General features: G+C 33.5%; 4 protein-coding genes, 1 long non-coding RNA gene and 3 other non-coding genes across 9 annotated transcripts; 5 read left to right on the forward strand and 3 right to left on the reverse strand.

Annotated features, from left to right (window-relative positions):
* Positions 1–1,767: 1,767 nt before the first annotated feature.
* On the reverse strand, positions 1,768–4,281 carry LOC128284107 (uncharacterized). Its single transcript, XR_008274420.1, has 3 exons — positions 4,172–4,281; positions 3,616–3,699; positions 1,768–2,229 (listed from the first exon to the last, which is right to left on the reverse strand). It is a non-coding gene; the product is annotated as an uncharacterized LOC128284107 (long non-coding RNA).
* Positions 4,282–8,102: 3,821 nt separating this feature from the next.
* Positions 8,103–12,648, forward strand: LOC108466279 (uncharacterized). Its single transcript, XM_053021676.1, is given in 10 exon segments — positions 8,103–8,535; positions 8,609–9,031; positions 9,150–9,303; positions 9,391–9,632; positions 9,796–10,736; positions 10,820–11,169; positions 11,245–11,502; positions 11,586–11,791; positions 11,879–12,016; positions 12,018–12,648. Coding segments are annotated over 10 exon segments (3,642 nt in total). The 5' UTR covers positions 8,103–8,202; the 3' UTR covers positions 12,615–12,648.
* On the forward strand, positions 12,649–12,728 carry TRNAL-UAG (transfer RNA leucine (anticodon UAG)). The gene has a single exon. It is a non-coding gene; the product is annotated as a tRNA-Leu (tRNA).
* Positions 12,729–21,923: 9,195 nt separating this feature from the next.
* On the forward strand, positions 21,924–23,675 carry LOC108466278 (zinc finger BED domain-containing protein RICESLEEPER 2-like). Its single transcript, XM_053022769.1, has one exon. The coding sequence runs from the start codon at positions 21,924–21,926 to the stop codon at positions 23,673–23,675; it is 1,752 nt and encodes a 583-aa protein (XP_052878729.1).
* Positions 23,676–42,118: 18,443 nt separating this feature from the next.
* On the forward strand, positions 42,119–42,198 carry TRNAL-UAG (transfer RNA leucine (anticodon UAG)). Its single transcript has one exon. It is a non-coding gene; the product is annotated as a tRNA-Leu (tRNA).
* A 4,164-nt stretch (positions 42,199–46,362) lies between these two features.
* Positions 46,363–46,442, forward strand: TRNAL-UAG (transfer RNA leucine (anticodon UAG)). The gene has a single exon. It is a non-coding gene; the product is annotated as a tRNA-Leu (tRNA).
* Positions 46,443–47,973: 1,531 nt separating this feature from the next.
* LOC108466496 (beta-fructofuranosidase, insoluble isoenzyme 1) lies at positions 47,974–50,601 on the reverse strand. Of its 2 annotated transcripts, XM_017766863.2 has the most exons (6): positions 50,488–50,542; positions 49,490–50,346; positions 49,264–49,422; positions 48,923–49,161; positions 48,736–48,832; positions 47,974–48,467 (listed from the first exon to the last, which is right to left on the reverse strand). In XM_017766863.2, exons 2-6 carry the CDS (start codon positions 50,339–50,341, stop codon positions 48,285–48,287), a joined length of 1,530 nt encoding a protein of 509 aa, XP_017622352.1. In that variant the 5' UTR covers positions 50,342–50,346; positions 50,488–50,542; the 3' UTR covers positions 47,974–48,284. The 2 variants fall into 2 exon arrangements, with proteins under 2 accessions (XP_017622352.1, XP_052877647.1); XM_053021687.1 differs by lacking the exon at positions 48,736–48,832 and having other exon boundaries at positions 50,488–50,601.
* A 6,147-nt stretch (positions 50,602–56,748) lies between these two features.
* LOC108461830 (kinesin-like protein KIN-5C) lies at positions 56,749–58,701 on the reverse strand. Its single transcript, XM_053022775.1, has 7 exons — positions 58,386–58,701; positions 58,148–58,277; positions 57,873–58,031; positions 57,414–57,763; positions 57,195–57,333; positions 56,999–57,096; positions 56,749–56,920 (listed from the first exon to the last, which is right to left on the reverse strand). The coding sequence occupies exons 1-7, from the start codon at positions 58,442–58,444 to the stop codon at positions 56,749–56,751; spliced, it is 1,107 nt and encodes a 368-aa protein (XP_052878735.1). The 5' UTR covers positions 58,445–58,701.
* Between the last annotated feature and the right edge of the window lie 5,207 nt (positions 58,702–63,908).

A 63,908-nucleotide genomic window follows, 5' to 3' on the forward strand; every position in this document is an offset into this window, starting at 1 on the left:
GTCTCTGCTCTGTCCTTTACAAATTGGTCATGAAAGTTATTGTCGACCGTTTCAATTTATTTTGTCCTAATTTCATTACGCAGGAGTAGGCAATGTTCATTGTTGAGCGTAATATTTCTGATAATATAATCATAGTGCAGGAAGTTATCCACTCAATGAAAGGCAAGTGTAAGGGTAGGAAATGGATGGCGATTAAAATTGACTTGGAGAAAACTTATGATAGAGTGGACTAGGAAGTTATTGATGCTTCCTTTTAGGCTGTTGGTATACCGAATTTTCTCTTGAGAGTAATTATGTCTGTAATCTATTTTTCCACTCTGTAAATTTTATGGAACGGAGTTCCCACTCAGAAATTTAAGCCAGTTAGAGGGATTAGATAGGGTTGTCATCTATCTCCATATCTTTTCGTGTTATGCATAAAATGGCTATGATATAGTATTTGTTCTGAAATAGATTCTGGCAAATAGGGGTGAGCAAAATTCAATTCGATTCAAAAAAATTAATTTTTTTTTAATTTTGAGTTAATCGAATCAAGTTATTCAAATTGTTCGAGTCAACTCGAACAAGTAATTCAAGTTTCCAGTTCAAATCGAGTTGAATTTTACAATTTGAATAACAGATTGGTATAAATACCCTTTTGGTCCCTGCGAAGTTTAAAAATGAGTAAATTGGTCTCTCTCAACAATAATTACAAAATAATTCAAAATAATTTTCAAAAATTCAAAATACTTTTTAAAATTCAAAATAGTTATAAAATTCCAAAATTTTTATTTTTAAAAATTATAAAATTTCAAAAAAATTAATAAATATATAAAGTTAAAAAAAGTAAAAATCACTAGAATATGAATTATGGGGACCTAAATAAGTTAATTAATGATTCAAGTTTATCATACTAAAGTATTTTTTATTATTTATCTTTGAAGAAATTTTCAAATATATATGGCTTCAAATTTATGTGCTTTAACTTGGAATTAGTTATTGTAACAAGATTTTAATTTGACATGTTTAATTTTTTAATTTAACTCAAATTTCATTTCACTCGATTCGATTCGAAAGAATTTCAAACTGAATTAGGATGATAAAATATGACTTTTCAACTCGATTAACTCGAAATTCTTTCACTCGATTAACTCGAAATTCTTTCACTCGATTAACTCGAAATTCTTTCACTCGATTCTATCGAACGCTTACCCTTACTGGCAAGTGGTGTCTTATCCGGTTATCATGATCGAGACCTGTATTTTCTCATCTTTTCTTTGCAGATGATTTGGTAATTTTTTGCAAAACAGAATTGGAGTAAGCTCGATTACTTAAAAGTATTTTAGAACACTTATGTGGTTATTTTGGACATAGGATTAGTACACGGAAAAACAACATTTTCTTTTCTTGTAACACCCCTCGCCCGCATCCGACGTCGGGACGGGATTCGAGGTGCTACCTGACTTTTACTAACACTTTCATACTAAACAGGGCCATGAAATCTCAAATAATTAAAAACTTTTCTTTTCACATGCAATCTGTCCCTTATGCGAGCTTACGAGGCCCAATACATGCATTCGGGGCGATTCAGGACCCAATCGAGAACTCATGAAAAACTTAGAAAAATCTCTTGCGTTAAGGCTTCACACGCCCATGTGCTCAGGCCGTGTGGCCAGAAATAGGCTAATTATCAAGCCTTTTGTCACTCTCACACCACATGCATAGATACATACTTATCCAATAACATACAACGTGGCATAAATGAGCTCTTAAACATCTACAAACATGTTATGCTCAAGTTATTTTCTTATGCAATAAATATTATAGAATTTTCCCATATCATTACCACATACTAGACATAACTATCATTACATCACAAACCATTCATGAAGCATTATTAACTATTTACCAATCACTTAATCCTGCATTAGTTACTAGCTCATCAATGAATCTCAATTCAATCTCTAGGCATACATGTTGTAAGCCACATCACAAGAGATAATAACATACATGCATAAGAATAATCATATGGGCCCATAACGTCATTAGCCGACATAGGCCAATTTACATGACTAATACTACCTTAATAACAAGCCAATGCCTTTGGCTAAATCATAATATTACATACTCACATTAAAACCCTATACATGCCATAGACTCGAATCACTTGAGTTTACTTACTTCGATAACGTTAACTCGATAGGGTGATAATATCTCTGACGGCCTCCAACCCGAGCTAACCTGGAAACTCTAGAAAACATGGGAAAGAAGGGGGTAAGCTTTCGCTTAGTAAGTTCATATGAAAACAATAAGCAACTCATTAACTTGTTTTATCAATGTTTACAACATATTCTCAAGTTCACTACAAGCTGTCTTCCTGAGCAACAGTCACTAAATTATTTATATCTGGAGCTACGAAACTCCAAATTAAGTTCTGTTAATTTTACCTGAAACTAGACTCATTTATCTTTCTTTCATAAAATTTCCAGAATTTTTTACTTAGCCAATTAGTACAGTTTATTCCTCAAGTTTGCTCCTGATTCACTGTCTGACAGTTTCAACCCTTCTGCACTAAAGTTCAATTATCTCATAGTACAGGATTCGAATAATGTTCTCGTCTATTTCTCTTGAAACTAAACTCATATTTCTACTTACTAATTTTTTTCTAGAATTTTTGGTCAAGCCATTTAGTACATTTTATTAGTTAAAGTTTCCCTGTTTTAGGGTATGACTACTCGACCCTGTGCACTACTTAATCGAATTTCTCCATGTACAGAATTCCAATGACCATGCCGTTTGTTTCCCTTAAAAAGAGACTCAATAAGGAATCAATGCAGGTAAGGTATGACTCTTAATAATTTTTTTACAATTTACGGTGAATTTATAAAATCAGAATAGGGGATCTCAAATTCATTCAGACCCTGTTTCACAAGAATTTAAATATCACACAATATAAAATTCTTTTTCTTCCTCTATTTCTTTCATGTGAAAATAGGCTCATTAAGATTTAATCCCATATTTTATTCTGCCTCTAACTCATTTTCACTATTTTTAGTGTATTTTAAAAGTTACACTACTGCAGTAACTCAAATCTGTCAATGCTAAGTTACTCATTCATGGTCATTGTTCATAATATTAATGCAACACCATTTTATCCATCATGGTAAGAACACATATTATGCATCATAGATCATCACATATCAAGGCATTCTCATAGGATTAGTATACATACTTGCACAACTCGTAACATAACTTGAGTGCATACTCACCAATGACTTACCTCATTAGGACCATCATCAACTCTTTCCTTGGATTGCCCGTTGAACACTTGGAATACTAATTGGATACTCGGAAAAGCCTTTGCACATAAGTGCCTCAATTGTAGCTAAAGCTACCTCATATCTCATGACATTTCAATGCTCACTCTCAAGCTAGTCATCTAGACTCATAATTCCTAGTGACATGTCACTCGTATCCTATTCTATTCCTAAGGTTCAAACGAGATTTTTCCTCGTCTATTAAGGCTTTGTCTTATCATATTTCTATTAATAACATACACATTAATATCTGTACAATTCATGTAATGATAACATTTAAATACGTGTATAGCATGGTATTGTTTACATACGAACTTACCTCGATACCACAAAGGTAAAAAGGACATACTCGTCCATAAATCGATTTCTTTCCGTTCTAGGTCCAAGTCTCAATTTTCGTCATCTATAACATCACATTTAGCCTACCAATCAGTCACAATATTCATATGGGTCTAAAAATCATATTTTTACAAATTTTCATTTTGACCCCTAAACTTTTGCATATTTGCACTTTTGCCCCAATGCTCGTAAATTAATTTTTATCACATTTCTTTACTCCTCGAGTCTAGATGAACCATTTTCATAGCTATAGCAACTCATAATTTCAACTATTTTACACATTTACAACTCATTTTACAACTTAGCAATTTAGCCCTTTTTAAGGTATTTTCATGCAATTTCTTTCACAAAAGTTGTTTATTAGACAACTAGGACTCATAATCTTCCATAAAAACACAGTAAACAACACATTTACTCTCATGGTAAAACCCTAGACTCTTCATCATTTGGCAAAATAATCCCCTCTTATGAAAGCTTATGCTTTAGGGGTTCAAAAAATACAAAAATCATCAAGCAAAGACATTAAAATCACTTACAAGCAAGGGAAATATGTTGCTGAAATTTTCCAGCTTCAAAACCCTTTCTTTGCTGCATATTTCGGTGAAGGGGAAGAGAAAAATGATAGCTTTTTTTTTTTGTTAATAATAAAACTATTTTGTCTAATTTTGACTTTTCAACTATTTTGTCTCCCATGGCCGGCCATCACACTTTCAATGGCCTAATTTCACTTTAAAGACCCCCAATTTAAGATACAAGGAAATTTAACACCTTTAGGTATTAAAACACAACTTTTACTTTTTACGCGATTTAGTCCTTTTTCGAAATTGGACTAGAAATCGCTAAAATTAATATACCAAAATTAACATGCACTTATAAAATCATATTATAACACATAAAATAATACTAAAATAATTTTCTCTGGCCTCGAAATAGTGGTCCCGAAACCACTGTTCCGACTAGGCCCAAAATCGGGTTGTTACATTTCTAGTGGAGTTGGGGGTGACTTAAGCAATCAGATTAGTGAGTTGTTTAAGTTTCAAGAAGTTCAAAATCTTGGCTCTTATTTGGGGGTGCCTCTCTTCCACAAAAAAGTCACTAATAACACTTTGAGCTTTGTGGTGGAAAAGGTGAGGTGCAAGTTACAAAGTTGGGAAGCAAGACAATTGTCCATAGCTGGTAGAGTTACTTTGGCTCAATCTACCCTTCTTTCAATTCCCAATTATTTTATGCAGCCTATGATGATACCTAAGGGAGTCTGTCCAGAGATTGAACAAATGGTTAGGCAATTCTGGAGGACATATGAAGATGACATTAGTTGGGTGGGACTCCACCTGTCAACCTTAATCTCGTGGTGGCCTTGGAATTCGACATTTGAGAGACCAAAACACCTTGTTTCTTATGAAGATTGGGTTTAATTTGGTATCCAAGGACAGTGCTTTATGGGTACAAGTCCTTAGAGCAAAGTATGGTTTGAAAGAGCAATTACCAGATAGCTCGTAGTAAATGCTCACATATTTGGAAGACCCTTTCTAAAGTATGACCCTTATTTTTTAGATAATTTAGCTTGGTCAGTAGGAAATGGTAATAGCATTCATTGTTGGAAGGATTCATGGATTCTCATAATAGATCCTTTGATAATGCAAATTCCTGCTCATGCTAATCTTAATTTGGATTGCCCTCTTAGTGAAATGGTTACATTGATAGAACTTGGAATCTTGACCTTTTTAGCATCTGGCCGTCAGAGGATGTGGTCAAGCAAATAGTAAGTATTCCACCTCCTCACCCTTCATTGGGATTGGATAGGGTTATTTGGACATGTGTGACGTCAGGGTCCTTTTCTATTCGAAGCGTCTTTTGGTCTTTAAAGGAAAATTCTTGGAATTCTAGAGATGACTATTGGAAGAACACATGGAAATACCGGAGGCCGCAAAAAGTCCAATTTTTCCTTTGGTTAGTATCTAAGCAAAGGCTACTTACTAATGCGAAGTGTACTCGGCAGGGAATTGGGCATAATAGCTCTTGCCCATTATGCGGACATGAAATAGAGGATACTATTCATTTGCTTCAAGACTGTTCGGCAACGAAGGAAGTGTAGATGCATATTGTCCCAATTGATCAACAACACAAGTTTTTTTTCTGGGACTTTACAAGATTGGTTAACTTCTAGCCTTTGTTGTCACACGAGGTTGCTTGGATGAGGGATAATTTGGTTTTGTCTGTTTGGGCTAATTGCTTGGCGCATCTGAAAGAATAGGAATTTGTTTATCCTCCAAGGTATTACTTGAAATGCTCTTGAGATTTTTAAAGTTTCCTATAGTTGGGCACAATAGTATGAGTTAAGTCATAATGAATACAAGCAAAATGAACATACTTTTTATACTTTAGCACCCTTGACAGGTAAGTGGGTACACTTATTCACTAATAGTGCAGTGGATAGAGGTTTTGGTAGTGCTTCTATTAGTGGAATGTTGCGTGATCAGAATGGGAATTGGATCTTAGGGTATAATCACTACCTAGGAAAATGCACAGTTTTTTAGGCTGAACTATGGGGTATTTTGGATGGTATACTTATTTTTCTTAGCAATTGTTTTAAAAAAGCTATGATTCAGACCGATAATCCTGAGGTGGTCAAAGCCTTACAAGATAATATGATGGTGGATTCAAGAATCACAGTACTCAAGAGGGTCTAACAAATTATGAGAACTGAAGGACAGTGGTGGATTAGGTATGTTCCTAGGGAGGTTAATCTAGTTGCCGACTATTTGGCTTAAGTAAGTTTAAGATGAAAGACACCCCTATCTATAACAAGATAAAGTTAGAGGTGCTTTCGAACAATTTAATTTAATTTAACTTCATTGTTTATTTATAAAAAAAAATAGATATTAAAATTAAGAAACATGGTAATAGTTATGTTATCAACCAAAGTCATTATATTAAGAAATTTTCAAACATGTCAATATACAACAAATTAATACTCCATGTATGACTCATACGTCAAATTGGTTTAAAGTCGTGACCTAGTAATTGCACTGGAAGCATACATTGATAACACTTTCAGTTTGCAAATTGTTTATGTACACAAGTAAACTTAGCAGAGTTCATTGAAAATATTTTATTTTGAAAGATACTTATTATAACGAGTTGTGAGAACGTAAAATTATTAACATTATAATATATATATATATATATATATTAAAATGAAAATTACTATTATCTTATAAAAACACTTGGTCGAAAAAATAATTATCTATATATAATCGAAGCTAATTCTTTCTTTTCAATGTTTCTATGAAACTTTTTACCCACATAAATTAATGCATTTTAAAATTGTTTTAAATATTATATTATAGAAATTACATAATATCACTTAAAAATACGACATGTTATATTATATTAATTTTTATTTTGAAGTATAATCTAAAGACACCTATTTGTTTGGTTGTATGAAGATTTTATTCTTTGGGGCAAAAACAACAAAAGAATAATATGATATGGTCGTTGTTTTAACAATCATTCTCATTTTCCAAATTTAACTATGTTGCTGTCCATATCGATAAATACTTTTAGAAAAACCCTAAATTTAACTTATTTTGCACCATTCAATTATTAATTCACATTTAATCATAAAATATTTTAGATGGATCGGTTTCCACCACACAAATACCCTTTTAGTACAACAGTTGTTATTTAAATTCTTTGATGTATGGAAAATTGACATTAAAAAATATTTGGTATACTTAGTTAAATTTAAAATTAAGGTTGGGTTTATGAGAAATATATATACAGTATAATAAAATTTGATCATTCACTTTCCATAGATTTTGAAAGTTTGCCCTTAAAGTTTCATTGGATTGTGTGTATATATATATATATATATATCAAAGCCTGTATTTAAGATAATTAAAGATCAAATTTGATTAGCTGACAATAGTAATTTAAAATTGTACTTTCAATGCACTAAAATATATAATATCCTCAAATTTATTATAATTTAGAGGTAATTTTAAAATTATATATATTATATAGAAGTTCATTTGCATGTATTATGCAAGGTTTAGGTCCAATTTGTCAAGCAACTAGAAATAAGCTCTTAAAGGATCAGTCTCCCCTTGGTTAGCCAATGATTATGAGAAAATCCTTCTTCAAGTCTTGGCAAAAAGTTTGAAATTGCTTGAGCATGAACAAAGATTTTTGTCATTATCAATAGATCTTATTCCAGTTTCATATCTATTTTATGCTCATTTTTTGGAAGCTGCACATTAATGAATTGAAATGTGAAGGTATAATTTTGATGCTTTCTTTATTCGTATGAGAGAAAAATGCTGCACAACTAAGAGTATAATTCTCTTCATTTTACCAGTATTTACGTACTTCGAAAAATGGCAGACAAGAAGAGAATATGTTTGATCGTTTGCCTGTTCATTGAGTTTGTAATATATATTGTCAAATGAGCATAGTCTAGGCGATATTGCCAATGAGGATAGGTGTAGGCGATATTGGCAATGAATGCATTGGATTCTTGTTCCAGATACTTCCTCAGGGTTCAGTTTTTAATCTATAAATTAATATGAAACTGAGGTACACTCCCGTGTGTTGTTTTCATTGTTTAGAAGGTCCTCTAAGGTTCATTCAGTTCTGGGTTTCAAACAAAATGGAGAAACCAGACATGGTTTTTAATGGACATGATGGATATGATGCTGTTGTTGTAGGGTCTGGATATGGTGGTTCAGTTGCTGCTTATAGGTTATCAATGGCTGGAGTCAAAGTATGCCTAGTTGAAAAAGGTCAAAAATGGGAAGCTAAGGATTTTCCAACAAATAGTTTCAAAATCATATCAGCTTTGACGATGGAGAGTCAAAATTTGGGTGTCAGCTTTGGACCAAAGGATGCTTTGTTTCAGGTCAGTCTCATTTTCATTGTTATGAACATGGCTTTGAAACTTGTATGAACAAAACTTGTTATTGAAATTACAGGTTTATGAACAAAATGATTCACTGGCAGCAATGGCTTGTGGACTTGGTGGAGGGTCACTAGTGAATGCAGGAGTTATGGTGCCAACCCCAGTTCGAACTCGAAGAAGTTCGAAATGGCCAAAGGAATGGGAAACTGATTGGGATAGCTGTGAAACTTCTGCTGCTACAATGATGAGAATACAAAGTGTTCCTCTCCAGTTCCCCATTGCCAAAATCATGAAACTAATTGATGTGGGAGAGGTTGAAGATATGGTTCTGGATTCAATTAAACTAAGCATGAATTTTGATATTGAAGACTCTTCATCTAGATTACCCAAGCATCAAAATATGGATACATGCATAGGCTGTGGAAACTGTCTAGCTGGATGTCCTTATAATGCCAAGAATTCTACTGACAAAAACTATCTTGCATCAGCAATTCAGGCATGTGCTCTTCAACTTGGGATATTGGAAGAATCAGATTAACATAGGTCAACATCATGTCAAAATGTACACATATTCTTGTTCATTTTATCTAAAATTAGAACTTGTTGTGATGCAGGCAGGATGTGTTGTTAAAACAGGGTGTCAAGTTCATTATGTTGTTAAAAAATCATATGAAACTGACCAAAATGGTGAAATTGGTGGAAAAAGAAGGTGGCTTGTTTACTTGAATGATATGGACTATATAAAAGCTGATTTTGTGATCTTGTCAGGTATCAATCAATGGTGAAATTATTAGATATACATCCAAATTTTTTGTTTTCAAAATCTTCTAAAAGCTTAAATTTTATGTTCCACAGCTGGAGTGTTTGGCACAACTGCAATACTTTTCAACTCACAAATGAGAGGATTAAAGCTCTCAAAAGCACTTGGTTCTGGTTTCAGCTGAAATGGAAATACCGTTGCTTATCTTTGTGGAAGCAATGGACCTTTGAATGGTTATGGACTAGACAAAAAGCAACTGTCAAAGATACCTATTCAAGCACGGCCGGGACCATCCATCTCATCATCTTACTCTTCTTCATTGGGTTTTACAATCCAGGTTCGAGCACTAAATAGCTTCGACTCTTCATTTTTAAGTATTCGTATTCAACTCATATACATTGATACCAACCATGATTCTCAAAAGGCCTTAAATGGCAAATTATGGAGTTGTTGCATTGACTTTGTATTCATTCATTGACCTTCTTTTCTTTTTGGTGCAGAGTGCTGTACTTCCTACAGCTTATCCTTACCTGTTGTTTAAAGGTATTACAACATTTGGATGGCCAACTGGTTACTGGTTTTTTCATGGCATTATTGACAAGCTGAAACATCTGATAGGTTCTAAGTCAAGCCAAGCTATGGTGCTCCTTGCTATGGGACATGACAAGAGTGATGGAAAAATCATATTAGATAAAGAAACAAATAAAATTATCTTTAGTCCTCCCCATGATCCTTTACTTCCCCAAAAAGTTAAGGCCTTTCAGAAGATCACTAAGAAATTAGGTGGAATTCTATTCATGTCAAGGTTCCGTAGCGCATCGGTACATCTTCTAGGTGGTTGCAATGCATCATCAGATTCTTCAGATGGTGTCTGTAATCCAAATGGTCAGGTTTTTGATCCAGAGGTCCCTGGTCTTGTCCACCAAGGTCTCTTTGTTTGTGATGCTTCACTAATTCCATGTTCTGTTGGTGTAAATCCATGCCTTACGATCGCAGCAGCCGCTGAGCATGTATGTAAGGACTTAGTGAATAATGTTCTCAAGTACAAAACCAAAACTTGTACAAATTATGTTTCTAAAGTGGTTGATCAAAATCCACATATTGAAACACATGATACTTTAAAAAGCAGTGAGACATCATATGTGTTAGTCAAAGAAACCTTGAGAGGTTATATAGCAGGTATGCCATGCACTGCTACTCTCAGAATGAAGATAAACTTTCAGAACTCGAACGATTTTGATGATTGGAATTATTCGATTATGCGAAAATCTCTTGTAACTTTGAAAGGGAAAGTCGGCGGTTATGTCGTTTTTCGAGCCATTGAAAAGGATAAGTTGCATGTTATAGATGGTGAAATAAAAATGTTTGAAGTAAATTACAGAACACCTTATACACAATATATGCACTATCGTCTTCTCCTTGCAGCTGCTTCGGGTTCAAGGTACAATAAAGCATCAATTTTCTGTCCTTTTTAACTATCTCCCTCTTTTTTACCACAAAATTTATAACATTAATCAAATGCAGATATGTTCTTGAGGGAAAGAAGATAATGAATCCTTATCTATTTGCAATATTTTCTCTGAAGGAGACAACAACGTTGTATGTAACATTCAAAAGGGTTTCTGGAAACTTTGCTGAGGATCATCATGTAGGATTGAACTTAGAAGGAAAGCTTAAAGTTTCCATGATTCAGCTACTTAAAACACTGTTGAGCCTTGAAGGAAATGGAAAAGGAAGATTTCTTCATCTTTTCTTATTGCATCTCCTTAGAACTTACATATTAAAAATACCACAAGGAATTCATAAAGAGTATACCCCCACAGATTCTTATAACAATTCATATCCAACCAGCACTTTCCATGAATTAGAAACAGGTATACATGAATTAGGACTGAATTCTTTGTTAAAGATCTTCTGAAGTTAAAGCTGAATCTTTGTATATGATGCAGGAGATGGATGTATCATAAGCTGTAGGCGGTGGAACTGCAGTCATAGTAGGTTGAAGTTCAATGAGGAAAAGCATCCAGTTCTTCTACTTAATGGACATTCAACTGAGAGTTTCTGTCTGCCAACTGAACCAAATGATTTAATCAGGACTTTATTGACAGAAGGGCATGAAATATGGTTACTCCAACCAAGATTGCATCCATTGAATCCCTCAAACAACTTCACCATTGAAGATATCGGAAGATATGACATACCTGCTGGTAACAAAACTTACAAAAAAGTAGCAATGCTTACACTTTTGAGTGGTAATTAACTTACGTTTAATCTACTTATTTTGTTGTAGTAATCAGCAAGATCTGTGAATTTCATGGTCCAAGCATGAAGGTACATGTAGTTGCACATTGTGTTGGAGGCTTAGCCATTCATATAGCTGTTATGGGAGGACATGTCTCTCCAACTCAAATTGCTTCTTTGTGTTGCACCAACTCTTCAATGTTCTTCAAACTTAGTACTTTAGCCACAGTCAAGATGTGGCTTCCTTTGGTGTCTGTAAGTTTTCCGTTAAACAACAAAAACTATATGGTTTAACACAATTTGATGTCAACTTGATATTGCTTTAGCCTAATCAACCTGCAGATATCAATGGCTTTGCTAGGCAAGAACAAAACCCCGCCTCTCTTAGACACCTCAAAGGCCAGTTTGAGACACCGGCTCCTAATGTATATAGCTCGTTGGATACCTCGATACGAGAGATGTACTTGCAATGAATGTGAAAGTCTTTTCTGGCATATTTGGCAATACATTCAGGCATCAAAACTTGACCCCAACAATGCACCATTGGTTAAACAAGCAAAGTACAACAAAGCTTCCAATGGCAGCCTTTCCTCACTTGAGGAAAATCTGCAAATCCGGATTCATTGTCGATAGCAAAGGAAATAACTCATATTTGATTCATCCAGAGAGAATGGCCGTGTCGACATTATACATCTCCGGAGGACGAAGTCTTTTGGTGACTCCAGAGACTACTTTTTTAGCTAATAAGTATGTGAAGTTGCACCAACCTGGTTTTAGACATAAAAGGGTTGTTGTGGATGGTTTTGGACATTCAGATTTATTGATTGGTGAAGAGTCTTGTAAAGAAGTTTCCCCATACATCGTATCTCACCTAAGGTTATGTGAAGAAGGGAAAGATATAGTAATGATTAACAAGGAAAAGAAAGACGGCAAAGAAGCCTTGGATTGGGCTGCTGATCCTTACCATGGTTATGGAGGATCTGAAAGTTGTTTGTTTTCACCTTTGCTAGTCTTGTTCTTGGTTTTATTATTAGTTTTCATGGTATCATCATTCAGTACTCTGTTAAAAAACTATTAATAAGGAAAGAAATTTGGCAGTGTACAAACAATAAGACAGTTTGGCCGAGTGGTCTAAGGCGCCAGATTTAGGCTCTGGTCCGAAAGGGCGTGGGTTCAAATCCCACAGCTGTCATTTTTCACTGCTTTTGGGATTTTTTTTGGCACTGCTTTGCAACCAGGTGGCTGAACTTCTTGTCCTTTGGTGGCTTGCTTTGCAACCAGGTGACTTAAACTTCTCGTCCTTTGATGACCCATTGGTGGCTTAACCTGCTTTGCAACTAGTGGCTAAACTTCAATGAAAGCATTGCAGTTTCATGGGAAGTCTGCTCCAAAGCTGCTCTACCAAGAACTAAAGCATCCTCTGCAACACTGGTGCTATCATATATTTAAGTTGAGCTTTTTAGAAGTTCTGCAACAGTTTTTAATGGCGGCATGGTGTCGAATAAGTCCACCAGTTCTGGCCAGCGATGCTCTGAGTTAGTTTTGGAGACAACAACACTCATAGTATATGAAACAGAAGGCTTACCAGTACGGTAGAAAAGGAATTGAAAGGGTAGGTGTCTAAGCTTGTGTAACAGGGCAGATAATCTGCCGTTAAATAGCTTTTCTTTTTGTGAAGATTGGAATTGGTGCAAATTCTATGTTTTTTGTCAAAAAAGAAGCTTTTGAATAGAGATCATGGATGGTCATTAACCTATTGCTTTTGCAGTACCTCATATTTGGTTGTCATTTTTTACATTTTGCTCAACTTCAAATCAAAGTACGTTAGACATTGTCAAATTTTCAAGAGCATATTCTAATAATTTTCTAAAATTTTACAATGGTTATTTTTCATTAATGGATTTCTTGGGAATTTTATAATGGGATCATGTTATGATGATAAGTGCAGAAACTTTTTGAGAAAGCTAAAACAACTCGATATCAAAAGATTAAATACTATAACTCTTTAAAGCTCAAAATTATAGAAGTGTCATACATAAAACCTTATAAAATAATGGCCTAAAGAAGGAATTATATTATGCAATATAAGGTATCATATTCCCTTCTCTACAATGGCAAGCGACTTTGCAATGAGATCATCCATAGAGTGTTGAAAGTCTGTCAATTTTTTGCTATTGCAGGTGTTGCTTATGATCCAAAAAGAGTGTGTTAGAGAATGGCCTCCATGCAGCTCATGCAACCAAGAAGAATTCATGCACATAAGTCTTGTGGATGAAATATGAAGAAGTAGCTGCTGCAGTATTGTCGGATGAAATACATGCAACTGAGGATATCAATGCTACTGTTTCATCTCGGTTTCATTTTGTTACTCTTGTAATTTAGTTCATTTTGAACTTAATTTAGTTCATTTTGAACTATGTTTGGATGACATTTGATGTAACTTGATGGTGAAAGAGCTGATTACCAACTTTGCCTAAGTGTGCAAGTCAATTTCACCTAGTTCCAATGAATTAAATGGAGTTAGGTAATGATTAGGTGATGTATTTGTTAATTTAGACCAACCATTGTCTGGTATATGTAATGGCCTTATGCCAAAGTTCAAGGTAATGAAAATTCATTAGAATTTCATCAAAAATACTTTCTCTTTTCTTTGCCTTCAATTTCATTTTGTTTTTCAAGCTCAAATCTCCTCACTCGAATTTTCAAGTTTTCTTCATTCTTCATCCGGATTCATTACATTGTTGTTTAAGTTCCAGACTGAAGTTCATATTTCCTCCAGATAAAGTGTCCCAAAACACCAACAATTGGTATCTAGAGCCAAATTCTTAGTGGACCTGTAGAACCATATCTTCATCAGGATTCTCACCAGTGCCACCACCAGTGTTCAATGGAGAAGGCTACCACATATGGGTAGTAAAAATTAAGACCTATCTACAAGCATTTGATTTGTGGGAGGTTGTCAACTCAGATGTTGAACCAGTACCTCTAAGAGCCAACCCAACAGTGGCTCAAATCAGACAATATTCTGATGAAAGAACAAAGACACAAGGTCATGTCTTACATCCAAAATAGTGTGTCTGATGTAATTTTCACAAGGATCATGGCTTGTGAGACTCCAAAGCAAGCCTGGGACAAGCTCAATGAGGAGTTCTAAGGTACTGAGAAGACAAGGCAGCAGCAGTTGTTGAATCTGATAAGGGAGTTCGAGAACTTGAAGATGAAGGAAAAAGAGACTATCAAGTAGTATTCAGATAGAATTATGGCTGTAATAAACAGCATAAGATTGCTTGGAGAACAGTTTAGTAAAGTAAGAATCGTGGAAAAGGTGCTCTCAACATTGCCTGAAAGATATGAGGTAAAAATCTCATCCCTTGAGAATTCGAGAGACCTAGCAAGCATCTCCTTAACTGAGCTCATCAATGCTATTTATGCTCAAGAACAAAGGAGAGCTAGCAGGATGGAGGAGCACTAAGAAGGTGCTTTTCAAGCTAAGGCTAAAGCTGCCTCAAGCACCACAACCTACAAAGGCAAAGAGAATTGGAAAAATAGGCCTAAGCCTGATGCTTGCAAGAAGGGGGAATCAACCCTGCAAGCACTGTAAAAGACTAAGTCATCCAGAAGATAGATGTTGGTTTAGACCAGATGCTCTATGTCAACATTGCAAGAAAAATAGGCATGTTGAAAGGGTTTGCAAAAACAAAGGCAGACCTAGGCAAAATCTAGCACAAGAGAAAATGTTGAAACTCAAGTGGTCGAAAAGCAGTAGTGACCATGAGGAGCGTGTCTTTCTTGTGTCATGCTCACCGCCAAAAGAAGGGCTCAAAAGGATGGCTTTTGGACGGTGGTTGCACTAACCACATGTCACCAAATGCAACCATTTTCAAAACCTTGGACAAAAGTCGCAAAACCAAGGTGAAAGTTGGTAATGGGCGTTTATCAAAACCAAGGAAAAGGTGACGTCTTGATATGTACTCCCACAAGCAACGAAATCATCTCAAATGTATTGCTAATACCGAGATTGATAGGAACCTTCTCGATTTGCTCAATTCTTGGAGAAAGGCTATTCAATCGTGTTTAAGGGCAAGGAGTGCCAAATTGCTGATCTAAATGGATCAAGCCTCATGTCAGTCACTATGACTGATAAATGCTTTGAAGTCAACTGGCCAAGTGACTCACACTCAACCTTCACTGCCTCTACTGAAGATTCCAAGCTTTAACACCAAAGGCTTGGTCATGCCAACTACAGATCCATGGACCAGCTAACCAAAGAAAATATGGTTGAGAACTTTATCAACTCAGTTGAAGAGGAGGATGTTTGTGAGGTTTGCCAGATTGGAAAACAAGCCAGACAACCATTTCCTGTAAAATCAACTCGAGAGCTTCAGATAAGCTGCAGCGGCTAGTACACACCGATATGTGTGGCCCCATGAAGACTCGATCATTGAATGGCAAGCAGTTATTTCATTCTTTTATTGATGATTTTTCAAGATATTGTTGGATTTACTTCTTGAAGAACAAGTCGAGGTAGCTTCAGATTTTTGAAGTTTAAAGTCATTGTAGAGATCAAACAGTTGTAAGCTGAAAACCTTGAGGTCAAACAATGGGACAGAGTATACTTCATCCGGGTTTAATACCTTTTGCGATGAAGTAGGCATTAAACACCAGCTCACTAACATTTATACACCTCAACAAAATGGTGTAAGTGAAAGGAAAAATAGAAGCTTGATGAATATGGCCAGATGTTTGCTATTTCAAAAGAATTTACCTAAGACTATGTGGGCTGAAGCAGTTAACACTATTGTTTATATTCAGAACAGGCTACCAACCAAGGCATTGGACCATAAAACTCCATTTGAAGCCTGGTTCGGGTTTAAGTCATCATTGGCTCATTTGAAAGTCTTTGGTTGTCTATGTTACAGCCATATACCAGTAGTAAAAAGGGATAAACTGTCCAAGAAGGATGTGCCTGGAATTCTAGTAGGGTACAGTATGGTCAAGAAAGGGTACAGGACTTTAAGATCCTGTAACAAACAAAATTCAAATAAGCAGGGATGTTGTGTTTGATGAGAAGGCTCAGTGGAACGGGGAAAGAAATAAAGCTGAAGATGTTTCTGAAGAACTTATAGCAGGTCAGATTGAACCTGATCAAGTTGATCCAGAAATGAACATAGATGATGTGCCAATTAGAGGGACCAGACCCTTAGCTGAAATTTATGAAAGAGCACAAGTTGCTATAGTGGAGCCAACCAGTTTTGAAAAAGCTGAAGCTGATGAAGGGTGGAAGCAAGCTATGATTGATGAAATTAAAATGATTCAGAAGAATCAGACATGGGAGTTGACTGAAGGACCTGCCAACAGAAAGATGATTGGTGTCAAATGGGTCTATCGAGCAAAACAGAATACTGATGGCAGTTTAAACAAGCTGAAAGCTAGACTTGTTGTCAATGGTTCAGTCAACAATATGGTCTGGACTACATGGAAACTTTTGCACCAGTAGCGAGGCTTGATACAATCAGATTGTTAGTTTCTTTGGCTGTACAAAAGCAATGGATCATACATCAACTGGATGTGAAGTCAGCCTTCCTCAATGGATTCCTTGAAGAAGAAATTTATGTAGAATAGCCTGAAGGATTTAAAGTGCCTGGTGAAGAGCACAAAGTATACAAACTGAAGAAAGCCTTGTATGGCCTGAAACAAGCTCCTTGAGCCTGGTATGCTAGGATTGATAGCTACCTGGTTAGCTTGGGATTTGAAAGAAGCATCAGTGAACCAACACTGTATGTCAAGAAGGAATAGGCTGAAACACAGCTCATTGTGTCCCTTTATGTAGATGATCTCTTAGTGACAGGAGAAGATCAGATTATGTTGGCTAATTTCTAGGCCAAAAATGAAAGACATGTTTGAGATGTCTAATTTGGGGCAGATGACATATTTCATTGGTATGGATGTGCTGCAAACACAAAGTTGAATCTTCTTGGGACAGAAGACATTTGCTGCAAAAATCTTAAGCAAATTCTCTATGGAGAATTGCAAGCCAACAAGCATACCTATGACTGTTGGAATGAAGCTGTCAAGCCAAGGAGACCATGAACAGGTCAGTGAATCTGCCTATAGGAGTCTAGTTGGTTGCTTATTGTACTTAACAGCTACTAGACCAGATATCATGTTTGCTGTAAGTATACTATTGAGATTCATGCATTGCCGCAACACACAGCATTTTCAAGCAGCAAAAAGAGTGCTCAAGTACATCAAGGGTACTTTGAGCCATGGGATACAGTTTAGAAAAACTGAAAATTTAAAGCTGGTAGGCTATACTGACAGTGACTGAGCTGGTTCAAAAGATGATATGAAAAGCACTTCTGGTTATGCATTCACAATAGGCTCAGCAATGTTCTGCTGGAGTTCAAAGAAGCAACTATAGTGGCTCAATCAACAGCAGAAGCTAAGTATGTTGTAGCTGCAAGTATTGTTAATCAAGCCATTTGGCTGAAGAAAATCCTAGCTAATTTGAACCTACATCAAAGAGAAGCAACAGAGATCTACTGTGATAACATGTCTGTTGTTGCAATTGCAAAGAATCCCGTTTTCCATGGTAGAACAACGCATTTCAACATCAAGCTACATGTGGTAAGGGAGATGGGATAAGCTCGAGAGGTAGAGCTGATTCATTGCATTTTAGAAGAACAGGTTGCTGATATCTTCACAAAGGCTCTTGGTGTATCAAGACGCATCAAATTAAGGAAGCAGATAGGAATCAGCAGCATGGAGACCAAGGAGAAGTGTTAGAGAATGGCCCTCCATATAGCTCATGCAACCAAGAAGAATTCATGCACATAAGTCTTGTGGATGAAATATGAAGAAGTAGCTGCTACAGTATTGCTGGATGAAATACATGCAACTAAGGATATCAATGCTACTGTTTCATCTCGGTTTCATTTTGTTACTCTTGTAATTTATGTAACACTCCAAACCCGGCCCAGACGTTACGACTGAATACGGCGTGTCACATTAAAACGTTACTAGAAAAGTCATGTTTTATCTAAAGTCTTTCTTAGTGTTTAAAGAATATCTTCGTTAAAGATTAAAGTGAATGGAAGCTGTGCACTAGGTAGGATGCCAGAAAAGAGGAGGTGAGTCAATTAGTCTGCTTAAGTACCCAGCTCTTCACAGATCCAATCCTAAACATGCACACAACCATTGCCACACTTTAACTGAATGATTGTTCAGGGAAAACCAACTCGTTTAAAACCATTTGAAAAGGTTATTAATTTTGAAAACATTTTCGTTGCGAAGCCTTGCTTTGTTATCGCGATATTTTGAAATCAAGTAACCTTTTTAAAACGCGCCCTAGAGTTATTCAATTTCAAACAGTTAAAACAATATCATATCTAAGTTAACCAAACATACTAAAAACAACTAAAAATAATTAAAACGGGCTTATTACAAATTAAAACCCGAAAACATAAAGGAAATAATCTAAAATAAAAGCAAAGGTATAAACACTTATTTTAAACAGTCCATATGGCCACTCTGAATCCCTCCAGCTCCAAGTCTACCGATCTAAGGCTCACCTACAAAGATGGGAAAAAAGAGGGGTGAGTTTGGAAAACTCAGTGTGTAAAGTAAACCCAACTAGAGCCTAAATCAGTTCAAGCTCTACTGGGCCTAAGCCCTATTCAGAAATCAGAGTTAACTAGGCCTTAGCCCATATCAATATTAATCTGGGCCATAGCCCCTTACAGTATCAGAGCATACTAGGCCTAGCCCATATCAGTATCATTCTGGGCCGTAGCCCTATTACAAGTCGAGATATATTGGGCATTGCCCATATTAACACAGTTGGGCCCATTTCAATACAGTTGGCCCATAATAAAACAGTCTCATATGATTAATGCATGATAACCCCATCCAACCCTGCACTTGCCTCCGTCCATCCCTACACTTCCTGGGAATAAATCACCCACGCCATCCCTACACTTACAAGTGTTAGCACCTGCTTCTGCGAAAATTATAATCCTCAAAGAAAGTCATTATATCGTAATATGTGGCACGACCACCGAACAAATTCTTCCTCCATAACAAAACCCAACCCCATGCAGTATGACATGTATGCAGAGAATATATAATTAACAAGGCATGCTTCAGAAAGACAGTCAGATTATAGCGTAAGAACAGTTATTTACCCTCGAGGGGCATAATCGTAAACTTACCCATTTAGGTAGGGGTGTGCACAATTCGGTTAAAACCGAAAAAATTCGGTTAACCGACCCAATTCGGTTAATCAGTCGGTTAACCGAATTTTTTCAGTCGGGGTCGGTTAATAATTTTTTGAATTTTCGGTTAACGGTTAATTCGATTCGAAACATGTCGGTTAACCGAATTTTTTTGGTTAACCGAATTTTTTTGGTTAACCAAAAAAATAAATAAAACCCAAACCCAATACAACATAAAACCCAATCTAATATATTTAAACTTAAGTGGCCAACCCAACCCAACCCATTTACCCAACCTAATTATCCAATCCAATACAAATAATTTAATAAATAAAAATAAAAATCTAAAAGTAAAACTATGGTAAAACTAAAACTTCCCTGCTCACTCACTAATTCCACACACACACACGCGCGCGACAGAAAAACAAAAAAACCCTAACTTTTAAAGTTTCAAACCCCTAATTGAAATTTTCAAATCTCTCAAAACCTTCGAAACCTTCAAAATCTCCCAAAACCTTCAAAAGTATCATAGTTGGAGGTCGAGGCTACTACTGCCACCGGTGTTGTCGTCGAAGCACGAAGCGAACAAGCGACTCATTACGCAAGTAAGAAAACTCTTTGTTTTCTTGATTTTTGAGGTATTTTATGATCTTATTTAATATTTTTATAATGATATTTAATCATATATGTATTTAAAATTTAAAATCAAGTTTCAATATACAGTTTATTCAATATAATCCCATTGATTCATTTACAGTCCTACAAGAAAATGCAATGCAAGTTACATAAACATAAATTTGAGCTAAAAAATAAAAAGGGCCATCATCTTCAACAATCCGCAAATTAAATTGATCTTAACATTAGAAATAACCTTCATTTGGTAAAAGATTTGAACTTTATTAAGAATAAAAATAGAAACTTTATTTTTCACTTGCATTTCAAGCTAATTGGCAAAGTGAAAGACAAAAAATGGAGATACCCACCATTATAGTCATAGATCTTAGAGAAGTGAATTAAAAGAAAACCCCAAAACTAGGCAAATACAAGCAAAACCAAAATACCCATTTTTCAACTCAAAGTTTCTCTCATGAAAAAATCTACAAGAGAAAGAACACCAAAAATCCTTTCTTTAAAGAAGAAACCAGACATGAAAGAGCAATTAAAATTGTAAAAGAAACACCCAACAAAAACAAAAGTACAATGTAAAAGCAAGACATAACAAGAACTGGAACACTAACTAGAAAACAAAAGTATGATATAGACATAAAAAGCATGCCTTGCCTTGCCTCTGCCTTTGCTCCTATGCGACTTTGCCCATTTTCCTTGACTAAACCCCCATCTTTTAACTTTTAAGGACATAGCTCAATTATATCTGCACAAAAACCAAGCTAGTTGGGCCATAACATATTAACTCACAGTCGGCTCATGCTTTTGATTTTCTCAAATTTAGTATTTTAATTTAAAAAATCAAATTAAGCATCATATATAATTGCATCAAATCAAATTTTAAATATTTAAAAATTATTTTTATATAATATTTTAGATTATTTTTATTAAATTTGAAATAAAATATTTAATTTGTACATTTTATTTTAATTACAAAAGTAAATTTCCTTACTAATTTGTAAGTCGATTAAGGGTGACACTAACTCAATTAGGGTTTAATAAATAGTATTAGACATACAACTGATGAATATAGTGAATTGTGTATATTAAAATAATAATGTATAAAGTATATTAAAATTAAGTTTTGATTGGATGATAAATTTAAAAGTTTATTAATCCAATTTACTTAAGTTCAAGTTCCATCATATGCATATTTTTATTGATTTTATTAAAATAAAAGATTAAAATACCTTCTAGTATAAAAAACAAACAATGACTTTTCATAAGTTATATGTTTAAAAGAAAAATAATGGTTATACATATATATATATATGTATAAAGTAATAGGTAAAAGAATTAAGAGAGAGTTTGTACTTTTGTTCTTTTTACTTAAAATTGAATAAGTTAATATTTATAGTATAAGACCGTAATAGTACTTTAGGTTAATCTTTGTACCTTTCTTTTGGTCGAATGAAAGATTTGATTTCATAATAAAGGAAAGCAGTATAAAAATATGTTTAATATTATTAATATATTTTAATTTATTACATAATTTTTTTTCTTGCAGAATGTCCACCGAACCAACATCTATTAAGGGTAGTGTTACACCTCCTACTTCGATAGATTCTGAAAATTTGGGAGTTGGAGCTTCAAGCCAAGCAAATGTGACTACTGGGAAAAGAAAAGCCACTCCTCAAAGGTTAGAAATTTGGTCTCACTTCACTAAGATTATTAATAGTGAGGGTTCAAGTAAGGCTAAATGTAATTATTGTCAAAAGGAATTTTGTTGTGATGTGAAAAGAAATGGTACAGGGTCATTGAAATATCATATTGGTGCATGTAAGAAAAATCCTAGCAATGTTGTTGACACTAGTCAAGGACAACTAGTTTTACCTAGAAAGGGAGTTGAAGGGGGGGAAGGGCATCTTTCAACTTGGAGATTTTATCAAGAAGCATGTAGGAAAGGATTAGCACAAATGATTGTGATTGATGAATTACCTTTCAAGTTTGTTGAAAGTGAAGGCTTTAAGAAATTTATGTTTGTGGCATGTCCTAGGTTTCATATTCCTTCACGAACTACTATGACTAGAGATGTTTATCAACTGTATTTAAATGAAAGGGTCAAGATAAAACAACTTTTGAAAAGTTCTTGTTCTAGAGTTTGCTTAACTACTGACACATGGACTTTTTTGCAAAGAGTTAATTATTTGTGTATCACTGCTCACTTTATTGATAACGATTGGAAATTGAATAAAAAGATTTTAAACTTTTGTCCAATTTCTAGTCATAAGGGTGAGTCCATTGGGATGGTGATTGAGAAATGCTTGTTGAATTGGGGGATTGATAAGTTGTTTACTATTACTGTTGATAATGTAAGTTCAAATGATGTTGCTATTGGTTATTTGAGAAAGAAATTTAACCCTCGAGGGGGTTTAGTTCAAAATGGTAAATATCTTCATATGAGATGCATGGCACACATTGTGAATTTGATTGTTGGTGAAGGTTTAAAAGAAATGAATAAATCTGTTGAACGTGTTAGGGGGGCTGTTAGATATGTGAGACAATCTCCAGCTAGATTACAAAAGTTTAAGGAGTGTGTTGTGGTGGAAAAGATAGAGTGCAAGAAGATGTTGTGTCTTGATGTTTGTACTAGGTGGAACTCGACCTACTTAATGTTAGACACTGCTCAGAACTTTGAGAGAGCTTTTGAGAGATTTGAGGAGCAAGATACAAACTTTAGGGCTGAACTTGAAAGGGGAGAGGGTTGGCCTTGTGTGGATGATTGGGCTAATATTAGAGACTTGAGGGATTTCTTGGAACACTTTTATGAAGTCACTTTGCGTATATCTGGCACTTCATATGTCACATCCAATAATTTTTTTGATGAGCTTTCTGAAATTGATATTCTTTTACGAGATGCTCAGTTAAATAGTAATGTTGATTTCAATGTTATGGCCATCAAGATGAAAGAGAAGTATGATAAGTATTGGGGTGATATTGATAAGATGAATTTGCTTATGTTTGTTGCTTGTGTTTTAGATCGTAGACAAAAACTAAAGTATCTTGAATTTGCACTTAGTGAAATGTCTAGTTCTATAAAAGCTTCTGAAATGATGCAAAAGTTGAAGGAATCTTTGTATGAATTGTTTGATGAGTATAAGCCGTCACTTCATAGTACTTGTAGCCAATCGAGTGTGCCAACACATGTTTCTCTCGACAAACCACAACAAAAAATGAAAAGGCGAATGCAAGCTTTGTATAAAAAGCGTAAGTTGGAAATTTGTGGTGAGGATAAAAATATGAGTTGGATAAATATCTAGCTGAGGCTAATGAGGAATTTGTTGAAGATTTTGATATTTTATTGTGGTGGAAAGTGAATAGCCCTAGATTTCCCACTCTTTCAAAAATGGCCAGAGATGTGTTAGCTATACCGGTTTCTACGGTTGCTTCAGAGTCTGCATTTAGCACTGGGGGACGTGTACTTGATCAATATAGGAGTTCTTTAACTCCTAAAATTGTACAAGCTCTTGTGTGTACTCAAGATTGGATTCGAAAATCATCATCACAAGAAGACATCAAAGAGATTGAAGAACAAATCCAAGAGCTTGACAAGATTGAAAATGGTATATTTATTGTTTTATTTTAATAGTTTCAATTTTTTTACCATATCACTCGTATCGCTCCTACTTATTTATTTGATTCAATGTTTAGACTTTTCTTGGAATGCATTAGAGCCTACCCTAAATTCATGAGCTTTCGTGAGTTGAAGGGTATGCTTACTATCTTATTCTTGTTAACTTATAATCTATTTGTTTGTTTATATTATTTGATTTTTTTAAATGCATATATTTCTATTATATGCTAAATTGTTGCACATTTTTTTTTTTTGTGTAGGTTTAATGCAAATGGAGATCTTTTGGAGAGAAGAAATGGATACAAATGGAAAATATTAAAGACTTACATTTCAATTATGTGTTAATTTCAAGACTTAAGTAATGTTTTTAAATATTTAGTGATTCAAAGACTTATGTAATGTTTTTAATTATGTAGTAATTCAAAGACTTATGTAATATTTTTAATTATGTACTGTAGTGATTCAATTCGGTCAATTCGGTCAATTCGGTCAAATCGGTTAATTTGGTTAATTCGGTTAATTCGGTTAATCCGGGTAATTTGGTTAATTTTTAACCAAAAATAAAAAAATATAATTTTCGGTTAATTCGGTTAACCGACCTAATTAACTGAAAATTTTCGGTTTGGTTAATGTTTTTTAAAAAAAATTCGGTTCGGTTAACGGTTAAAATTTTTGAAAGGTCAATTAATTCGATTAATAATATTTTGGGTCGGTTAACCGAATGAACACCCCTACCTTTAGGGGTATTACGGTAATTCTACCTTACAAAGGTATTTCAGTAATTTTATCAGTCTTTTTAGGGTTTCATGCTCATTACAGTTATTAACGTATTAACAGAAACACTTACCGAAAATTTTTACCGAATTGGGCCCGTTGGCCTATTTAACCCAATTTCGGCTCATTAAGCCCAAATATACCGAAGTGCACGAAATTTTGCACTCTGAAGTCTTACCGTTGAAGTTACCAAAATTATTAATACAAACAATCCCACGAGCGCTTGCACGCTCGCAAGTTCTCGAAATGTCGGCTTTTTGGCATTTCGGCTTTTCGGCTTTTACCAATCTAGTCTACTAGTGGGTGTCGTTTACACACCTGATTTGTGACAACTACTACCAAAATCTCCCACGATATCCTAAAATCGCTCACTAGACATATCAAATCCAAAGTATAATGGCAAACATCATAAACTTACTTACCATAATCGGCCATCAATACATATGGCCCTTGAGATCCTACCTTTGCCAAAACTAGTGACTAGATCTCGATCTAGTCGTTCCACTTGTCCAAGCCTTCGATCAACAGCCTCTAGATCATACTAACACTAAAACAAATCAATTGTTACAACCCTTAGAGGCTTAAGCTCCATTAGACAGCCTCCCTATGCCTTTAGGGATTTCGACTTTTCTAAAACCCAAAATAAAGAATAGATCTAAATACTTACCACAGGTTCTTTCAACCAAAACGATTCCACTTCAGTTTCTACTCAGATCTGATGTAGATCCAGCCCTTAAACACTTGCAGAAATCGAATCTTAGAGATCTAAAAATTCGGCTATATGTCCCTAAAACTATGGTGTTTTCGGCTTTTGGAATTGTGAAGAGGGAGATGATTTGGTATGGTGGTTTTTGCAGTGGTATTGCCAACAGGGGTTGAGGTTTAGAGGATGTGAAAATTGACCAAAAGAGATGAAGAAAATAGGAGGATTTTGACTAGAAGAAATCGGCACAATAAACAATTTTCGGGTTTTCGACTTTTATGGCAATCGGCTGTAGAGGTTTAGAAAAGAATGGGAATGAAAGAGGAGATGAGTAGAATGGTAGGAATGTTTCGGCTAGAGAAGAAAATAAGGAGAAAAAAAATAGAAGAAGAGAGGAGAAGAGAAGTAAGAATTCGGCACTCAAGAGATCTAACTTTGCGTTTTTCGGCTTTTTGAGATACTGAGAAGAGAATAGAATGAAAAGGAAGGCTCTAGATGGCTAACCCTAATTCGAAAAAACAAAAAGAAAATAAAGCTTGCCCTAATGGCTATTCAGACCCACGGCCCAACCTTCCTAAAGCCCTAGCCGAATTTCCACTTAAGCTCTATCACATGCCCGGCACATGCACACGCAAAAAATAAAAGTAACAATACGCTTACCTTGTGACTTGAACTCTGGCTCCCCCTAAACATCCACACGTTACTCCCCAAACACCTAGGTGGTGCCACATACCACTTTACCATAGATCTTTTTGTGTCCTATTTTACCACCTCAACTTTAAAAGCCCATATCGCCAAAACCCTCTCTCCCAAAATTAAAATTCAGGAATTGCCTCGAATTAAATTTACTCTTGGGCCTTTTTTCCCACACCATAAATCCTTCGTAATTTATTTAATTACTAAACTAAACATACTAAATAATAATAATAACATCCAAATTATTCGGGCTGTTTTCCACCCGAACCCAGACTCAAGGCCCAATACTTCCAGGCCTAAAAATCGGGGCGTTACAATTTAGTTCATTTTGAACTATGTTTGGATGGCATTTGATGTAACTTGATGGTGAAAGAGCTGATTACCAACTTTGCCTAAGTGTGCAAGTCAATTTCACCTAGTTCCAATGAATTAAGTGGAGTTAGGTAATGTTTAGGTGATGTATTTGTTAATTTAGACCAGCTATTGTCTGGTATATGTAACAGCCTTATGCCAAAGTTCAAGGTAATGAAAATTCATTAGAATTTCATCAAAAATAGTCTCTCTTTTCTTTGCCCTCAATTTTTTTCTATTTTTCAAGCTCAAATCCCCTGACTCGAATTTTCAAGTTTTTTTCACTCTTCATCTGGATTCATTACATTGTTGTTTAAGTTCCAGACTGAAGTTCATATTTCCTCCGAATAAAGTGTCCCAAAACACCAACAAAGTGCTACTGCCTATTGTTATAAGAATTACATGGAAATAGCCTCCTATAAATTGGTATAAACTTAACTCCGAAGGTTCATCCATTGAAAACCCCAAGTGTCGGTGGAACTGGGTTCTTATTAGAGAGGATGAAGGAACTGGGTTACTGGTTGCTTCAGGCACATCCCACACATCACTTGCATCAAAATAGCTTTGGGGCATGTAGAGATGGTTTAAACCTTGTTGTTTCCCTTTACATTAAATCTTGTAGTGGAACTTGATGCCATGGCAGTCAGTAGCTTCATTCAGCACATGGTCAAGTATGAGTAAGCTGAGGTTGTTAGGCTATTGATTAAGAAGTTAATTAGTTGTTAGCTGGTTAATAATCAGTTGTACAGTTGTACTTCAACTATAAATACGTGTATTGATGCTAGTCAGGAATAAGACTAATACCATTCTATTTTCTCTAGTTTGTTTTCTCCTTCAGTTGCATTTATTCATACCTTTTGAGTCTTTCAAGCATGGCATCAGAACTGGTGTTCTCAGCATAATCAGACGATCTTAACCTGTGGAGTCAACAATAGTTCAGCCTGGTGAAGTTTCAGATTCGATGAGTGCAGATTCTTCATGACCTGCCACTTCTGATGTTTCTTCATCTACAAAAATCAATCAAACATTTATCAATAAAAAGTTCAATGTGAGGTTAGATGAAAAGAACTTTCTCCAATGGAAGCAACAAGTGTTTCTTACCGTCTGCAGCCATGGTTTGGAGAAATTCCTCACCGGAGAAGTCACTGTTCCATCAGCTAAGGTGCGTAATAGTGAAGGTGAATTGGTTGAAAATGAAGCCTATGAACGGTACATTCAGCAAGACTGTGCTCTTGCCTCACGGTTGCTTTTACTGTAAGTCCCATCTCTTATCTCAGTTGGTAGCATCAGATACTTCAAAAGATATCTGGAGCACACTGTTACGCTTGTTTTCTACTATGTCTACAACCAAAATATGTGATACTCTTGCTGCTAGTGGTAACTCTCTTTCTGAAATTGAATATGTGGCCACTATCCTTAATGGTTTACCTGTTGAGTATGGTCCATTTATTGCTGTTATAGCTGCTAGTAGAGAGCCTGTTTCACTTGAAGGAGTTTGTTCTATTCTTGTTGATGCAGAGAGAAGGAACTTAATTCTACAATGTAGCCTATAAGTGTTCATGTGACACAGTATTCTGACTTTCAGGCTCAACCTGTGAACGGTTTTAAACCTAACTATTTTTTGTCTGCTGGAATGGAGCTGTGTGGCAGATTTGGTGGTGGATCACACCCAAAATGCCAACTTTGTGGAAAGGTGGGACATTTTGTTGATTGATGCTTCCATCGGTTAGGTCATTCTTTACCGGGTGTCTCCTCGAGCAGTTATAGACCACCACGACCAGTGCCTGCAACAAATATGTGTGCTTTCACATCAGCTGTTCCAGTATTTTTAGACAATGTTTTGCCCTCTTATGGTTCATCAATTACAATGTCTGCTGATCGTTCAGTTCTAGAGCCTTTAGTACAGAGCTCCACTACTCAAGCTATTCAGTTAGATCCATCTGTTAGTGCCACTTGGTTTGTTGATTCCAAGGCTACTCACCATGTGACAAATGAGTCTCAGGCTTTTTCTGCTGGGTATGAGTATGTTGGTAAAGGCAAATTTGTCGTTGTCTTTGCTTTTGATCAACTCTGCACATATCTCATCCCCTAATTGTATTAAGCCTCTCTCCGTTTACTGAGGCCATGGGCGCTTTTGTGTACCGTACTTGATACTAAGTCAATGCATGTATGTTCCTTTCTTGACAAAAAATAAATATCCTTCCTATTCTTGAGTAGAAGAGTGGCCAAATAGATTTAACATTGCGATAAAAGCATATAGAGACTATGCACCGAGAAAGCTGGTTGAAAGCTGCTGATGAAAGCTCGATGAGAAAATAGGTCATAACGAAGATCCACTCTTTGTTCATCTATCAAATAATCAAGTAACCAAACAAAAAAGAAACAGGAAATCAGTAGTTTACCTTCAATGAAGCCCTTATGCAATGGATCAGTGATTATTATATTAACGTCTTCACCTTTACCATTTTTCTTAAACTTAATTCTCTGAAAGTATTTTCTGGGGTAGTCTGCTCTAGAGCTACTCTACCGTGAATTGAAGCATCTCCTGCAACACCAGTGTGTTATCATGTATTAAACTTGCATTGTAGGAAAGGGTTTGACGGGTTCCAAAGGATGAGTAAATCCACCGCCTCGCCAGCTATGTCCTGAGTTGGTTTGGAGGACAACATTCATAGTCTCCAAATGAAGGCTTCCCAATTGGTCGTTTTAGAAACTGTAAAAATGTTTGAAGTAAATTACAGAACACGTTAAACACAATATGTAATAGCCTGAATTTTCAGTGGTGTCGGAATAGTGATTCGAGATCACTAAATCCGACAAATGAGTAGAAAATATTAATAATTTAGTTAATATAAGTTAAGTGTGAAGTCAGGAAAATTTTTGAAATAGCGAATAGTGTACTAGAAAAAAAAATTAAATTAGAATCGGAAACGAGATATCGAGAGTTTGAAAATTTTTAAAACGAGCCATAAATATTTTTATAAATATTTATGGAGTGTTAATAAGTTAGTATTAAAGTTTCGTCAAGAAATTTTAAAGTTTCGATAGTTAATTGAATAAAAAGGATTAAATTGTAACAAATGTAAAATTATGGGAAATGATTAAATAGCTTAAATGATAAAAGAGAGAGGGTTTAAAAGGCAAATAGACCCCAGGTCTAGACGGCAAGGTGCATGAAATCAGCAGGAAAATTGATGAATAAAGGGCAAAATTGGAATATTGCAAAATTTACTTAATAAACTAGGACTAAAGTGGAATTATCTAGAATTCTCATTATTTTTCTGCATTCTCATCAGCAAAAACACTATAGAAGGGTTTTCTTAAGCTGGTTTTTCATATTCTTACTGCAAGTAAGTTCAATTCTTGATTATTTCTTGAAATTTTTGTGTTTTTATGACTTTTACAACTAGGTCCACCTGTTTAATTCATTAATTTTTGATTCTATGAAAGAAATTGAAAGCTGATATGAATATATGCTGGAATTATATGATGATTTAGCATGGAATTAGAGTTTTAAATTGTTTATAGGCTGATTTTATTGAAAGAATTGAATAGAAAGTGAATGTTTGGGATCTAAAGGTGAAAAAGTTTGAAGTTAGGAATTTATGTGGAAATTATGAATTTAAATAATTGTGAAATAACTTATAATGTTAAGGTAAAGCATTAATTGGGAAGAATTAGATTCATTGAGGGATTAATTGAGCAAGGACTGAATTGTATGAACTGTGAAATTTGGGGCAAAAATCGAAATCAACATTTGCACTAAAACAGTTTTGGACAGTAGCAGTAGTCTAACTTTGAAAAATCATCATAAATTGTAGAAATCGAATTAGAAGATGAAAAAATATGAAATTAAAGCTTATTGAGTCTAGTTTCTCATAGAAGAAACGGTGTAAGCAACAGAATTGTGGATCATGACATATAATATATTTTGTGAGACAATGTCAGAATGATTTTGGGATCCCCTATTCTGACTTTTAAAAATCATCAAAAATTGGATAAAAATAATTAGGGGCTTAAATTTATATTTTTAAAATCCTTAATGAGTCTATTTTCAATAGAAACAAACATGGATATCATCTGAATTCTGTATGAAGAGATAATTAATTTTTAGTGAAGAAGGGTCGGAATTGCCAGACAGCAGAACAGGGGTGACTTTAAAGAATAAACTGTACTTATTGGCTAAACCAAAAATTCTAAAAATTTTATGATAAGAATATATATGAGTCTAGTTTCAGATAAAATTAGCAGATCCTAATTTAGAGTTCTGTAGCTAAAGATAAAAATAATTTAGTGACTATGACACCGATGGACAGCATTGGAATATACATAAGTAAACAATTAAATTATAGATAATATTACTTATAAGCGGGTTGAAGATGAAGTCAATACTGATAAATGAATGATTTTACAATGATAGATCGAGAACCCGAAGCAAGTCGAGGAAAAGAAAAAGTAGCTGATTAGTCCCTGAATTTTCACAAATTTTACAAATCGACCCAGGTAAGTTCATATGGTTGAAGCTTAATGATTATATGTTAATTTTATGAATTATATAATGTATGATGAAATATATTTATTGATGAATAGAAAATAAAAATAACAACCCGAAAATCGAATAAATGATCAAATTGAGTGGAATGTCGGATTTGAGTACTTCGATCAAGGACAAGTGATAAGTGGTAGCCTCACTACACTTATCCGATCGATGATAAGTGACAAATGATAAGTGGTAGCTTAGCTACTCTTATCCGATCAAGTGACAAGTGATAAGTGGTAGCCTCACTACACTTATCGATCGATGATAAGTGACAAATGATAAGTGGTAGCTTAGCTACTCTTATCGATCGGTGACAAGTGATAAGTGTTAAGTGGTAGCTTTAGCTACACTTATCGATCGATGACAAGTGATAAATGTGATCAGTGTAAGACCGTGGCAGGACTATGATTTTAAAAAGTGATAAGTGATCATATGCAAGACCATAGTTATACTATGGCAAAGTGAAAGTGAAGTACTCAATTTTTCGTTACCATTCCCTAATTTGGTTAAAGAATGATATATGACAAATGGGCCCAAAAGAATTAATGGAAATGGATAAGTGGTAGTGAGTTTATACAGGGAACTCACCAATGACTGTGATTGACAGGTGAACTTAATAATTGTGTATATAGTATAAGTGTATAAATATTTGGTAAGATTTATGTTTTATCCCTATGAACTTACTAAGCTTTTATAAGCTTACTTGAGTGTATTCAATGTCTCTTGTAGATTGACGTGAAAGTATACGGAGGATCGGATCAACACAGAGGATCACACTATCCAGATTATCTCCTAGCTTTTGTAAATTTCCTTTTTATTTATATGGCATGTATAAGGCTTGGTGATTATATAAATATTAAGACTTGTTTAATGAATATACATTAAAGTAAAGAATGATGAGTATGTTAAATAGTATAATTATAATAGAAGTATAATTTTGTATTAAATTGATTGAAATGAATTGGTTGGTTGGATTGGTCTTGGTTTTAAAAATTGCAGGGAAGGTTAGATATTTATAAAGAGGTTATATTGAGCAAAAAAAAAAAATTCTTATGGTTTCGATTTAATTCTAGTTTGGTCTCGAAGTATGTTTTGGGCTTTGGAGGCCCATCTAAAGGACACCATGACATGTTTTAGTAAATAAATAGTATTTAACTCGTATTAATGGAAAATTAATTCGGTAAACTCCAGTAATGCCTCCTACCCTATTCCGGCGATGAATATGGGTAAGGGGTGTTACATTTAGTGGTATCAGAGCCCGGTTTAGCCGGTTCTAGGAACATGTGTTATGTGTAAAGTGTTTAGAAATACATGCCATATAAATCTGTGATAGTGTGATGTGTATGATCCGATCTAATTTTTGTCATTTTTATAGATACTCTCCGATTATAAAGATGTCAGATAGACCTGAACGTACTGAACAGGAGGAAGCTAACAGTAGGGTGCAGACTCCAGAACAAGGAACAAGTAGTGATATTCCAAGTTCTATGATACGAGAGTGAGAACTTAAAAATATGATTTATGGAGTTATGAATCAGTGGTATAAGGAGATGATAAAAGAAAGAAATCAGTCTCAACCACCTCCTCCCCCTACTGCATCAACTATGGTACCTCCGGTTGCTCCTCCACCTCCTTCAATAATTGAAACTAGTAAACGTTCTCCGATCGAAAAGCTTAGAAAGTTTGGAGCTGAGGAATTTCGAGGGAGATCAGATGATGACCCTGTAAAAGCTGAGTATTGGCTACAAAGTTTGGTAAGAATTTTTAAACAGATGACTTGTTCTCCGGAAGATTATCTACGATGTGCCGTTTCATTGTTAAAAGAAGAAGCATATAATTGGTGGGAAACTGTGGAAGCTGTAGTACCTGCAGAAAAGCTTACTTGGGAATTTTTCCAGAACGAGTTTAAAAAGAAATATGTAGGGAAAAGATATCTAGATAAGAAAAAGAGAGAATTTCTTGATCTACGGCATGGAAATAAGTCAGTGGCCGAATACGAAAGAGAATTTGTCTACCTCAGCAAATATGTTCGAGACATTGTACCTACTGAGGAAGAAATGTGTATCAGATTTGAAGAAGGGTTAAATGATGAGATTAGAATGATGATTGGGGCTAATGAAATACGAGAGTTCGTTGTTCTATCAGACCGTGCTCAAAAGCTTGAAGAAGTATATAACAGAAAAATGCAACGAGATCGGAAAAATAAAGAGTCATTTAAAAGAGGTGCTTCTAAGTCATTTTCAGATTTGCCGGTGAAGAAATCTAGAGAAGAAATTAGTCGAACTACATCCGTGCCAGGAAGATTGGGTAGAGGTAGATCAAGACAATCTGATTTCAAGGTATTTAATAGACCTGCAGCAAGTGTGAGCAGTGTTCAGAATACTCCCCGGCCTAAGTGTCAATATTGTGGAAGACATCATTTCGGTGAATGCAGGACTAAGATGGGGGCTTGTTATAAATGTAAGGCTACTGATCATCTTATTCGAGATTGCCCCCAACTGCAAAAAGATAAAGTGGATCAGAAAGAGATACAGAGAGCCACTCCCCAAAGAAGTAGACGTTCGGGCCAGAGCAGTGCTACAGGGGCTACCCGTTCGAGTATAAGAGAACCAGTTTGTCAATCAAAGAATAGAGCACCAGCACGTACCTATGCCATTCGAGCAAGGGAAGAGGCTACGGCTCCTGATGTAATTGCTAGTATTTTCTATCTTTATGATGTTACTGTTTATGCATTAATAGACCCTGGGTCTAGTCATTCATATATTTGCACTATGCTAGCATCTGAAAAGAAATTATCTGTTGAGTCCACTAATTATGATATACAAGTCACTAATCCATTAGGTCAAAGTGTAAGGGTTAATTTAATATGTCGTAATTGTCCACTGAAAGTGAAAGGCTGTGAATTCCTTGCTGATTTGATGTTGTTACCCTTTCGGGAATTTGATATTATTCTGGGAATGGATTGGTTAACAAAACATGACGCTGTAGTGAACTGTCGAGAGAAACGGATTGATTTGAAAAATCGAGCAGAGAAATGATTTCAAATTGAGTTTGGAAATATGAAAGATAATGTCCGAATTATTTCACCTTTTCACTAAGAAGCTAATACTGGAAGGGTAATGAAGCATATTTAGCTTACATTCTTGATATTCGGGATTCTGAATCAAAGTTGAAACAGTTACCAGTTGTTAATGAATTTGCTGATGTGTTTCCTGAGGAATTGTCGGGTTTACCACCAGATCGGGAAGTTGAGTTTGTGATTGATGTGATCCCGGGAACAGCTCTAATATCCGTAACACCATACAGAATGGCACCGACAGAATTAAAAGAGTTGAAGACTCGCCACAAGAATTGTTAGATAAGGGTTTATTAGACCAGTACTTCTCCTTGGGGTGCACCTGTTTTGTTTGTGAAAAGAAAGATGGCTCGTTGAGATTGTGTATAGATTACAGACAGTTAAATAAGGTTACAATCAAGAACAAATATCCTTTGCCCCGCATTGATGATTTGTTCGATCAGTTGAAAGGTGCTGCTGTGTTTTCAAAAATAGATCTTTGATCTGGGTATTATCAGCTGAAAGTTAAAGAATGTGACGTGCCAAAAACTGCCTTCAGAACTTGGTATGGTTATTACGAGTTTCTGGTAATGCCATTTGGTTTAACTAATGCTCCTGCTGTATTTATGGACTTGATGAATTGAATTTTTCAACCTTATTTGGATAGATTCGTGGTTGTATTTATTGATGATATACTGATCTATTCGAAGACCGAGCCTGATATGCACAACACTTGAGAAGTGTGTTGCAGACCTTGAGAGAGAAGTAGTTGTATGCAAAGTTCAAGAAGTGTGAATTTTGGCTACTGAGGAGGTTGGATTTGGGTCATATTGTTTCAAATTGAAGGAATTGAGTAGATCCAAGTAAAGTGTCGTGATGGTAAATTGGAAAACACCAAAGAACGTAATGAAGTGCGGAGTTTCTTGGGATTAGCGGATACTACCACCGATTTGTTAAAATTTTTCAATGATTGCCTTACCGATGACTCGACTACTTGAAGAATGTTGAATTTGTATGGTCGAAAAGTGCCAACAAAGTTTTGACCATTGAAGAAAATGTTGATGAAGCTCCGTGTTAACTCAACCGTAATCGTATACCATATGTTGTGTATAGTGATGCATCTTTAAATGGTTTGGGTTGTGTTTTAATGCGCTCGGGAAAGTAGTGGCATATGCTTCTCGGCAATTAAAACCACACGAGAAAAATTACCCTACCCATGATTTGGAGTTGGCCGCGATTGTGTTTGCTTTAAAAATCTGGAGACATTATTTATATGGGGAAAAATGTTATGTGTATACTGATCACAAAAGTCTGAAATATTTGATGACACAGAAAGAGCTAAACTTGAGACAGAGACGGTGGCTCGAACTATTAAAAGATTATGATCTTGTTATTGATTATCACCCAGGGAAAACTAATGTGGTCGCTGATGCACTTAGCCGAAAATCATCATTGTTTGCACTTGAGCAATGAATGTTCATTTGTCTCATTAATGAAGATGGTTCAAGATAGCGAAATTGAAAGCAAAATCTACATTCCTTCAACGGATCCGTGAATTACAGAGTGATGATCCGAAACTAGTGCTGAAACGACAAATGGTTCAGGATAATTTGAATTCAGAATATAGCGTTGATGATGGTGGTATGTTGCGTTATCGTAATAGAATTTGTGTTCCAAATAATTCAGAATTGAAAAATGATATTCTTGCTGAAGCTCATAATAGTAAGTATTCTATTCATCTGGGTAATACAAAAATGTATTGCGATTTAAAAAGAATGTACTGGTGGCCTGGTATGAAATGAGAGATTTGTGAATTTGTTGCAAAATGTCTAATCTGTCAGCAAGTGAAAGCAAAGCATCAAGTACCAACGGGTTTATTACAACCTATTATGATTCCTGAATGGAAGTGGGAACACATTACGATGGATTTTGTATCAGGATTGCCTGTGACTCCGAAAAAGAAAGATTCAATCTGGGTTATTATTGATAGATTGACAAAGTCGGCACATTTTATTCCAGTTAAATCAAATTTTTCATTGGAGAAGTTAGCGGAATTGTATATTTCTGAAATTGTGAGATTACATGGAGTTCCAATATCTATTATTTCGGAACGGGATCCGAGATTTACTTCGAGATTTTGGAGTAAATTACAGGAGGCTTTGGGCACTAAATTAAATTTCAAAGACTTTTTCATCCTCGCATGACGGCAAATGAGCGCGAGTGATTCGATTTTAGAAGATATGTTAAGGTGTTGTGTACTTGAGTTTGACGGCAACTGGGAAAGGTATTTACCTTTAGTCGAATTTGCTTATAATAATAGTTATCAAACTAGTATTAAAATGGCACCATTTGAAGTTCTGTATGGAAGAAAGTGTAGAACTCCATTATATTGGTCTGAATTAAGTGAACGGAAACTAATGGGAGTGGACTTGATTCGGGAAACCGAAGAAAAAGTTCGTATTATTCGAGATTGTTTGTTTAAAAGCTGCCTCCGATCGACAAAAATCATATGCAGATTTAAAGAGAAGAGATATAGAGTTTAATGTGGGTGATCGTGTATTCTTGAAAGTGTCACCGTGGAAGAAAGTTTTGCGGTTCGGTAGAAAGGGAAAACTCAGCCCACAATTTATTGGGCCGTATGAAATCATTGAAAGAATCGGTCCGGTAGCTTATAGATTGGCTTTGCCCCCGGAACTTGAAAAGATTCATAACGTGTTTCATGTGTCTATGTTGAGACGGTACAGATCAGATCCATCACATGTAATTCCTCATACGGAAATAGAGGTCCAACCCGATATGACTTATTCAGAAGAACCGGTGAAAATTCTAGCTTAGGAAATTAAAGAGTTAAGGAACAAACGGGTACCGTTAGTAAAAGTGTTATGGCATCGACATGGTGTGGAGGAGGCAACCTGGGAAACAGAGGAATCAATGAGATCACAATATCCGAACCTATTTTCAGGTAACAAATTTCGAGGACGAAATTTCTTAAGAGGGGGAGAATTGTAATAGCCTAAATTTTCAGTAGTGTCGGAATAGTAATTCGAGATCACTAAATCCGACAAATGAGTAGAAAATATTAATAATTTAGTGAATATAAGTTAAGTGTGAAGTCAGGAAAATTTTTGAAATAGCGAATAGTGTACTAGGAAAAAAAATTAAATTAGAATCGGAAACGAGATATCGAGAGTTTGAAAATTTTTAAAACGAGCCATAAATATTTTTATAAATATTTATGGAGTGTTAATAAGTTAGTATTAAAGTTTCGTCAAGAAATTTTAAAGTTTCGATAGTTAATTGAATAAAAAGGATTAAATTGTAACAAATGTAAAATTATGGGAAATGATTAAATAACTTAAATGATAAAAGAGAGAGGGTTTAAAAGGCAAATAGACCCCAGGTCTATTTGGGCTGGACGGCAAGGTGCATGAAATCAGCAGGAAAATTGATGAATTAAGGGCAAAATTGGAATATTGCAAAATTTACTTAATAAACTAGGACTAAAGTGGAATTATCTAGAATTCTCATTATTTTTCTGCATTCTCATCAGCAAAAACACCATAGAAGGGTTTTATTAAGCTGGTTTTTCATATTTTTACTGCAAGTAAGTTCAATTCTTGATTATTTCTTGAAATTTTTGTGTTTTTATGACTTTTACAACTAGGTCCACTTGTTTAATTCATTAGTTTTTGATTCTATGAAAGAAATTGAAAGCTGATATGAATATGTGCTGGAATTATATGATGATTTAGCATGGAATTAGAGTTTTAAATTGTTTATAGGCTGATTTTATTGAAAGAATTGAATAGAAAGTGAATGTTTGGGATCTAAAGGTGAAAAAATTTGAAGTTAGGGTTTTATGTGGAAATTATGAATTTAAATAATTGTGAAATAACTTATAATGTTAAGGTAAAGCATTAATTGGGAAGAATTAGCTTCATTGAGGGATTAATTGAGCAAGGACTGAATTGTATGAACTGTGAAATTTGGGGCAAAAATTGAAATCAACATTTGCACTAAAACAGTTTTGGACAGTAGCAGTAGTCTAACTTTGAAAAATCACCATAAATTGTAGAAATCGAATTAGAAGATGAAAAAATATGAAATTAAAGCTTATTAGGTCTAGTTTCTCATAGAAGAAACGATGTAAGCAACAGAATTGTGGATCATGACATATAATATATTTTGTGAGACAATGTCAGAATGATTTTGGGATCCCCTGTTCTGACTTTTAAAAATCATCAAAAATTGGATAAAAATAATTAGGGGCTTAAATTTATATTTTTAAAATCCTTAATGAGTCTATTTTCAATAGAAACAAACATGGATATCATCTGAATTCTGTACGAAGAGATAATTAATTTTTAGTGAAGAAGGGTCGGAATTGCCAGACAGCAGAACAGGGGTGACTTTAAAGAATAAACTGTACTTATTGGCTAAACCAAAAATTCTAAAAATTTTATGATAAGAATATATATAAGTCTAGTTTCAGATAAAATTAGCAGATCCTAATTTAGAGTTCTGTAGCTAAAGATAAAAATAATTTAGTGACTATGACATTGATGGACAGCATTGGAATATACATAAGTAAACAATTAAATTATAGATAATATTACTTATAAGCGGGTTGAAGATGAAGTCAATACTGATAAATGAATGATTTTACAATGATAGATCGAGAACCCGAAGCAAGTCGAGGAAAAGAAAAAGTAGCTGATTAGTCCCTGAATTTTCACAAATTTTACAAATCGACCCAGGTAAGTTCATATGGTTGAAGCTTAATGATTATATGTTAATTTTATGAATTATATAATGTATGATGAAATATATTTATTGATGAATAGAAAATAAAAATAACAACCCGAAAATCGAATAAATGATCAAATTGAGTGGAATGTCGGATTTGAGTACTTTTGATCAGTGACAAGTGATAAGTGGTAGCCTCAGCTACACTTATCTGATCAGTGATAAGTGACAAATGATAAGTGGTAGCTTAGCTACTCTTATCTGATCAGTGACAAGTGATAAGTGATAAGTGGTAGCCTCAGCTACACTTATCTGATTAGTGATAAGTGACAAATGATAAGTGGTAGCTTAGCTACTCTTATCTGATCAGTGACAAGTGATAAGTGATAAGTGGTAGCTTTAGCTACACTTATCTGATCAGTGACAAGTGATAAATGTGATCGATGTAAGACCGTGGCGGTGACTATGATTTTAAAAAGTGATAAGTGATCATATGCAAGACCATAGTTATACTATGGCAAAGTGAAAGTGAAGTACTCAATTTTTCGTTACCATTCCCTAATTTGGTTAAAGAATGATATATGACAAATGGGCCCAAAAGAATTAATGGAAATGGATAAGTGGTAGTGAGTTTATACAGGAACTCACCAATGACCGTGATTGACAGTGAACTTAATAATTGTGTATATAGTATAAGTGTATAAATATTTGGTAAGATTTATGTTTTATCCCTATGAACTTACTAAGCTTTTATAAGCTTACTTGAGTGTATTCAATGTCTCTTGTAGATTGACGTGAAAGTATACGGAGGATCGGATCAACACAGAAGATCACACTATCCAGATTATCTCGGGTAGCTTTTGTAAATTTCCTTTTTTATTTATATGGCATGTATAAGGCTTGGTGATTATATAAATATTAAGACTTGTTTAATGAATATACATTAAAATAAAGAATGATGAGTATGTTAAATAGTATAATTATAATAGAAGTATAATTTTGTATTAAATTGATTGAAATGAATTGGTTGGTTGGATTGGTCTTGGTTTTAAAAATTGCAGGGAAGGTTAGATATTTATAAAGGGGTTATATTGAGAAAAAAAAAAACAAATTCTTATGGTTTCGATTTAATTCTAGTTTGGTCTCGAAGTATGTTTTGGGCTTTGGAGGCCCATCTAAAGGACACCATGACATGTTTTAGTAAATAAATAGTATTTAACTCGTATTAATAGAAAATTAATTCGGTAAACTCCAGTAATGCCTCCTACCCTATTCCGGCGATGAATATGGGTAAGAGGTGTTACACAATATATGCACTATCGTCTTCTCCTTGCAGCTGCTTCGGGTTCAAGGTACAATAAAGCATCTATTTTCTGTCCTTTTTAACTATCTCCCTCTTTTTTACCACAAAATTTATAACATTAATCAAATGCAGATATGTTCTTGAGGGAAAGAAGATAATGAATCCTTATCTATTTGCAATATTTTCTCTGAAGGAGACAACAACGTTGTATGTAACATTCAAAAGGGTTTCTGGAAACTTTGCTGAGGATCATCATGTAGGATTGAACTTAGAAGGAAAGCTTAAAGTTTCCATGATTCAGCTACTTAAAACACTGTTGAGCCTTGAAGGAAATGGAAAAGGAAGATTTCTTCATCTTTTCTTATTGCATCTCCTTAGAACTTACATATTAAAAATACCACAAGGAATTCATAAAGAGTATACCCCCACAGATTCTTATAACAATTCATATCCAACCAGCACTTTCCATGAATTAGAAACAGGTATACATGAATTAGGACTGAATTCTTTGTTAAAGATCTTCTGAAGTTAAAGCTGAATCTTTGTATATGATGCAGGAGATGGATGTATCATAAGCTGTAGGCGGTGGAACTGCAGTCATAGTAGGTTGAAGTTCAATGAGGAAAAGCATCCAGTTCTTCTACTTAATGGACATTCAACTGAGAGTTTCTGTCTGCCAACTGAACCAAATGATTTAATCAGGACTTTATTGACAGAAGGGCATGAAATATGGTTACTCCAACCAAGATTGCATCCATTGAATCCCTCAAACAACTTCACCATTGAAGATATCGGAAGATATGACATACCTGCTGGTAACAAAACTTACAAAAAAGTAGCAATGCTTACACTTTTGAGTGGTAATTAACTTACGTTTAATCTACTTATTTTGTTGTAGTAATCAGCAAGATCTGTGAATTTCATGGTCCAAGCATGAAGGTACATGTAGTTGCACATTGTGTTGGAGGCTTAGCCATTCATATAGCTGTTATGGGAGGACATGTCTCTCCAACTCAAATTGCTTCTTTGTGTTGCACCAACTCTTCAATGTTCTTCAAACTTAGTACTTTAGCCACAGTCAAGATGTGGCTTCCTTTGGTGTCTGTAAGTTTTCCGTTAAACAACAAAAACTATATGGTTTAACACAATTTGATGTCAACTTGATATTGCTTTAGCCTAATCAACCTGCAGATATCAATGGCTTTGCTAGGCAAGAACAAAACCCCGCCTCTCTTAGACACCTCAAAGGCCAGTTTGAGACACCGGCTCCTAATGTATATAGCTCGTTGGATACCTCGATACGAGAGATGTACTTGCAATGAATGTGAAAGTCTTTTCTGGCATATTTGGCAATACATTCAGGCATCAAAACTTGACCCCAACAATGCACCATTGGTTAAACAAGCAAAGTACAACAAAGCTTCCAATGGCAGCCTTTCCTCACTTGAGGAAAATCTGCAAATCCGGATTCATTGTCGATAGCAAAGGAAATAACTCATATTTGATTCATCCAGAGAGAATGGCCGTGTCGACATTATACATCTCCGGAGGACGAAGTCTTTTGGTGACTCCAGAGACTACTTTTTTAGCTAATAAGTATGTGAAGTTGCACCAACCTGGTTTTAGACATAAAAGGGTTGTTGTGGATGGTTTTGGACATTCAGATTTATTGATTGGTGAAGAGTCTTGTAAAGAAGTTTCCCCATACATCGTATCTCACCTAAGGTTATGTGAAGAAGGGAAAGATATAGTAATGATTAACAAGGAAAAGAAAGACGGCAAAGAAGCCTTGGATTGGGCTGCTGATCCTTACCATGGTTATGGAGGATCTGAAAGTTGTTTGTTTTCACCTTTGCTAGTCTTGTTCTTGGTTTTATTATTAGTTTTCATGGTATCATCATTCAGTACTCTGTTAAAAAACTATTAATAAGGAAAGAAATTTGGCAGTGTACAAACAATAAGACAGTTTGGCCGAGTGGTCTAAGGCGCCAGATTTAGGCTCTGGTCCGAAAGGGCGTGGGTTCAAATCCCACAGCTGTCATTTTTCACTGCTTTTGGGATTTTTTTTGGCACTGCTTTGCAACCAGGTGGCTGAACTTCTTGTCCTTTGGTGGCTTGCTTTGCAACCAGGTGACTTAAACTTCTCGTCCTTTGATGACCCATTGGTGGCTTAACCCGCTTTGCAACTAGTGGCTAAACTTCAATGAAAGCATTGCAGTTTCATGGGAAGTCTGCTCCAAAGCTGCTCTACCAAGAACTAAAGCATCCTCTGCAACACTGGTGCTATCATATATTTAAGTTGAGCTTTTTAGAAGTTCTGCAACAGTTTTTAATGGCGGCATGGTGTCGAATAAGTCCACCAGTTCTGGCCAGCGATGCTCTGAGTTAGTTTTGGAGACAACAACACTCATAGTATATGAAACAGAAGGCTTACCAGTACGGTAGAAAAGGAATTGAAAGGGTAGGTGTCTAAGCTTGTGTAACAGGGCAGATAATCTGCCGTTAAATAGCTTTTCTTTTTGTGAAGATTGGAATTGGTGCAAATTCTATGTTTTTTGTCAAAAAAGAAGCTTTTGAATAGAGATCATGGATGGTCATTAACCTATTGCTTTTGCAGTACCTCATATTTGGTTGTCATTTTTTACATTTTGCTCAACTTCAAATCAAAGTACGTTAGACATTGTCAAATTTTCAAGAGCATATTCTAATAATTTTCTAAAATTTTACAATGGTTATTTTTCATTAATGGATTTCTTGGGAATTTTATAATGGGATCATGTTATGATGATAAGTGCAGAAACTTTTTGAGAAAGCTAAAACAACTCGATATCAAAAGATTAAATACTATAACTCTTTAAAGCTCAAAATTATAGAAGTGTCATACATAAAACCTTATAAAATAATGGCCTAAAGAAGGAATTATATTGCGCAATATAAGGTATCATATTCCCTTCTCTACAATGGCAAGCAGCTTTGCAATGAGATCATCCATAGAGCTGTTGAAAGCTGTCAATTTTTTTGCTATTGCAGTGTTGCTTATGATCCAAAAAGAGTGTGTTAGAGAATGGCCCTCCATGCAGCTCATGCAACCAAGAAGAATTCATGCACATAAGTCTTGTGGATGAAATATGAAGAAGTAGCTGCTGCAGTATTGTCGGATGAAATACATGCAACTGAGGATATCAATGCTACTGTTTCATCTCGGTTTCATTTTGTTACTCTTGTAATTTAGTTCATTTTGAACTTAATTTAGTTCATTTTGAACTATGTTTGGATGACATTTGATGTAACTTGATGGTGAAAGAGCTGATTACCAACTTTGCCTAAGTGTGCAAGTCAATTTCACCTAGTTCCAATGAATTAAATGGAGTTAGGTAATGATTAGGTGATGTATTTGTTAATTTAGACCAACCATTGTCTGGTATATGTAATGGCCTTATGCCAAAGTTCAAGGTAATGAAAATTCATTAGAATTTCATCAAAATACTTTCTTTTCTTTGCCTTCAATTTCATTTTGTTTTTCAAGCTCAAATCTCCTCACTCGAATTTTCAAGTTTTCTTCATTCTTCATCCGGATTCATTACATTGTTGTTTAAGTTCCAGACTGAAGTTCATATTTCCTCCAGATAAAGTGTCCCAAAACACCAACAATTGGTATCTAGAGCCAAATTCTTAGTGGACCTGTAGAACCATATCTTCATCAGGATTCTCACCAGTGCCACCACCAGTGTTCAATGGAGAAGGCTACCACATATGGGTAGTAAAAATTAAGACCTATCTACAAGCATTTGATTTGTGGGAGGTTGTCAACTCAGATGTTGAACCAGTACCTCTAAGAGCCAACCCAACAGTGGCTCAAATCAGACAATATTCTGATGAAAGAACAAAGACACAAGGTCATGTCTTACATCCAAAATAGTGTGTCTGATGTAATTTTCACAAGGATCATGGCTTGTGAGACTCCAAAGCAAGCCTGGGACAAGCTCAATGAGGAGTTCTAAGGTACTGAGAAGACAAGGCAGCAGCAGTTGTTGAATCTGATAAGGGAGTTCGAGAACTTGAAGATGAAGGAAAAAGAGACTATCAAGTAGTATTCAGATAGAATTATGGCTGTAATAAACAGCATAAGATTGCTTGGAGAACAGTTTAGTAAAGTAAGAATCGTGGAAAAGGTGCTCTCAACATTGCCTGAAAGATATGAGGTAAAAATCTCATCCCTTGAGAATTCGAGAGACCTAGCAAGCATCTCCTTAACTGAGCTCATCAATGCTATTTATGCTCAAGAACAAAGGAGAGCTAGCAGGATGGAGGAGCACTAAGAAGGTGCTTTTCAAGCTAAGGCTAAAGCTGCCTCAAGCACCACAACCTACAAAGGCAAAGAGAATTGGAAAAATAGGCCTAAGCCTGATGCTGCAAGAAGGGGGAATCAACCCTGCAAGCACTGTAAAAGACTAAGTCATCCAGAAGATAGATGTTGGTTTAGACCAGATGCTCTATGTCAACATTGCAAGAAAAATAGGCATGTTGAAAGGGTTTGCAAAAACAAAGGCAGACCTAGGCAAAATCTAGCACAAGAGAAAAATGTTGAAACTCAAGTGGCTGAAAACAGTAGTGACCATGAGGAGCAGGTCTTTACTGTGTCATGCTCAGCTGGCCAAAAGAAGGGCTCAAAAGGATGGCTTTTGGACAGTGGTTGCACTAACCACATGTCACCAAATGCAACCATTTTCAAAACCTTGGACAAAAGCTGCAAAACCAAGGTGAAAGTTGGTAATGGGCAGTTTATCAAAACTGAAGGAAAAGGTGACGTGCTGATATGTACTCCCACAAGCAACGAAATCATCTCAAATGTATTGCTAATACCTGAGATTGATAGGAACCTTCTCAGTATTGCTCAATTGCTGGAGAAAGGCTATTCAATCGTGTTTAAGGGCAAGGAGTGCCAAATTGCTGATCTAAATGGATCAAGCCTCATGTCAGTCACTATGACTGATAAATGCTTTGAAGTCAACTGGCCAAGTGACTCACACTCAACCTTCACTGCCTCTACTGAAGATTCCAAGCTTTAACACCAAAGGCTTGGTCATGCCAACTACAGATCCATGGACCAGCTAACCAAAGAAAATATGGTTGAGAACTTTATCAACTCAGTTGAAGAGGAGGATGTTTGTGAGGTTTGCCAGATTGGAAAACAAGCCAGACAACCATTTCCTGTAAAATCAACCTGGAGAGCTTCAGATAAGCTGCAGCTAGTACACACTGATATGTGTGGCCCCATGAAGACTCAGTCATTGAATGGCAGCAGTTATTTCATTCTTTTTATTGATGATTTTTCAAGATACTGTTGGATTTACTTCTTGAAGAACAAGTCAGAGGTAGCTTCTGTATTTTTGAAGTTTAAAGCTGCTGTAGAGACTGAAACAGGTTGTAAGCTGAAAACCTTGAGGTCAAACAATGGGACAGAGTATACTTCATCCGGGTTTAATACCTTTTGCGATGAAGTAGGCATTAAACACCAGCTCACTAACATTTATACACCTCAACAAAATGGTGTAAGTGAAAGGAAAAATAGAAGCTTGATGAATATGGCCAGATGTTTGCTATTTCAAAAGAATTTACCTAAGACTATGTGGGCTGAAGCAGTTAACACTATTGTTTATATTCAGAACAGGCTACCAACCAAGGCATTGGACCATAAAACTCCATTTGAAGCCTGGTTCGGGTTTAAGTCATCATTGGCTCATTTGAAAGTCTTTGGTTGTCTATGTTACAGCCATTATACATCTCCGGAGGACGAAGTCTTTTGGTGACTCCAGAGACTACTTTTTTAGCTAGTAAGTATGTGAAGTTTTGTACCAACCTGGTTTTAGACATAAAAGGGTTGTTGTGGATGGTTTTGGACATTCAGATTTATTGATTGGTGAAGAGTCTTGTAAAGAAGTTTTCCCATACATCGTATCTCACCTAAGGTTATGTGAAGAAGGGAAAGATATAGTAATGATTAACAAGGAAAAGAAAGACGGCAAAGAAGCCTTGGATTGGGCTGCTGATCCTTACCATGGTTATGGAGGATCTGAAAGTTGTTTGTTTTCACCTTTGCTAGTCTTGTTCTTGGTTTTATTATTAGTTTTCATGGTATCATCATTCAGTACTCTGTTAAAAAACTATTAATAAGAAAAAAAATTTGGCAGAGTAGAAACAATAAGACAGTTTGGCCGAGTGGTCTAAGGCGCCAGATTTAGGCTCTGGTCCGAAAGGGCGTGGGTTCAAATCCCACAGCTGTCATTTTTCACTGCTTTTGGGATTTTTTTGGCACTGCTTTGCAACCAGGTGGCTGAACTTCTTGTCCTTTGGTGGCTTGCTTTGCAACCAGGTGACTTAAACTTCTCGTCCTTTGATGACCCATTGGTGGCTTAACCCGCTTTGCAACTAGTGGCTAAACTTCAATGAAAGCATTGCAGTTTCATGGGAAGTCTGCTCCAAAGCTGCTCTACCAAGAACTAAAGCATCCTCTGCAACACTGGTGCTATCATATATTTAAGTTGAGCTTTTTAGAAGTTCTGCAACAGTTTTTAATGGCGGCATGGTGTCGAATAAGTCCACCAGTTCTGGCCAGCGATGCTCTGAGTTAGTTTTGGAGACAACAACACTCATAGTATATGAAACAGAAGGCTTACCAGTACGGTAGAAAAGGAATTGAAAGGGTAAGTGTCTAAGCTTGTGTAACAGGGCAGATAATCTCCCGTTAAATAGCTTTTCTTTTTGTGAAGATTGGAATTGGTGCAAATTCTATGTTTTTTTGTCAAAAAAGAAGCCTTACAAGAAGTTTTTTTGGCCAATGTTTTGCCCTCTTATGTTTCATCAATTACAATGTCTGCTGATCGTTCAGTTCTAGGGCCTTTAGTACAGAGCTCCACTGCTCAAGCTATTCAGTTAGATCCATCTGTTAGTGCCACTTGGTTTGTTGATTCCGAGGCTACTCACCATGTGACAAATGAGTCTCAGGCTTTTTCTGCTGGGTAGGAGTATGTTGGTAAAGGCAAAGTTGTCGTTGTCTTTGCTTTTGATCAACTTTGCACATATCTCATCCCCTAATTGTATTAAGCCTCTCTCCGTTTACTGAGGCCATGGGCGCTTTTGTGTACCGTACTTGATACTAAGTCAATGCATGTATGTTCCTTTCTTGACAAAAAAGAAATATGCTTCTTATTCTTGAATAGAAGAGTGACCAAATAGATTTAACATTGCGATAAAAGCATATAGAAACTATGCACCGAGAAAGCTGGTTGAAAACTGCTGATGAAAGCTCGATGAGAAAATTGGTCATAACGAAGATCCCCTCTTTGTTCATCCATCAAATAATCAAGTAACCAAACAAAAAAGAAACAGGAAATCAGTAGTTTACCTTCAATGAAGCCCTTATGCAATGGATCAGTGATTATTATATTAATGTCTTCACCTTTACCATTTTTCTTAAACTTAATTCTCTGAAAGTATTTTCTGGGGAAGTCTGCTCCAGAGCTACTCTACCGTGAACTGAAGCATCTCCTGCAACACCAGTGTGTTACCATGTATTAAACTTGCATGGTAGCAAAGGGTTTGACGGGTTCCAGTGATGAGTAAATCCACCAGTTCTGGCCAGCTATGTCCGGAGTTGGTTTGGAGGACAACATTCATAGTCTCCGAAACAGAAGGCTTCCCAATTGGTCGTTTTAGAAACAAAAAGAAGGCGAAAACAAATGAAGTTGAAGATTGCTTTGAACTAAATAGCTTTTTCTTTTTGTTAAGACAAATACTTGAGGTGCAAATTCCATGGTTTCCCAAAAAAGAAGCTTTTGAATAGAGATCATTGATGGTCAATAACCATTGCTTTTGCAGTAGGCTGTGTTTGGATGTATTGATATCATCATCCACATTTTGTCAACTTCAAAATAAAATAAGACTCAAAATTTCAACTCTTGTTTATGGGTAGCGTACACTTTGACATTTATATTAAAAAAACTGTAAAATAATGGCCTAAAGAAAGAATCTAATAGCAAAGTACATTTTCTCAGCAACTGTTAGATACTTCATTATTTCTCAACCCTAAACCCAATCTGCCATATATGTCATCCTTGCCTGAATGTTTCAATTGTTCATCTTATCAGGCTTTGCCATACTCCAAGCTTCAACATCTGCAGTGATTGTCTCAGTCCCATTGTTGAAGACAAACAAGTGAGCATCATCAAACACTGCTACCAATGGATATACTCTAGAAGTGATGCATGTTTTTCCCCCAGCCCCGAAACTCTCCACCACCGAGTGATCAATCTGTAGAGAACAGAAAAACCAAGAAAGTGAGAGAAAGAAAAAATATTATAAGGACAAGTTTAGCCATAGAAAGTCTATGGGTGAGCATAGTCCAGGTAAGCGGTCCTGAAATTAGAACCCCTTATCATCCATGTAGGGTTGGTTCTAAATGTTTTAAACCATGGGTTGACTTAGATTTCTAAGACAGTTTAGGACCAACTCTATGGTCATTAATGGTTTAGGGTCAACCCTAGAAGAAACAAAAGTTATTTGAAGGGCATGTATGTACCAAAGTCCTAAGTGAAATCTTATATGTATCATCCAAATCTACATCTACAAATCCTGCAAAAGATGGTTTGTATAGCCCCTCTTTCCTCAAGGAAGAGCTGCCACAATGTAACACAAAATTGATCAAAATATATCTAAAAGTTTGATAAAAGAAAAAAGAAATATTGATTTGCAAAGGCAAAACAAACCTCCCAGAATCTGAGCATAAGAGAACAACATGCTTGTATAGACCTGTAAATACCCTGAAAAAAACAGGGGTATATTCTTCTAACTTTTCTGAAGCTAATGTTAGGAGCCCAAACGGTCCAACGCCACCTTGAACAGTTGAACCCTTAAGGCCACAGAGATCCTGAGCATTGGTCCAGCTAGGATCAAACGGTTCAGCTTTGTCCAAGTTAGGTATGGAGAAGGTAATGTCAACATCAACCTATGAAGATCATCAAACCAGCGAAACTCATGTTGACAACTTGGTTTAATTCAAATCAATTAATTAAAAAGAAAAAAAGGGTTTCAATCTAAAGAAGCACACCTGAGCAGCAGTAATTCCTTTGACTTCAATATGTTCTCCCGACTTGAGTTCTTGATTGCTTAATTGAACATTTTGGCCTCTAAGAGTTTCTATTTCTTCAATAGGCCATTGCAGCAACTGCTTCCCACTAGGATCAAGCCATACCTTCCTTGGAATTGCCTGAGAAAGTGCCATGAAAGTATCATAAAATCAAAACATTAGCATACAAATCAATCAACAACATTACCTGAAGACCAGCCCATCCTTTCTGAGCATCATCTTGAGCAGCATCCGATTCATTGGTCCAACCCCATAAAATCCTCCTATTCTTTGAAGGGTCAAAAAATGTCTTTGAAGCATAAAAATTCCCGTAGTCAAATCTAAGCCCATTCCAACCATCAACAAACCCCTTACCAACCAGATATTTATCCCTTGCTTCTGGGAAATACGAACCTATAGTATAATACTCATACCTTGTAAGATCTAAGCTTACCTTCAAAACATGCTTAACATTAGGGCCAAAAGCAGAGTTGTCAAGGCCAGTGTCCCCAGACAATGACACTGGGAAAAAATCTGCACATTCAAACGTACCAGTATTCGGCACCGAATGTAAAGGATGTTTGGCCTTTATCCATTTCCTGAAATCCCTACTTCTATACAAATAAGCCATCCCTCTCTGTTTCCTTCGGCTAGCCACCACCATTCGCCAATGCCCACCGATCTTCCAAGCAGTTGTTGGGTCACGGAAAGCGGTTTTATTCATGGTTTCATCGGCAACCACGATAGGGTTGTCAGCCGGTTTGACCCATTTACGCAAATAAGGGTCAGATAAGTTCTCCGGAACAGCATAGTTTTGCACTTGATATTGATTAGGATCAATCCCTGTGTAGAAAATTACAGGCTTATTTTCCGGAAGAACCGTAGCGGATCCTGACCAACATCCGTTGATATCAAAAGATTCTGAAGGATAAATCGCAGGCTCGAGAGCTTCCCAATTGACCATGTCTTTGGATACTGAATGAGCCCAAACAATGTTGCCCCAAACTGCACCTTTGGGGTTGTATTGATAGAATAAATGGTAAATCCCATTGTAATACATAGGACCTGTTTGATAAAATGCGTGTGAGAATAACATAAACAATTACAACTTTCTAAAAAATGGGGTTAAAACGAAAAAGAATCACAGTTAAAAGGAGTGTATGAAAATTGAAATTTGCAGCACTTTTTTTAAAGAAAAAGACTTACCATTTGGATCTGTCGCCACGGCGTTTATCGATTAAGCAATCCCCCATTGAACAATGCCAAAACAATTTGAAAAGTTAGAGTACATATATGGAATAAAAGGCGCCATCACGTGTTAAACTAATTCTATTATTATTTGAAAAGTTATATAAATAAAATAGGCATAATGGTTTATTTAGCCCTCTAACTTTACGAAAAAATCATTTTAACCCTTTATTTAATTTTTTAACTTTTTTAGCTCTTTAAACTTGTATTATTTGTCAAATCAACTCCAAATAGATTAGAAAAGTTAACCTCTTTAATTTTTAAAATTAAAAACTAAAATAATTTTTTTCATAAAATTAGGAGGCCAACTAAATTATTATGCTAACAAAATGAAAACTAATATGATAGTCGCGAAGCCCAGGCCTTAAAATGGAAAAAAAATTCACCTAAGTCCTTTTATAACTTATAAACTTTTAAATTAGTAACGGTGAAATTGCATATTAACCCTCAAAAATAAAAAATTTTATTTAATCCTTTAAAAATTATAAAATATTCATTTATCCTTAAATAATTTTAAAAATTTTTTTACAAAAATAAAGTTTTTTAAATCTTTAGTTTTTAATAATTTATATTAATTAAATAATATTTAAGTTATTTTAATGTCAATAATAATTTTAATATAATTAAAGTTTATAATTTAATAATTATAATTGGGCATTGAAACTTAAATACAATTAAAAATTTTAGAATATTTTTGAAGTAATTTAAATAATTTTTATCAACTTCTAAATATTAACAATTTTAATATTTATATTTTCCATAATATATATTAAATTTAGTTTCTAATGATTTTTAATGTTATTAGAACTTTCATTTACATAGCCATAATATTATTTTCAGTTATTTATCAACATTAATTATATTTTTCTTAACATTTTTTTTTAGCTTACTTATCTTTATAGCATATTAAGTTTTTAGTTATACATTTTTCAAATTTATTTTAATTCTTAATATTCTAGATTACTTTAATTAGAATCCAATAAATATTAAGTTAATTTTAACCATATTTATAAGTGCAATATATCAAGCTATTAATTTCACTATATTAATTATAAAAGTTAAATTTAAATAATATTCTAATTTAATAATTTTAAATTTAACTTTTGAAACAAGTATAAATTTCTATGAAATTTGGTTAATTATAATCCTAATTTTCAGTGTTTTCAATTATCTTTAAATAAATTTCAAATCATTTGATTATTCTAATTACTCAAATTAGATTAAGCTAATTCTTTAAATAGCATGTAAATATATTATATAATTTATTTTTAAGTTTAAATTTAAAATTTATCATAATTATAAATATATTTATTTTAATTAAAATAAATAATTTGACTTATTTAATATCAGGAAATATTCCCAATTTTTCAAAATTTTCATTATTTTTATTAAATTTCATTACTGATATCATGAAGTTAGCATTAATAATCAATTTCTAAGCCTATAAAGTATTTAACCATAATTTTAATTTCTTTTGAAATTTTATGCTCTTGAATATTTTTTTTTAAATTAATTTTTTCTTCTATGAATTTCAATAAAGTTCAAAATTTAGTTAACATAAAGTATTTGTATATATTAATTTGAATTGTCTATCTAAAATTTATATGAAAGTTAAATGTTTAATAATTTATAGTATTCCTAAACAATTTATTGAATTTTAGATTAATGGGATTTCCTGATTTAGATCAATTCATTGTTACTTAATTTGCTCACTTAATTATTGGTCAATGAAAGTTTTAAATATTATTAATTATGTTGTAATTTGAATTTTGTTCATACATTCTGTTAAATCTGATTTAAATTTATTTTGTTCATTGTTAATCACTTTAGTTCAAGTTAAAGTTCTTTAAAGTCTGCCATCTGTAAGTTTTATACATATTAGGGAAACTTATTTATATGATGTTTTAAGATGGTATGGATTTGTATGTCTAAACCTTGGTATAAAGATTATTATTTGAATGATTGCTCATAAGTGTTGAATACATTGTTGTAAAGATGTGTCATTTGAATTAGATCTACCACTCAGATTCTTTAGTAATAAATTATTCTTTAATTTATCGTCTTATATCATTAGTTTGAATTATTAGATATTTAAATGTGTAACAATTACATCAAAAACGAGGATTAATAATTATTAATTATGATTATTTAATTGTTTATGACTTGTGAATCTAAATCTTTTGGAATAGATAAATATTCTAGCATCAAAATATTGTAATAGGCTATATGTAAATGGTGTAATTCGTATTTAAACAGAAATGTAAGCTATTCATGTTTGTTATGATTTAATAATAAAAATTACTTTTTAAATTGGTACTTATCATAAAATAGTTTCTCAAAATGTTGGGAACTTTCTGTACCTTGGATTATGTAACTAGACTTAGCTTGGTTGATAAATGTATATGATTTTGCATTTGGATTGTATGCAATGATAAGATATAATTTGATCAAAATCTCATTTGACTTGGAGGTATCATTCAATTGCACTACCTTAATTGGCTTGATTGTTTTAATTAATTTGTATTCATGGATTAGTCTCTTCATTATGCTACTTTGTAGTATTATCAATTCAATTTATGTGATATGCCATTTCAATTATACTTTCATATTCCTATAGCTAATTCAAATTGTAAGAACTTCCATAAATTGATCTTAAATTTATTTCGACTTTTCAATTAATCTCATTAATTCTTTTGATTGTTAATTCCTATTTCCAATAGTTAGTGTATTAATTAATCGAACTAACATATTCATATTTTAAACTCATGGTTTCAACTCAAATGAATTATATAAATTCTTCGATTGAACTTATCTAATGAATTTATTGTCAAAAGTTTGATATATCTCAAATTTCATATATTTTTTTATTTACATATTAAGTTCTCACATTATTAAAGTTAAATACATAAACATCAGCTATTATCATATACTTGTGATTATCATATGTAATGAATTGCTTCATATTTCTAAATTAAGTAATTATTTCACTAATGAATAATCTTACTTGTCGAATCTGAGTTGTCCTTCAAATATTAGTCATTGATGATTAAAACGAGTTCTTAATTCATATTTTAACATCATTATTCACTATTCTCAGATTCATAGAATCTGTTAGATAATTATACTGACATATAATAATATTGTAATTCAATTTTAGAATTTATAGGAAATTTTGACAAATATAAAACTTATTTAAAAGTATATTATAAGACATCATATTGATTATTGTAATAATTAGAAGTTTAAGATTTAAATACACAACATAATTCTAAATATATTGTTAAATCATTTTCAAAAATATACATTTATAATAATCAATTCATTAAAGCTTAAATTATGAGATATGATATAGTGACAATTGTAGCAATGTTCTAAAATTTTAAAATGAATTTAAATAACGTTAAATATGAGTATATAATAAACATAAATAAATTGTGAACTTATAAATATTAAGATATAATTTGACTCAAAAATTTAATGAGTTGTATATATACATTTATTTTGATTATAATTTATCAATTTATAAAATAAATCTTTTCTATAATTTACTTATAATTAGTCTTTAATTTTAAAATAACTCATTCATTAAAAATTACTTTAATATAATCATTTCTCAAATTTTAAAAATTATTTAATTTACTTATGTTAAAATGGCATAATATTTTAAAATACATATTATTATAAAAATTATTAATGTTATAGAATTATTGTAAAAATTAAATATTTTAAAAATTTTATTATTTAATTACACTTTTAATTTACTATATATTATATTTATTTTTAGATTTTTTAACTTATTTATTTTCTTTATTATTTTTAAGATTTATATTACTAATTAATATTTAAATTATAATAATAATTATATCAAAGTTTTAATAAATTGTATAATTTTAATTTATTATTTTAAATTTTTTTATTTATTAATTTTAAATATATTTTTGATAACTTATTATTTTTAAAATTTAAAATTTTAATTTTAATTTTAATATTTAGTTAAATTTTTTTAGTATTTTAGTTTAATTATTATTGTTTTCTTATTTATTTTATTTATTTAATTTAATTAATTTTAATTAATTATTAAAATTTTAGTATATTTTTAATTTTATAATTATTAATTTTTATTTTTATATATTTTATTTATATTTTATGTATTAATATATATTATTTTTATAAATTGTAAATATATTTTATATTTATTAATTTTAATGATTTTAATAAATTTTAAAAATTTGTTAATTTATTTATGTTTATTTAATAGTTAATTTTTAAATTTTAGTTTGTATTAATATTTTATATATATTGTAAAATTTATAAATGTTAATTAGTTAAATTTAAGATATTATCTATAATATAAATTATTAAATATTATTTATTATATTATTTAAGTGATTAAATATTTTTAATCAATATAAAATATTTAATTATTTTAAAATTTAAATTTAAATATTTTAATATAAATTATAATTTCAATATTTATTATTAAATTTTTAAAATCTATTTATTAAAATTAATTTAAATATCAATTAATTTAGTATTAATATAAAATTTTATACTATTAAGAAATATTTGAAATATTTAAGAAAATAATATATATAAAGTTAAATTAAATATCAGTGATTACAATAAAAATAAATTTGAATGTAAGAAAATGTAAAATTTATAAATGCGCTATTATTCTAAAATGCAAATATTATATGCTCTACCATCTTCTCTATATACTAATTTATGAATTTATGAAATCATCGGAAATTTTTCTAAGTAAATTAATATGTAATGTTTATTAATGTTTAAGTATTAAATTGAATAATAAAATAATGTTAGATGTAGTGTATTTGTCAAATTAAAAGTGAATTGATATGATTCAAAAATAATTTATGAATTCGAAGTTCGTAAATAATATAATGTTAAGAAGAAATGTCCATAATGAGTGTTTGTTCGATTGAATGTTACCAATTGATTTTGACTATGATGGATCAATATGATTGTTCCCTGAATTGAACTCTCGACAGTTGAATGATTATGTTGCTACATATAGACGTATGTGTGTTAGTGAATAATCCGAATAATTGTTAGATTTAATGTTAGATGGTGTATTAGAATCGGAATAGTGGATACAAGTCCAATTGTGGTATCGAAAACGTAATTGGAAAGAAAGACCTCACATGACGAGTCGTCATACATCCATGTACTAAAGTCGAGAAATGTCAAAACATAACGTCGATGACAGACTTGATATGACTGATATTGTGAGAGTAATGTTCTGACTGATAGTCGCAGATTGAAGAGACTCTGTGAAAGAGGCATATATCGATGATTTTGACAGGGACATGAATGGGCATAATGTACCGTTTCATGACAATGCAAGATCAACATCTGAATACATCGGTGCACAATGATCGATTGAATCATCGCGATGATTCAACTATAGATGCAAAGGGATTGTCGCTATACATGACGATTTGTGAGTTAAAATTGCACAGCGCGATATCGTTGGAATACTATTTAAAGCAGATATAGTTGTGCATGTACAGTAGATTGAGAGTGACGTAAGCGTAAAATAGATCATTCGAAGCAATATTGTACATTAGTGCTATACATTATCATAGAATTTCAATAGATACAGATGCAAATTAAAGTCACAACATTATAGCAGTTAATGATGAAATGTGCCAAAAGTTGTTGGCATGCATAGCTGGAAGATAGCAACATTACGTAATTGATGCGACATTACATGTTGATGTTGTCGACATATGAATGCACTTATTGAATGCATTGACAATGATGTAATATGGATCCATAATACTATAATGGTTAGATTTCAGAACTGTGATGAATATGTTCATTGCTAATGTGCTAAATGCTGATTAATAGAATGAGTTGAATTGTATTGATTTCCGATTACGTTATGTGATTATAATGTGTCATGACTTTTAACCATGTGAAGTATGGCTAACATGGTTAATGGAAAATCGAGATATATCGATTCGTTTGAATTCATGGTTAACTAGACATTCAAGATATAAATATACTACACAACAATTACTTTTCTTGCTGGAATATATAACCCACTGTAATTTATTCAAGACAATAAGTAACCGTGAAGATAACAGGCCAGTTTTGGAATATAAATATTTCAGACTACTATTGAAAGGTTGGACTATAGTAAGTTTCAAGGAAGATAAACTTTCAGTTAAAAGAAACTGATTTGTTCAATAAAGATTATGTGCCACACACCTCAGGCTTATTTTTTATGTGTTTTGCCCTGTGTGCATAATCAAGTGTGCTTAAGGTCTCCTCCAGACAATGGACAGCAGGAGAAACTGTTGCTATAATGCAAGTCTTCGTTCTTCCCCCAAGTGAATCACGGAGTAATCGAGTAAGCTTGCTATCCCTATATTCCAATTAAACTAAATAATTAGAAATAAACATGAAATAATCATTAAATCAACTCTAAGAAGCAATTTCAAACCTGTATGGAACATGCCCAAGATGCTCCACAAGAGCACTTATAACTCGTCCTAGAGTAAGCAAACTCTTATTAATTTCACCAGCTTCTCTTGCACGACCCTGTAAATATCAAAATCAACCAACACATTAACTATTTCTAATAGGTGAATTAAGATCCAACATTCGACCAGAACATTAATTGTACAAGAAAGACATACATCCCTAGCGCCAGATCGAGATATATTTTCTGATCCTGCTAAATCAACCAAATTCAGCTTCCCACACTTTATAAGCTCTTCACCTTCTGGTGTCGCCTCCTTAATATGAATTGTAATAGAAAATAAAGAATGCGACCGACTGAAATAAACCAGAATTCTTCAATCAAACAAAAAGAGAAAAAAGCTTAACTTTCAAACATAAAATCAAATAACAATTACCTTGACTGCTTATTCAACAAAGTTTCTGCAGTTCGACGTTTAGCAGACCCTCTTTCAAGCAAAGTAAATATCTCACTAGAACTTGTAACAATTTCTTCTTCTAAACCTCTCACAAGAACTCCACCTTTCCCATCTTCCATAAGTGGCAACGTCTTCTTCTGCTTCTCCTCCAAAACAACTTTTGAAATTTCTTCAGGCGCAAGTAAATCAGTAATTTCCTCATTATATAGTTCCAAAAATGTAACTTTTACGCTGTATTCTGCATTCTGACCCTCTAATGTATCAAATATTTGTTGAACTGCTCTCGGGATAACCCCTGCATCAGCTGGCAATTCCCCATTATGTCCCGCCTGTCACGTTTGCATAGAATAAGATTAACAAATTAGAGTGTATAAATTAAACAAGGCCTAAAATTAGAAACAAATGTAAGCAAGAACACAGATATTTGATCTATATTACCTTTCCCCTCTTGCATTCACCTTCCATAGTGTAAGTTTTGCCAGTACCAGTTTGCCCATAAGCAAAAATAGTACAGTTAAAACCTTCTAAGACTTCATTCACAATCGGAACCACTGCTTGTTCGTATAGATCTTTTTGTTGGGCCGTTGGCCCAAATACCTGTTCAAAAATTAAAATCCCTGACAAATTGAACATTTACCGGAGAAAACAAATCCAACGATAATGTTAATTGATCAATTAACTAAATAAAATTTTACAATCACAAAAAAGGAAACCTTATCGAAAGTGAAAACCCTATCGATATGCTTCCCGGCGATGTTCTGCGAAACAGCCACTTCTCGTTGGAACTCATTACAAGTCACTACCTGCGGCGCATTGTTCTTTAACTCATCTTCACTAAATGGCCTGAATTTTTACAAATTAAAAAAAAAATCAAAATCTATCAAATCAAATGAAATTACAGGATCTAAGAAACCCTAAGTGGAAATTAGATTTAAGAAATGAAGAAAAAACCTGCAACGGAGGAGGACTTGAACGTTGACGCCTTTCTCTCTTTCGTGGCGACCGGACATTTTTCAAATCGTTGAAGAGGTGAAGAATCGCAGGAAACTATTTTCGATATGATTTTTGCTTTGTTTTTGTTGATCTATGTGACTGTTTAGATCGGGTTTTTGAATTTGGTTCCTTCTCTTTTTTTTTCTTTTTTTTTCTTTTTTTGGCCTTTGTGGGTTTGTTTATCGGAGAAATAAATCTGAAAGGGAGAAAGAGCGGGCTTTAGACTGAGATTTGAATTTTTTGAAAGGAGGCGCTCCGGGGGAGCCGTTGGGTTTATATGATTTGTTGGATTGTTAATCGGACGGTCTAGATTAGTTAAATCAGTTGGACTGCATTGCCCTTATGAATTATTCAAAATGCCTTGTGATTTTAGTTCTTTTTAACGTGACTGAGCCTGGCCCACTTATACTTGGCCCAATCAAGCCTTTCTTTCTTGTTGGCCTACGTTTTTTTTCTTTTATAGTAAATAAAAAATACATTTTTTAGGAGTGTATAGGGATAGAATTCTCAACGTGTAGAGAGCTATGAACATCCTTCTTTAGTAGTCTTTTTACATACTGACATGGATATGTGGGGATAATTAATTGATTTAATTATCATATTGCTGTCTTGGTTAAACAATCAATCACTTTGTTACTCTTTCTCAATATGTGTCTAAACTTCATTTTCCAATCATTAGTGCACCATTAATATATTAATTACACTTTTGTAATGTTATTAATTGATGCAAAACCATTTTAAATAATATCACTTAACATTTCATTATTACAATCAACCTCTATATTTTGAGTACGTGGATTTAAATATACATATGTTAATTTTTGATTTAAGGGTTTATGATTACGAGAATAATATAGAAATTGTCAAATTAATTTTATACTTTTGGTCGAATTATTGTAATACCCGAAAATCTTTACAAGAATATATTATCCTTGATATAATAAAATAAGGAAATAAAGTGATAAAAAGGGAAGTTTTGAGTTATGGCAACATTGGGAAGTAAATTATGATATCTTGATTCAGGAAAGGACTAAATTGTAAAAGTTAGAAAAGTTTTGTTGCCTAAGAGTAAATACTCAAGACTTAAAGGGTTAAAGTGTAAATATGAAAAAGTTGAAGGACCAATAGTGTAAATATTTTAAGGGTAGAATGATCTAGAAACTAAGGAAAATGGATGAATTGGGACCAAATTGAATAAGTGAAGAACTATGAGGGACTAAATTGTAATTTTACCAAATTAAATGATGACTCAAGGATGGAATTCTAAAAGATCATGAAGGGCAAAATGGTCAATTAAGTAAGAGAGAGAATTCTAGAATGTAATGATTATGTTAATGATATTTTAAATTAATTAATTAGATAAATATTATTTTATTAATATTTTATGAGATATTTAATATTATTTTATTATTATTTATTTAGTATATAAGGAAAGAAAGATGAAGAATTTTCATCATCTTTCCTTTCCATGCAAACTAACGTGAGAGAAAGAGAGGAAGAAAGAAAGTTTTACTTTCTTTACAATTTGATCCTTTTACCAAAAATTTACCATTTTCACCCAAAAATCAAATGAATTTCCATAGCTACCAAGAGAGAGAAATGTTAAGGAGAACATGGGGAGTTAGAATATCAAGTTGGATTCAAGAAATAGAAGCTGGAGGAGAGAAAATCAAGTTAAAGATTGGTATCAAGAGAATAAGGTAAGTACATCAAGATTTCAATACGTTTTTAAGTTTGTTATTGTTGATAAATCATGGAAATAATGTTATAGTAGAGTTTTATTACATAAGGTCCTATGTTCTTGATATGTTAGTGAAGAGAAAATAAGAGAAAGTGATGAGAAATGGTGTAGAAAAAGAAAATAAGGGTGTTATAACATGGTAATTAATATCTTGCACTAAAACAGTTATGGACAGCAGCAGTAGTCTAACTTTGAAAAATCACCATAAATTTTATAAATTGAATTAGAAGATGAAAAAAATATGGAATTAAATCTTAATGAGTCTAGTTTCTCATAGAAGAAACAGTGTAAGCAATGAATTTGTAAATTTTTATATATAATGAATTTTGTGAGACAAGGTCAGAATGAATTCGGGTTCCCCTGTTCAGACTTTGAAAAATAATAAAAAAATGAAGAAAAATAATTAGAGGCTTAAATTTATATTTATAGAATCCTGAATGAGTCTAGTTTTATTAGAAATAAACTAGAACATCATTTGAATTCTGTAAAAGGAGATAACTAATTTTTAGTGAAGAAGGGTCAGAACTGTCAGACAGCAGAACAGGGGTGACTTTAATGAATAAACTGTACTAATTGGCTAAACCAAAAATTCTGAAAATTTTATGATAAGAATACATGTGAGTCTAGTTTCAGGAAAAATTAACGGATCTTAATTTCAAGTTCTGTAGCTTAATATATAAATAATTTAGTGACTATGACGCAAATGGACAGTTTTGAATGTACATATAAGTAAATAGTGAAATTATTGATAATGTTACTTGTTGTATGTTATATAAATTAAGGATGTGGAATGGAGAGGAGGAGGAGGAAAATATGTATGAATATTCATCTAGCATGGCTAATTTGCATGTTTTAGGCTCAGGGACTAAATTGAATAAAAGTAAAATTTTATGGGCAATTTTGTAAAAATGTCAGAAATGACTAAATTGCATGAAATAGATTATTTTATTATTTAAATTACAAAAATTTAACGAAATTATCAATTTAGTTCAAGATCGGGGGAAAACATGTTTTAGGGATTAAATTGAAAAGTGTTGAAATTATGGAAATTTTTGATATTTTATAGAATTCATGGACTGTTATCAATATATATGAGAATAATAGTTGGAAATAAGTATTAAATTGCAATAATTTTACTTTCCTCCCCCTAAGGATGAAATCGTCATTAATTAAAAGTTTAGGGCAAAATGGTAATTTTGTCTAGAGCATTAATTAAATGTATTAGAATATGAAATGAATGAAAATGATGATCAAATTTATTTATAAAGATCCGGACGACACAAATACGAGACTTGATCATGGAAAGAAAATATATCGAATAATGAAATAATAAACACGAGCAATCAATGAGGTAAGTTCGTAACTTGAATTATATTCTCAAATGCTTGAGATTGTATGTTATTGATGTGAATATGATTTGAATGTTCATTGTATGAAAATTTATAAAACATTGATATATTTGATAAAATGGGAAGAAATCTCGGTTGAATGAAAGGAAAATTCGATGGATCTCGAAAAGGAATTGACGGTAAAAGGATCTAGCCGGACGGGTGATCCTATCTGATATAGCCCTCCGAAGAATACGTGTAAAATGGATTTAGCCGGACGGGTAATCCGAATTAGGGTCTGAATTTAGCCTTGACCGTAATTCGGATCCAATCTCATTAGAGTAATTGTCGTTGCGGATTTAGCTCGACCGTAATCCCGCCGCAAGGATGAGGTTCATGAGTGTGCTCTCGATATGAAATGTGTAAGACCATGGTTGAAAGATACCATGGCAACTTGAGTGTAAGACCATGGTTGAAAGATACCATGGCAACTCGATATAAAATGTGTAAGACCATGGTTGAAAGATACCATGGCAACTGATATGAAATGTGTAAGACCATGGTTGAAAGATACCATGGCAATGTGATATGAAATGAACAAGACCATGGTTGAAAGATACCATGGCAACATGACGAAAATGAGTAAGACCATAGTTGAAAGACACTATGGCATCATGTCAAAGATAAATAAGATCGTGGACGGGAGACGCTCTAGCATCTGTTGAACAATTGATATTCGTGTAATATGTATCGATGACGAATGGTTATATGAAATAATTATGAAGATAGATAAACGAAATAAGTATAAGTACATGAAATATAATTTATGTTAAGTTTGATATAAGTTATTACCGAATAAATATACATAAAATATATGGAAATGATGGAGCATGAAATATTGATATAATGAAATGAATGATATATGCTTATGAAGAAACGGTAAGAGCATGATATGTTTCATGACATGTACATATATGATTATCTTTGATATGTTGATACAAGGAAATTATGTAATTGAGACTATTATTAAACTCAAGTGCGATATGTCGAGAAAATAGATATATCGATGTTGAATTTATATGAGATATGTGCAAGTATACTAACAATGTTGCTGTTTGATGCTTATACAACTGTCAAACTGTTGATTGAATGGTAATATATTTATTTATATGATGCATTGAATCGGTAAGTATTTAAATTTTTTTTAGTGATCTGTAAATGGTAGTAATGCTCCGAAACCCTGTTCTGGCAGCGGATACGGGTTAGGGGTGTTACAATTATTTTGCAAAATTAAAATAGATAATGGAATAAAGAAATATATATGGTTTTATTATCAATAATTTATTTTATTGAACATTTATTTAATAATAAAAATTTTATTGTGATAAAAACTTTGCAAAAAATATTTAATGAATAAAAAATTACACATGTTTATATATAAGATGTTATTTTATTAAAAATTTTGATAATATAAAATCTCGAGTAAGGAAAAAATAGTACAATGCCTACTTATTTCCCTCGTGATAACAACACGTAAAATTTTAAAGTACACACATTCTAATTTTAAGTAGTAACTTTTCAAATATATTTTATAGAGATCATGAATAAGGAAGAATTTTGAGAAAACATATTTCACTTGAGCTTCTTTAATATATTAATGTTTCTATAGCTTTAATATGTGCTTCTGAATTAGACTTGTTAATGGTCGGGCAACTCATCCAATCTTGAAGGTACACTCAAATTTTGGGAGGGTTTAGATAAAAATATTAGGCCCTGAAAAATAGGTATGGGCAAAAAAATTAGGTTCATTTAAAATATGTGTCGGGCTCGGGCTTAAACATTCAAAACTCAAGCTCGATCCGCCCATTTTTAATTTATGATACTTTATATTATGTAATTTAGAATGATTAAAAAATAAATATACAATATTACTCTAATATAAATATTAAAATAATATTAAGATAACTACATAAATAATTTTAATAAATAAAAATGTATAAAATTATTAAATATTAATTTAATATAATATAAATATTTTTAAACAAATAAAAAAATAATATGGGCAGGTTTAGAATAGATTTGAACTAGTATTTTGCAAATATAGTCAGATTTAGACAAAATTTTAAACTCATATTTCGACTCAAATTGAACTTGAACAAACATAAAATATATTAATATCATGATTAGTCCTGAACTAAACATAAACACCTCTTTTCTGATCCAAAATTTCTTTATAATTTTCTTGAAGATGAAAGATTGTCCTTTTTTTTCACATTTGGTGGTCTCACAATTATTTAGTACACAACGAAATCATTTTATTCATATTGAACCAATTTAAGAACATGTTTGTATATTTCAATTTACAAATAAAATGCACTATTAATCTTTACGAAAAGTTATAACAACAACTGT

Source organism: Gossypium arboreum, chromosome 2, assembly GCF_025698485.1.
Source record: "Gossypium arboreum isolate Shixiya-1 chromosome 2, ASM2569848v2, whole genome shotgun sequence".
Classification (NCBI taxonomy): Eukaryota; Viridiplantae; Streptophyta; class Magnoliopsida; order Malvales; family Malvaceae; genus Gossypium; species Gossypium arboreum.

Bases quoted from the DNA above. Each gene is read 5' to 3' on its own strand.
- LOC108461830 (XM_053022775.1), bottom strand. From the start codon at position 58,444: ATGTCCGGTCGCCACGAAAGAGAGAAAGGCGTCAACGTTCAAGTCCTC. The intron at 58,032-58,147 runs GTTTCCTTTTTT...ATTTTTGAACAG, and splicing joins GGGTTTTCACTTTCGATAAG to GTATTTGGGCCAACGGCCCA. The intron at 57,764-57,872 runs GTAATATAGATC...CAAACGTGACAG, and splicing joins GTGAATGCAAGAGGGGAAAG to GCGGGACATAATGGGGAATT.
- LOC108466496 (XM_017766863.2), bottom strand. From the start codon at position 50,341: ATGTATTACAATGGGATTTACCATTTATTCTATCAATACAACCCCAAA. The intron at 49,423-49,489 runs GTAATGTTGTTG...GCACTTTCTCAG, and splicing joins AAGGATGGGCTGGTCTTCAG to GCAATTCCAAGGAAGGTATG. The intron at 49,162-49,263 runs GTGTGCTTCTTT...TGATCTTCATAG, and splicing joins AAGGAATTACTGCTGCTCAG to GTTGATGTTGACATTACCTT.
- LOC108466278 (XM_053022769.1), top strand. From the start codon at position 21,924: ATGTCCACCGAACCAACATCTATTAAGGGTAGTGTTACACCTCCTACT.